Source organism: Oppia nitens, unplaced genomic scaffold, assembly GCF_028296485.1.
Source record: "Oppia nitens isolate AA-2021 unplaced genomic scaffold, nextdenovo-longstitch-racon4-pilon3 scaffold25_pilon_pilon_pilon, whole genome shotgun sequence".
In the NCBI taxonomy this organism is placed as follows: Eukaryota; Metazoa; Arthropoda; class Arachnida; order Sarcoptiformes; family Oppiidae; genus Oppia; species Oppia nitens.
Window position 1 is genome coordinate 47,000 of NW_026533205.1, and position 72,089 is coordinate 119,088.

General features: G+C 23.0%; 11 protein-coding genes across 13 annotated transcripts; 7 read left to right on the plus strand and 4 right to left on the minus strand.

Annotated features, from left to right (window-relative positions):
- Window positions 1–576: 576 nt before the first annotated feature.
- Window positions 577–2,168, minus strand: LOC128954102 (metallophosphoesterase 1-like). Its single transcript, XM_054299669.1, has 3 exons — window positions 1,955–2,168; window positions 698–1,297; window positions 577–584 (listed from the first exon to the last, which is right to left on the minus strand). Exons 1-3 carry the CDS (start codon window positions 2,166–2,168, stop codon window positions 577–579), a joined length of 822 nt encoding a protein of 273 aa, XP_054155644.1.
- Window positions 2,169–7,163: 4,995 nt separating this feature from the next.
- Window positions 7,164–21,609, minus strand: LOC128954097 (mastermind-like domain-containing protein 1). Of its 2 annotated transcripts, none has more exons than XM_054299664.1 (9): window positions 21,414–21,609; window positions 21,174–21,201; window positions 20,528–20,731; window positions 12,454–12,658; window positions 12,152–12,375; window positions 10,944–11,105; window positions 10,280–10,383; window positions 7,447–7,598; window positions 7,164–7,397 (listed from the first exon to the last, which is right to left on the minus strand). In XM_054299664.1, the coding sequence occupies exons 3-9, from the start codon at window positions 20,705–20,707 to the stop codon at window positions 7,228–7,230; spliced, it is 1,197 nt and encodes a 398-aa protein (XP_054155639.1). In that variant the 5' UTR covers window positions 20,708–20,731; window positions 21,174–21,201; window positions 21,414–21,609; the 3' UTR covers window positions 7,164–7,227. The 2 variants fall into 2 exon arrangements, with proteins under 2 accessions (XP_054155639.1, XP_054155640.1); XM_054299665.1 differs by having other exon boundaries at window positions 7,332–7,397; window positions 7,447–7,641.
- A 4,012-nt stretch (window positions 21,610–25,621) lies between these two features.
- LOC128954096 (probable serine/threonine-protein kinase DDB_G0282963) lies at window positions 25,622–35,166 on the plus strand. The gene is made up of 8 exons (XM_054299663.1): window positions 25,622–25,658; window positions 28,797–28,893; window positions 31,243–31,474; window positions 31,783–32,633; window positions 32,826–32,861; window positions 32,933–33,478; window positions 33,907–34,140; window positions 34,561–35,166. The coding sequence occupies exons 2-8, from the start codon at window positions 28,827–28,829 to the stop codon at window positions 35,109–35,111; spliced, it is 2,517 nt and encodes an 838-aa protein (XP_054155638.1). The 5' UTR covers window positions 25,622–25,658; window positions 28,797–28,826; the 3' UTR covers window positions 35,112–35,166.
- A 1,041-nt stretch (window positions 35,167–36,207) lies between these two features.
- Window positions 36,208–37,439, plus strand: LOC128954103 (clumping factor B-like). Its single transcript, XM_054299670.1, has 3 exons — window positions 36,208–36,763; window positions 36,941–37,105; window positions 37,435–37,439. Exons 1-3 carry the CDS (start codon window positions 36,265–36,267, stop codon window positions 37,437–37,439), a joined length of 669 nt encoding a protein of 222 aa, XP_054155645.1. The 5' UTR covers window positions 36,208–36,264.
- Window positions 37,440–37,877: 438 nt separating this feature from the next.
- On the plus strand, window positions 37,878–43,238 carry LOC128954104 (pancreatic lipase-related protein 3-like). The gene is made up of 11 exons (XM_054299672.1): window positions 37,878–38,320; window positions 38,782–38,859; window positions 38,942–39,059; window positions 39,462–39,733; window positions 40,224–40,293; window positions 40,518–40,745; window positions 41,186–41,349; window positions 41,433–41,532; window positions 41,610–41,870; window positions 42,161–42,542; window positions 42,974–43,238. Exons 1-11 carry the CDS (start codon window positions 37,883–37,885, stop codon window positions 43,236–43,238), a joined length of 2,376 nt encoding a protein of 791 aa, XP_054155647.1. The 5' UTR covers window positions 37,878–37,882.
- Window positions 43,239–44,255: 1,017 nt separating this feature from the next.
- LOC128954185 (cytochrome P450 3A11-like) lies at window positions 44,256–46,257 on the plus strand. Its single transcript, XM_054299757.1, has 4 exons — window positions 44,256–44,293; window positions 44,371–44,520; window positions 44,911–45,692; window positions 46,037–46,257. The coding sequence occupies exons 3-4, from the start codon at window positions 44,933–44,935 to the stop codon at window positions 46,189–46,191; spliced, it is 915 nt and encodes a 304-aa protein (XP_054155732.1). The 5' UTR covers window positions 44,256–44,293; window positions 44,371–44,520; window positions 44,911–44,932; the 3' UTR covers window positions 46,192–46,257.
- On the plus strand, window positions 46,191–46,795 carry LOC128954105 (cytochrome P450 9e2-like). The gene has a single exon (XM_054299673.1). The coding sequence runs from the start codon at window positions 46,191–46,193 to the stop codon at window positions 46,770–46,772; it is 582 nt and encodes a 193-aa protein (XP_054155648.1). The 3' UTR covers window positions 46,773–46,795.
- Window positions 46,796–51,340: 4,545 nt separating this feature from the next.
- Window positions 51,341–52,367, minus strand: LOC128954106 (uncharacterized). Its single transcript, XM_054299674.1, has 3 exons — window positions 52,311–52,367; window positions 51,542–51,867; window positions 51,341–51,462 (listed from the first exon to the last, which is right to left on the minus strand). Exons 2-3 carry the CDS (start codon window positions 51,843–51,845, stop codon window positions 51,341–51,343), a joined length of 426 nt encoding a protein of 141 aa, XP_054155649.1. The 5' UTR covers window positions 51,846–51,867; window positions 52,311–52,367.
- Window positions 52,368–52,923: 556 nt separating this feature from the next.
- On the plus strand, window positions 52,924–53,752 carry LOC128954197 (uncharacterized). Of its 2 annotated transcripts, none has more exons than XM_054299770.1 (3): window positions 52,924–52,990; window positions 53,182–53,546; window positions 53,635–53,752. In XM_054299770.1, the coding sequence occupies exons 2-3, from the start codon at window positions 53,261–53,263 to the stop codon at window positions 53,736–53,738; spliced, it is 390 nt and encodes a 129-aa protein (XP_054155745.1). In that variant the 5' UTR covers window positions 52,924–52,990; window positions 53,182–53,260; the 3' UTR covers window positions 53,739–53,752. The 2 variants fall into 2 exon arrangements, with proteins under 2 accessions (XP_054155745.1, XP_054155746.1); XM_054299771.1 differs by having other exon boundaries at window positions 52,936–52,959.
- A 5,532-nt stretch (window positions 53,753–59,284) lies between these two features.
- LOC128954199 (uncharacterized) lies at window positions 59,285–59,735 on the plus strand. The gene is made up of 2 exons (XM_054299772.1): window positions 59,285–59,341; window positions 59,421–59,735. The coding sequence occupies exons 1-2, from the start codon at window positions 59,285–59,287 to the stop codon at window positions 59,697–59,699; spliced, it is 336 nt and encodes a 111-aa protein (XP_054155747.1). The 3' UTR covers window positions 59,700–59,735.
- Window positions 59,736–64,227: 4,492 nt separating this feature from the next.
- Window positions 64,228–66,064, minus strand: LOC128954194 (3-oxoacyl-[acyl-carrier-protein] reductase FabG-like). The gene is made up of 5 exons (XM_054299767.1): window positions 65,840–66,064; window positions 65,172–65,447; window positions 64,725–64,761; window positions 64,578–64,647; window positions 64,228–64,509 (listed from the first exon to the last, which is right to left on the minus strand). The coding sequence occupies exons 1-5, from the start codon at window positions 66,023–66,025 to the stop codon at window positions 64,272–64,274; spliced, it is 807 nt and encodes a 268-aa protein (XP_054155742.1). The 5' UTR covers window positions 66,026–66,064; the 3' UTR covers window positions 64,228–64,271.
- Window positions 66,065–72,089: the final 6,025 nt, after the last annotated feature.

Below are 72,089 nucleotides of genomic sequence, written 5' to 3' on the forward strand. Positions count from 1 at the left end.
TTCAATGTTAGGAATATTTTTTTTAATTTAAATATATATTTATAACAATTATCAGAGAGAAAAAGTTTATACTGTATTCAAGTTTATAATATATATATATATTTAAATAATTAAAATTATGATAATTAATATTATTAATAATAACAGATTAGTAAAATAATTATGAATTTAATAAATATTCAAATATTAGTATTTAATTATTTTAAAAGTAAAAGTTATAGTTATTTTCCTTTATTTAATATATTATTAGTATATTTAAAAAAAATAGTTATAGTTTTATAATTATTTGAATGATTTCTAAAATTATTATTTGAAATAATACTAAACTCTACAAAAAAAAAAATTAAATCAATTATTTTTTATAAAAAAAATTACCTTAAATTAACTATTTAAGTATGATTTTACTTATTATTAATAATATTAGTAATTTTATTGATAAATATTTATTGACAAATACAAAGTTTTTAATTTTTTTTACCGTAATAACTATTATATAATTATTTACATATAATTATTAAATTATTATTTAAAAATTATATATTAAAATAAATTAGTAAATTATATWTTTTTTTATTACTATTTATCTATATTTTAATCAAATAATATTTTCGACAACAATTTTTCGATATCATTGATAATTTATACGATAATAACAATATTACGACAATTATTAGTATATTTATGATATGAAACAAACTTTCGTTAACTAATAAACATTTTCGGATTGAATAGCTGTCGGCAGTAATAGTGGCCAACAATATAGTCGGCGTATATAGATTTCGGTAGTTAAACGATGCAACTGTCCATTCGTCTACCTCGACGGCCAATGTGTCCGACCAGTGCCTCAATCGGCAGTCATAGTGTGTATGACCGTTGACTACGAGTCGCGGACCTAACCCGTCGACAATAGCCTGGCTGGCCGTCCGGGATAGACAGTCAAGTTTTGTCCGATACGGTATGTATCGCTGGTCATCGGGTATTGAATCCCAATCGTGGCCACATTGGGCCTCATTTTGCCGATATAACGGATAGTGTGTCAGTACAATAGGCCGCCGCCGCCGCCACTGTCGATGTTTGTGACAATTGTCGGTAATGTTATTGTTGTTTACCGATTGTCGGCGACGACATAATTGTTCGGCTAATGTACGCAACTGTTGTCTGGTGGCCATTGGCGGACACAGTGGACATCCATTGTCGTCGTCGCCATCCATTGTTATACTATTGATGGCAACAAAATCGATGCCATTTATCGGCAACCATTGGACACTTGAGCCGTTGAATGCCCAATCAAATCGATCTTTAGTATGGTTTGTCATTTGGTCGTGAAACCCGATATCATGATTACCGGCGATAACATACAGCTTAGTTGTCTCGGATGGTATCTGTGCTGTTAATATACAGTATTTCTCTCTCTCTTTCTCTCTCGCACTATCTCTCACTATATCTCTCTCTTTCTCTCTCTCTCATTATATATATATATCTCTCTCTCATTATCTCTCTCACATTATCTCTCTCTCTCTCTATCTCTCTCTCTCTCTCTCTCTCTCTCTCTCTCTCTCTCTCTCTCTCTCTCTCTCTCTCTCTCTCTCTCTCTCTCTAACTCTCTCTCTCTCTCACTAACTSTCTATCTCTCACTAACTCTCTCTTTCTCTCATTAACTCTCTCTTTCTCATTATATATATATATATATCTCTATATATCTCTCTCTCTCTCTCTCTCTCTCTCTCACTATATCTCTCTCTCTCTCTCTCACTATATCTATATATATCTCTCTCTCTCTCTCACTATATCTCTCTCTCTCTCACTATATATCTCTCTCTCTCTCTCTCTCTCTCTCTCTCTCTCTCTCTCTCTCTCTATATATATCTCTCTCTCTCTCTCTCTCTCTCTCTCTCTCTCTCTCACTATATATATATATCTCTTTCTTATTTAAATTATTGAATCATATAATTACATGTAAATATTCGATGAAATTTTCTGGTCAATTCATCGAATTGGCTATCAGTGGACGTATAGCCGGTATCGAACAGATCGCCCAAAACGATGACCACTTGGGGCTCGAACCGACTCATAGCGTACCCAAACGTATAGTACATACGCCAGTCATGTAATTGTGTGTCCATTGCTAGCCAACTATCCGTACGGATATGTAGATCCGTAATAAACATGACTTTTGTTGGCAATACTACTTTATCACTACTACTACCGGTAGCACTGGTAGTCTCACTACTACTACTACTACTGTCCTCCATATTATTATTACCAACAGTAGTAATCAATGGCCAATCGCATCGACTTAGATGATAATAGATTAACAATTTGTTGCCATTGATTGTCATCAATAGGATTACTGATACAATGATTAGTATGATTAGTATAATCGTTGATAATTTTAAGCCAATTATTTTTCGGTGAAATCTAATTAACATCACTAATGATTTATAATATATTGAATATATATGATATATGATTGTTAATCAATAAAAATATATATATATATATAATAACTATTAGATATTTCTATTTAAAAAAAACATATTATATGAAATCATTTCACAATTAATATTAGATTAGATATCTATAAACAAAATATAAATATATTTTAAAAATTATATTTAAAAAAATATTTAAATATTTGATTTAAATATTTGATTTAAATAATTATTTTTATGTATATATATATACATGTATATAAATATATTAATTATTTTTTTAACATGATGAGTCAATTTGCCACATAATATAAACTATTAGTATTATAATTATTAATATATTTATATATATATATATATATGTAATAAACTTATCTAGATTATTTAATGATAACATAATAATAAATGAATATATATATATGTTAAATAAATTATAAATATAAGTTAATTAATTGTTTTTAATATTATTAGTATTATTATTGAAAAATTAGTAGAAAACAATAAATATAATAATAATGAAAATCATAATTTATATTTTTTATTTGTATTTTTTGAAAATATATAAAACACTTTTTTTCCAAATCATGATTAACTAATTAATTTGTTAATATTTTTTTAAATATATTTATTTTTTATAAATGTTTAATAATGATTAATAAGAAATATTTATCTATTTACTCTAATTATACAATATTTTAACAATCAATAACTAATAGCAAAAAAATAAAATAAATAACATTATAATGATTTCTAAGCATAAAAAAATAAATATTTAAAAAAAAAGTTATTTGTGTATTATATCTAATTATGAGACAAATAATATTTAGTAAAAATTTATTTAAATATTATTTATAAATAAAGTTATAAACTGTATATATATAATGTGTATATATTAGTAATACATAAATTAGTTTATATTATTTTGTATATATTATTTTGTTATAAAAATAAAATATTTCATAATTAGATATTTAATTTTAAACTTTATATATATAGATATATAAACTTTTATCAATTTTTAACAGGATATGAATTTGATCTTTATATATAAAATAAAAATATATATATACTAAAAATTATATATTTATATATAAATTATTTATTAAAATTTTGTTTTTTGGTTTGCTTAACAAATAATTAAAATTAAACAAAAATCTAAGTAAATTGATATCAAAAAAAAATCAGCAAAAAAATATAATTACTAAATAATATATGAAAACACAGTTTATATAAACAAAAAACATTTTGTTATTACCAAAAATAAACTTAAACTTGTATTTAATGTAAATTTGAATAGATATTGATACCAAACAATAATAATAAAAAAATTTTAATTTAAAAAAATATCTATACATTTAGAGAAATTAAAAAAAAATAAATTATTTTTAGTTTTTATTAGACAACAATTACAATAGAAACCTATAGACAAATATTTTTATAAATATTTATTTAAAAAAAAATTATATACTAATACAACTAATAGATATATAGATAAAATTTATATAAATATTTTTTAATTAATTTATTTTTAAAAATTTTCTATTAATACATACCTTGTTATACTATAGGATTTCATATGTGGTTTTTAGTGTATATTTAACAAAAAAATTAATAATAATAATGTTTTATTGTTGTTGTTATTGTTGAATAATTTATTAAAAATTACTTTTAATCAACAAATATTTTTTTATATATTAATATATATATTAATATTAATATATTAATAATAAATACTATGTTTATGTTATTAATTTTTTTAGTAGATTAAATTGATGATAATTTTGATGATGATTACAATTTATTATTAATATACAATAATAATACTGTATATATATATATATAAATAATAAATTATTAAATATATTTATTATATAATATAACAAAAAAAATATTAAACTAAATTTATTAACTAACTAAAAATAATAATTATTATTTCTAAAACTTATATCATAAAAAAATTATAAAATTATACTATTTGTTTATATTATAATTAATTTAATTTACACACAAATTATTATTATAAAAAAATATCCACACATGTATTATTTAAATTATAAAAAATAACTAATAATAATTATGTATTTTTTTATTGAAAAAAAATTTAAACTATATTTAGTATTATAAATATTTGTGTGACTATGAAAAAAATAAATGATATTTAATTTTATTTTTTTGTTGTTATTGTTATTAATAATAATTTTCTATTGAAAATATTTATAATAATAATAATAATACCAAAAAAATATATTTTTTATTGTAGGTGTCTATACCGGAAAACTATACAAATATTTATATATATATTTGTTATACTAATTTATTTTCATTGTTATTTAATACTATATATATATATATATATATATATATATATATAATGTATATATTAATATAATATAAATTTCTAGAAATTTTTTATATATATATCATTGTTATTATTATTAATATTATTCAATGCTATGGTTGGTTGTTATGATGTGTTTTTTGTAGTATTATATATATGTTTGTAATTGTAATGATTTATCATTTTTTTGTGTTGTTATTATTTGTCTAAAATATATTTTGTAATATATATATATATATATATATATATATATATATATATATATGCGTGTTTTACATCAACTATAAATACAACAATATACTGTATTTAATAACTATTATATCAATATTATATATATACTTGAAAATAAAATGCCTTTATTTGGATAGCATATACCGTACAATATATAATATATATATATAGTATAAATATGTATATATATATATATATATATTGGTTGCTAACCAAATATATAACTAAGAGATATTACTATATTTTTTATATTATTATTATATTGAATTTTACTAATTTTTTTTATAATATTAATTTTTAACATTTTATTTAAAGTATTTTTTTTAAATATCTACTAAAAGCTAATTAGTAATGAAATACGTTTTGAAATATATTTAATAAAATGATAACTATATTTATTATATGGTTGAAATTATTTTATTATTATTATTATTATATTGAATTTTGCTAATTTTTTTTTTATAATATTAATTTTTAGCATTTTATTTAAAGTATTTTCTTTAAATATCTACTAAAAGCTAATTAGTAATGAAATACGTTTTGAAATATGTTTAATAAAATGTTAAATTATATTTATTATTATTGAAATTATTTTATTATTATTATTACTATTAAAGTACAATATTATTATTTTAAATATCTATGCTTAAAATCTAAAAATAATAACTATATTTATTATATGTTTGAAATTATTTTATTATTATTATTATGACTACAGTATTATAGTTATATTAAATAATTATAATAATAATAAAATAATTTCAAATAAAATAAATATAATTAAACATTTCAATAAACATAAGTATTTCATTACTAATTAGTTTTTAGTTAATATTATCAAAAAAAATACTTTAAATAAAATGTTAGAAATTAATATTATATAAAAAAAATTAAGTAAAATTCAAATGTTGTTGAATTTTATTTGTAATTATAATATTAAGACTATTATTATAATACTAAAATAATAAAGTATTGAATATATTAATTCAGATGAAAAAAAATCACAATTAAATAATCATTATCTAGACTTTTAATAATTTTTTTTTTAAATATAAGTTTTAGTAATAAGTTATCTTTATATATCAATAGATATACAGTTATATACTAGTAATTATTTTTTTAATAAAATTTTTAAAAGATTTTTATTTAAATAGTTTTTTTTAATGATATTTAAATCCTACATTTTATTATAATATATTATAGTTACATAAATATTAATAATACTATGATTTTATGCTAAGTATTATTATTTTTATTAATACTATTTTATTAAAAAAGTTTAATAAATAAATAAGTTTTTTTTAATTAACAATTATTTCTTTATTATTTTTTCAATAATTCTTGTAAATCACACAATTAAATATTTTTTTAAATAACAAATAATTTTTTTTAATCTACTTATATAATGTAATCAATAATTGAAAACTACATAATAGTTATTATTATTATCATTATTATTATTATAACAAATAATTTTTAAATATCTAATACACTATTAGTATAATAATAATTTTAATATTATAATTTATAATAACATATTAAGTCATATAATTGGATATAAATTGTGTTTATAAATAAAAGACAAAAAATTTAATATTATATTTATAGATATATATTAATAATAACAATAATTTTAATTATTTTTTTTAAATATATAAGAATAAAATAACAATTTTCAAATAAAATAGTTAACAATAAAATGTTTTAATTATTTTATTAGTTAATTATAATAAGTTTTTTTTGTTTAAAGTTTTTTTTAAATATTTGTTGTTTTAAATATATATTTAATTAATATATTGAATATATATTATATTAAATATATATATATATTAGTATTATAGTGTTATCATCAAATAAAAGTAAATCAAGTTTACTAAATAAAAATCAAATATATTAGATAATAGTTTAAAATTTTAATAATAATAATAATACAAATAAATTATTATTATTTAAATCAAGTTATTATAATAATACTATTTATAAATACTTTTTTTCAAAATAATATATTCATGTTTTATATAACTATTTGTTTTTTTGTTATTTAAATATATATATCATGTATAGTATAGAAACCCCACAAAATATTTTTAGTTAATTTAATTATTCAAGAAAAAAAATTCAATTTTTTGTTAGATATATATATATCTAAAATTTTTGTTGTTTATTATTATTATTATTATTGATTAACCAATGGATAAGCGCACCGGTAGTTTAAGTTTTTTTTGTTTAGACACCCGGGTTAGGCAATAGCGAGTTCATCAGTGAATTAAAATACGGCGTTTGAGTTGGATATGCGTGCGAGTGGTGGTGTCCTATAGGCGAGTGGGACTGTTGTCGGTGCTGATGGTGGTGCGGGTGCTGATAGGGTGAACCGTGTCCCGATGATGATGCAGCACCTGTAGGTTAAACTGTTATATAATATATATAGGGACTAATAATACTAACCGTCCTCTTCCTCGTGCAGCAGCTGATAGGTTGGCGACTGTGTTATATCAACGTTGATCTGGGGTTTCAGTAGGTGAGTGCTGGGGGCTCTCTGGCTGTATATGTTGCTCGTGGACGACTGTGGGGGTACCGATCCGGGTCGTTGGGGTCGACTTTTTGGTGTTGTTTTTAAGAAACGATAGGTCAATAAAGACACTGATATTTTGTTTGGTTTGTTTGTTTGATTTGTATGTATATTCCGCGCCCCGGATATGTGTTTAGTATAGTATATATATAGGTATGTATAGATAGGGAATGGGATCAATAGGTATGGTGGGGTAGGGGATAGGATAGGGATTAGTAATTAATAACATATGCATTAGTAATATGCAAAAATCTACTTATAACAACACTATACAACAAAAATTGTACATGCTTATTTTTTAAACTTATTATTTTTAACTAAGTGACAATTAATTATTATTATTATTTTGAAAGCACCGTATTTTTGATGTTTTTAATATATATATATATATATATATATATATATATATATATATATATATATATATAATTCATGTATTATTTTATTAATGATTTTTAAAAAAAAATTTATTTAAATTTTCCATTAATTTATTGGAAACTTTTTTATTATTATTTATTATTTAAATATAGAAATCATTATTATTATTATTTTAGTTTAATTTTTATACGATTTGTACTATAAATATGATTTATATGATATATATAGTGTACAGTATATTATTAATAATAATAATACTGTACTTATTAAGATTATATGCACACAAAAAATTAAATTAATTTATTATATGAGATAATAATATATTTTTTTTATTTATTTATTTTTGCTAAAATTATATACAATATAATTTTTTTCATACTCTACTAAACTGATGATGATAAAATTAATTAATAAGCTAGTAGAGTTTATTATATATATATACGGTATAAAGTTATTTTATTATACTATATTATATATATATATAGTATTTGTGTATAAAAAAAAAGTGTAAAATATTTTAACACATATTAATACTGTATATTATATGCTAACTATATGTGTCCTAAAAAATCAATGTTTTGGAAGTAATTCAAAAAAATAAATAAAAAATAAATAAATACCAAAAATATATATTTGTTTTTTTTATACTAATTTATTATCACTACTTGTATTGTATTTTTTTGTTATTTTTATGTTATATATATATAGATAATACTGTATATATAAATGATAAAATAGTTGACACTAATTGAATAAATAATATACTGTTTATACAGTATATGTGTTATACTATTCACAAAATAAAATACTAAAACTAAAATCTTTATTTTTTTAATAAAATAATTAAAAATAAGACAATTGATTAAATAATTTTTTAAATAATTTATATATATATTTAATTGAAATACTAGATTATTGATTTTATTTTTTTGCTAATTGGTAAATATACAAATAAAATTATCCTAGGCAACTTATTTAATTTATTTATTTTTTAATTTTAACTTAATTAACTAATCGGCTTTAACCAATTATTAATATGATTATTATTATTTTACTGATAATAAAAAAATAAAATAAAATAAAATAAATAAAAAACAATAATCAGATTTTTAAGATTAGAAGTTAATAATCAAATAATTAGCAATTAATTAATTAATTATAAATATATATTGAAATAGGATTTTCTTATAATATTGATAATCATTATTAATATAATAATAATAATAATAATAATACTGTAATACTATGTGAGTGTGTGTATAGTTAGTTAGATATCTGATATTACAGTATAAGTACTGATATATTATATATTATATTATTGAATATCCTAACCAAATAAAACACACACAAAAACACATAAATAACATATAATTGTACTAAAAATAATAATAATAATAATTCATTAGGAAAATTGTATAGAAAATTAGTCAATTGTTATACCCATAGTATAGAGACAATAATATTGATTAAAAGATAGAGAGAGAGAGAAATAAATAAATAAAGATATATTAATATAACAAACATATAATAATAATAATTAAATGAAACCTAATATTGATATTATTATTATTAGTAGTAGTAATAAACTGTTTTTTTTAATAGATATATATTGATAGTATAGTAGTATCAAACACATTGAAAATATACATATACATGTATATTGACATAAATAATAAATAAATAGTAAATATATGATTGATTAATTTAAATACAGTATATTATATATATATTATATATTGTTTTACTTGATATATATATATATATATATAWAAATTATATATATTTTCTTACATTAGTAGCATCTCATAGATAACATCGCGTATAATATCAGTCAATAATAGACGAAACGACCGATTGTTAAGCATTGGTTGTCTACTATTGATATTATTATTATTATTATTATTATTATTATTATTATTATTATTGGCAAAAATCAAGTCTATTGGAGGACATGAACCGGTATGTCTAGCAGTAGTAGTAGTAGGAGTAGTAGTAGTAGCCGATCGTAAACTACATGATCTATTGGTTAGGTACCTTAAAAATAGGTATGAGCTTAGGTTAACATAGTATATGATGTCTATATTTATTTATTTTTTTTTAATTATCAATAATAACTACTACTAATAAATTAATAGCTGATTACTATTAAACTAAAATAGCATTATTTTATTACTATATTATTATCACTATTATTATTATTATTTAGTTTTTATATGGCTTTCAAAAAAAAACATTTTAATTGTCATTTTGTTTGTTTGTTTTAATCAACAAAATTAATTATATATAATTTAATAATTAAATTAATTAATTAATTAATTAAATTAGTCTTACGGTTGCAAAACATTGGCCACATTATCATTGCTATACATATTCATTGGTGAGTTATACTGGAGGTGTACGACACCGGGATTGTTGTCCTGAACTCTCTGTCCAAACTATATATACAAATATATATATATATATATATATTTTATATTAATTATTATTATTATTATTATTGAATAAAAATGTATTGCAAATTTAATTAAAATTTAATTAACCAACAAAAACAAAATATTTTGCATACTAAACAATACTATTATATTTTTTAAAATAATTATCTAATTTAAAGTTATTGAAGTATTTTTGAAAAAAATAAAAAACAAAATTATATTCAATAATTCATATGTAAAAACTTATGTAAAAAATCAATATATAAGTTATGATATATAATTTTAAATAAATTTAATAAATTTAAAACAAAAAAAAATAGTAAAATAAATAGATTTTTTCCAAAAAATAAATAAATACCTAAATATATACTAAGTTTTACTAACAAATTGCTTAAATAATATTATATAAAATTTAATTACTATTGAATTATTGAATTATTGAATTATTGAATTATTTTTCTAAAAATTTAAAAGCATTTTAATAATAATTATTTTTAATCGAGGGGGTGGGTGGGTAGGGGGACAGTATGACTAACTAATTTTGGATACTATATCTACTCTACCCTATTCATAACCTCCTGGAGTTTCGGTGGATTCGGGTTGACAATCGTACGGGGGACGTCGTGCCATGATGGTCCATCCATCAATCGCATATAGCTCATACCCATTGGCTGATCACGGCGCACCTTGGGCCTGGGCTCAATCAATGGCAGTGTGCGATATGTCTATTAGGTATGGGTGGGTGTAGTGGGTGTCCCCCGAGAGGAACGGTATGTATATATAAAAAATAATGATTTAAACATTTTTTACAAAATATTTTTTACAACATGTGTATAACATTTCAATGTCAATGATTATAAATATCACATAAATATAATATATTTTATTTTATGTTTTTTTTTTTTGATGATAACAATTGTTTTCATTGATTGTTAGGCATTGACTATTGTATAGCTTTAAAAAATAACTGCAATTATTATTATTATTATTTTAATGATTCACACATACACTATGTGATGAAAAAAATTGGTTATAAAACTATTTATATATACTGTATATTATATACTTATTTTGTTTTGTATAACTATGTGAAAAATTATTTTATGTATATTATTATTATTATAATTTAATTTAATTTTCTATACCAATACTAATTAGTTATTTATTTAATTTTAATTAAATTAAACAAAAAAAAATAATTAGAAAAAAATAAAATTGAAAATAACTATTTAGTTATTTAGTTAAAAAAATTAATTAATTAATAATAATTACTAAATTATAAGACAAAAATGTGTTTATGTATGTGTGTATGTATGTGTTTATGTATGTATGTGTATGTATGTATGTATGTATGTATGTGTGTGTATGTATGTATGTATGTGTATGTATGTATGTGTGTGTATGTATGTGTTTATATATGTATGTGTGTATGTATGTGTTTATGTATGTATGTGTGTGTATGTATGTATGTGTATGTATGTATGTATGTGTATGTATGTATGTGTGTGTATGTATGTGTTTATATATGTATGTGTGTATGTATGTGTTTATGTATGTATGTGTGTGTATGTATGTATGTGTATGTATGTATGTATGTGTATGTATGTATGTGTGTGTATGTATGTGTTTATATATGTATGTGTGTATATGTATGTGTTTATGTATTTATATGTGTGTATGTATGTGTGTGTGTTTATGTATGTATGTGTGTGAGTGTGTATATGTCTGAGTATGTGTGTTGGCACAGGTATGTAGACCAGAGGAGACATACCTGTTTAGATATAGCCCACTGTTCTCTAGCTTTTTCTTGTAGAAATTTTTCGCTATTGGAATCGGGTTTTCGTATCGACGATATTTCGTAATAATCATTGTGTCCATAGTTGGGAATATAGCCGCGCGGACCTACCGGACCCGGTCTGTAGGGTGTATGACTGGACGATGGTTCACCAGTTTGATAGGTGGGTGTCATTGAACGCGATGGCGACATTGGCGATGCTATAGATGGGATGGGTGGGAGGTAAATATAAAAAAAAATTAGCATGCTAAATATTTTTTAAAAAGTAAAATACATACTACCAGTGCTGGTACCTCCCGGTGCTGCTCCTGCTGCTCCCGATGGTCGCTGAGCTTGTACGTTCAAAGTATTGCCGGCCGTATTGATGATATCCCTGGCCAGCGAATGGGTCATCGGCGGTGCAGTAGTCGATCGGTCGCCAACATTGACCAGTATATCGCCGGCACGGAGACCGGCATCGCTAGCCGGACTGCCCGATTGCACCTGTAGGTTAGAGATTAGAGGGTTTAGAGGTTAGGTGTCAATTAAATATGATTTTTATTTATATAATATTATTATTATAATAAATAGTATATATTAATAGTAATTGTATTAAATTTAATATATATTGTAATTATAATCTATTTTTAAAAAAAATTATAATTAATGTATTATTAAATATGAAATTTAATTTATTATTTATTAGTTTATATTTATTATAATTAATTTTTTGTTAATTTTAAAAAATTATAAAATTAGTATATTTATTATTATATATGTAAATTAAACAAATAGAAAATAATTAATAATTAATAAAAATAAATATTAAATGCTTAAAAATTTTCATTATTATTATTATTATTGGTATAAATTATTATAGTTATTGTTATTATAAGTTAAACTATTTGACCTAAATTTTAAAAAATTATTTTTTATATGTGTGTGTAGTTTTAGTATTATTATTATTATTATTATTGAATATAATATATTACATGTTAAACAACATGTTTTTATTTGATTATTTTTGTTGGCTTTTTTGTTGTTGTTTTTATTATTAAAGTAAACTATTTCCATGTTATTTGAAAAGTGATTTTTTTCTCCAACTCTACAGTATATATATATCTATCAGTTTTATCCATTTGTTTAATAAATATACAATTTATTTGTGATGTTTTAAAAAAAATCTAAAAATAACAGTCAAAATACAAACTGCTGTAATCATCATCTCTACAGTTATACAGCTCTCTCTCTCTCTCTCTCTCTCTCTCTCTCTCTCTCTATTGGATTCACATCACTTGAACAAAAAAATGTTTGATATATATATATATATATATATTATTTTATTCAATATTATAAAGTAAATGTATGTCTAAATTGATGCTACAAATAATATACTGTATATATATATTAGTTAGAGATATATAGATAGCTTAAAAAACTTTTTCAATCAATAGTATATATAAAATATAGTATAGTATAAGTAAAATAAAATTTTAATTTGAGTTTTAAAAAAAACTTTTAAATAGCAAATATTAGATATATATATATATATATATTATTAGTTTATAAATGTGTTTTTTATGTTAACTAAATTAATAATAAATTTTATTTTTCAAAATAAAAAATAATAATATTTTTTTTATATAAGATTATATCAAACAACAATAATCTTACTTTTAATAATATATATTATATAATCCTAATATATTTTTCAATACAATAAAATACACTATTATTATTATTATCATCATCTGTTATATTATCTATTATTTAATGATAATACTTTTATTATTATTTATATTTTTTAAACTAAGATATGATACTTATAACAACAACAACAATGACAAAAACAATTTATAATCAAACATTTGATATAATAATAATATATATATATATATATATATAATAAAATTATTTATATCGGATTAAAATAATGTCAAACATAAGATTAACGTCATAGATATGTATAGTAATGTATAAGTTATATATATATATATATATTTTAGCTAAAATGTCAAATGGGTTTTGACTTTAAATATATATAATATATATCAAATCACATATAATAGATATATGATATATAAAATGGCTTAATATCTGTTAATAAAAAATACATATAATATTTATAATACTTTAAAATAATAATTTTTCTTTAAAAAAACTATTAAGTAATAGATTTTTTATGTATTATAAGTCATTAATTATATAAAAGTTAATAATAAAAATATTGTAATAAAAATATTGTCATAAAAATAATTTAGTATAAATAAAAAACTTAACTTTTATTTTAAATAGCAATAATGTATTTTAGTTGCAAAAATAATATATTAATTAAAATTAATTATTAAAAAATGATTTTAATATCAATAATGTTTATTTCAAAAAAATAAAATAATAATAATTGATAGAAGAATATTCTGGATTATAATATGTGTTCAAAAAAAACTAAAATATTAAGTTTATTTTGATTTTTGTTTTTTGTGTTATATTTTCGGTTAAAATACTGTTTAAACAAATTTAGAGATTATTATACAAATCTCTTATATATATAAAACTAATAAAATAATTCATTATTTTTGTTTAGTTTTTTTTTGTGGATATTTTCAGCGATCAATCAATTACTGTATAGACATGTAAACCATAAACAACAAAAAAATACATTACTTTACTTTAGGTATTAGTTTTTTATACAACAAAAAAAATACTTTATGTAAACAAACTAAAAAAAATTATATATAATCTATGAATATCTCTAAATAAAAAAACAAAATCAATTATGAAAAATATAATTTTTTACACAAAAAAAACATTATATAATGTTTACTGATATAAAAAATTTACGGAATTTTATTTTTTTTTTAAATTAATTAACAATTAATTTTTTTTTAGATATGTTTACCATTATATATATATAAATATATATTGTTGGGTTAGGTTTGGGTATTTTAGACCCCAAATAGGACAGTAGTATTACTTACACGTTGTATATATAGAGGACAGTGGCCTAAGTCGGCTCCACCGACAAGTGTAAACCCCCAGGGAATACATGAGCCGTCCCTTAATAATGTCGTATTGAATAACATTTTTTAAATTTTATATATATTTATATAAAATATATGCAAAATATTATACATATATTTATATATATATATATTAGTTAAATACAGTATCTATTTTTTGTTGTTGTTGTATATAAACTAATATAAATTCAAACAATTTTGTTGTTGTTGTTATTGATATAAACTTTAATATATATATATATATATAAAATACTTTCACTTAGTATACCAAAAATATTTGTACAAATATATTGGTATTAAAATTTAAAAAAATTTTTTAATTAAAGTTTTATATTATTATTATTATTATTATTTGGCTACAAATTCACACCACAAAAATAAATAAATAAATAAATTTTTTATATGAAAAATATGATTGAATGTAATGTAATATAACTAAACAACAAATTTTTTAACACTAAAAAATCATTGAAACTATTGATTTACACACAAATAAACACACAATCAAATTACATAATAATATTAAACGTTAATTATTATTATTACTATTAGTTAACAACAAATAATTTTTTTTGATAATATATTTTTTGGTTTATGTATAGAAAGAGAGAGAGAAAGAAAGAGAGGTATAGTATATTGCGTTTATGGGCACCAGTAGTAGTAGTAGTAGTGGTAAAAATAATAATAATAATAATAATATAGTATTAATGGCACTGATATCTGGTATTTGTTAGTCAAATATTTTTGATGTATAAATATATCTAATAATAGCTATACATATAATATATATTGTATAGTATATATAGTATAGTAAGTACTAGAAAATGTGTGTAAATGTGTTGTCTTAATAGCAAATTTTTATTTTTATAAAACAAATATATATATATATATATATATATAATGATAATACAGTCAAACATCCAGTTATATATACAGTATATATATATTATTTTCTTTTGTTTCTATAATAATAATAATAATATAATATACACATGTATTAGCAAAAAAAATTGTTTAAAAAGTAATATTAACCTAAAAGTTAGCATAAAATAATTTATATATTTTTTTTGCAGTTAGAAAATTGTATGCAATTTACAAATATATATATATTGTGTTTATGTCATCATTGTATTGAATTCAAGAATATTCTGTATATATATATATGTGAATAAATAAACAAAACGCCAACATTTCAAATAATAATATATATGTTTTATTATATATATATATTATTTATATATATAGGTTATATATATAAATTATTTCACAGTATTTGTATGTTTGTTAAGATTTTAATTTTTATGTTTGTTTATATGTTTATATATGTGTGTGTTATCTATGAATATAAATGTCTAGAATTTTAAATCTATTAGTTTATATATTTTGTTTTGTTTGTATGTGTGTGTATATGTGTGTATATATGTGTTATGTGTGTGTATATGTGTATGTGTGTGTATATGTGTATATATGTGTGTATATATGTGTGTATGTGTGGGTATATATGTGTGTAAAATTGCTTGTATTATGTTTAAACCATATGTTTTTATTTATAGATTACTAAATGTTGATTTATCATGATAATTTTTTTTCCATAATCATCAAAATAAATAATATTTACAATTTTTCAAAAAAAAATCATAATAGATTATAATGTTTATTAATACATATATATATATTTAATCTAAGTTTATATGACTTTATAATTTTTTTTAAATAAAAACATTTACATAATTACAAGCTTATGATTAAAATAAATATTTATATTATTTATTTTTAAAATAAAATTAATATTCTTTTAATAATTTTAAATATCTATATAAATTATTATATGATTTAATTAATTATAATTGAGTATTAAATACAACATTAAAAAAACCATTGATATGATCTCCAGGGGAGGAAAGTTCCCTAAAAAATCCATACAATTTTCATGAAAAATATGGAAAATATTTTATTATCACTAAAGGAAAACATAAATTTTTATATTATTATTATAATAAATATTTTATTTTTTAAAAAAAAACTTAAATATTTTTCTCAAAATATTTAATATTGAAATATTTAAAAATATATTCAATAAATATAATTAGATTACAAATCAATATATATATTATTTTAAAAAATATAGTTAAATATAATATTTGTGTTTTTATAAATATTATAATTAAATATTTTGTTTCAATAGGTTTAATAGATTTTCTTAGAAATTTCCAGGGAATATGAAACGTTAGGGAACTTTTGGATTTAAGACAAAAGGGAGGTAATCTGATCTGACCTCTAGATATGATATTTAAATTTATTTACAGAAAATTTATTGTCTAGTCTTATTAAAATAATAATAATAATAATAATACGATAACCTATCCTTATAACATAAACCTATTTAAAATTGTGTGTATGTATGTGTGTATGTATGTGTATGTGTGTGTATGTGTGTGTATGTGTGTGTATGTGTGTGTATGTGTGTGTATGTGTGTGTATGTGTGTGTATGTGTGTGTATGTGTGTGTATGTGTGTGTATGTGTGTATGTATGTGTGTGTATGTGTGTGTGTGTGTGTGTGTGTGTATGTGTGTGTATGTGTGTGTATGTGTGTGTATGTGTGTGTATGTGTGTGTATGTGTGTGTATGTGTGTGTATGTGTGTGTATGTGTATGTATGTATATATGTGTGTGTCTATGTGTGTGTCTATGTGTGTGTCTATGTGTGTGTCTATGTGTGTGTCTATGTGTGTGTCTATGTGTGTGTCTATGTGTGTGTCTATGTGTGTGTCTATGTGTGTGTCTATGTGTGTGTCTATGTGTGTGTCTATGTGTGTGTCTATGTGTGTGTCTATGTGTGTGTCTATGTGTGTGTCTATGTGTGTGTCTATGTGTGTGTCTATGTGTGTGTCTATGTGTGTGTCTATGTGTGTGTCTATGTGTGTGTCTATGTGTGTGTCTATGTGTGTGTCTATGTGTGTGTCTATGTGTGTGTCTATGTGTGTGTCTATGTGTGTGTCTATGTGTGTGTCTATGTGTGTGTCTATGTGTGTGTCTATGTGTGTGTCTATGTGTATGTATGTGTGTATATGTGTGTGTCTATGTGTGTGTATGTGTGTGTGTATGTGTGTGTGTATGTGTGTGTGTATGTGTGTGTGTATGTGTGTGTGTATGTATGTATGTAAATACATTTACACATATGTATGTGTAAAACTGTGAGTGATTGGATAAACAAAATATTTGTCACATTAAAAAATTTATATATATATATATATATATATATATTGTATTCAAATAGATAGTGTATATGTATATCACACACAAAAAATAAATCTAATTACAGTACATAAAGATTTTTTTTGAAAATTTGCGGACATAAGCAAAATAATATACACTATATATATATATATATATATAAAATCTAGAAAAATATTTGTGACAACATTGAGATTATAATAATAATAATAATAATAGTTAATAATAATCAACCTATAAATAACATCAATAGCTGCTGTTTTATTACACTTATATATACAGTAAGTGTTTCGTATATATATATTATATATGTATAGTATATGTACTGTATATGTAAATTACAATACATTTTATAGTTTTGATGTATATGTAAACTATGTGTTTTAAATACAGTATATATATAGATATACACTTAAAAACAATACTTGACAAACAAAATTTTTATATTATATATTAAAGAAACTTTTCATTGGAAACTTTTGCTATAATAGAAATGTGATTTTATTTTTTTTTAAATTTTATTTTTGCTAAAAAATTTTCATATATATATATGTCTAATCATTATCTAATATATGTCTAACATATATCAATCATAAACATTATAACAAACATTATTACATAGTATTAATATATAAAGTATTTATATATGTTTATCATATATTCATTAGTGAAACAATGATGTCTATTATTAATAGTATTAATATATATATATCTAGAAAAATATTTCAAATATTTTGTTTCAAGTTTTAAAAATAAATTTATAACTTAAATATTTTGAAACTATTATTAATTTTTTTTTTAAATAATTAGTTTAACTTATATGATATTTGTTCATTGACTATATATATATATATTAATATATATATGACAGTATAAATATGTAAACTTATATTAGATATATTTTTATTAGACATATATTATTAAATATATTAATACTTTATATATTAAATTTTTGAGATTTAGTTTGTTAACACATATGGATTATTATTATTATTATTATTATTGATTAATCCTATGGATTATTATTATTATTATTATTGAGTTGCAAATAATACATTATTTATTTGCAAATGCTAGTAGCAAATCAATTGATAAATATTTGCATTAGTCATGTAATAAAATTGCTAAAATTTATTGATATATCGATATAATGCTAGTTATAAAGTATAGTATATATATATATAATATTTCAATTTAGGATTCAATATACAAATACAATATATATATACTATTAAAAATGTCATTGAAATGTGTGTATACGGAATATTCCTGAATATTTATTATACTATTGATATACAGTATATATATATATATATATATAAAATATTATTAAAATCAATTCAATTGACTAAAAAAAACTAATTGAAATAAAAGTTGATTGAAATAAGTAAATAATAAATTAATTGAATTGAAATTTTATTATAAATTTTCATATAAAAATATATAATATAATCTATTTGAATATGTTTACTATAAATGTAAAATATAATTTATTATTTGTAAAATTAAATAAATAATTAAATAGTTATATTTATCTATTTTTTTGTAATCAGTTAAGTTAAAATTTATTATTTGAAATTAAAAACATGTTAATTTATTTATAAAAAAAATTTTGATGATCAAGCTAAATTAAAAAAAAATATATATTTATATAAACTACTGTAGTATTATTCAATAATAAATAAACTATTTATCCACTTAAAAAAACTTATTTCAAATAACCCAGAAATAAAATAAAAATTATTATATATATTTAATTCAAAAAAAAAAATGAGACAAAAATATAATTTTGTATAAAATATTTAAAAATAATTATCTAATAGTCAGCAAAAATAATACTAAATAATAATTATTATTATTAATAGTATATTACGAAAACATTTTGTGCAAATCATATGATAACTTAAAAATATAAAATTTATGTGAAAAATATTATTTATAAAATAAAAATCAATTAAAACATATATATTATATATATGTGTAAAAATAAACAAAAATTTGTTAATTAATTATTATTAGTTTTTTTTTGAGTATTAGTATTGACTTAAATCTTAAAGATATTTATTATTTTTTAAATAAATAAATAATTAAAATTATTTAATTGTTTTTGAGACTAACATTTGGACTCCTGGGCAGTGAACAGGTATCGTATGAATAGCTTATCGGCGACGACGGTGTCCAGGCCTGGGATGTGTTGGCCGTCGACGGCGACCAAATACACGACTGCGGCCTCGGCTTTGACCGATAGCCGGGCGGTGGCCTATAAAATGCCGGTCTCTCAGCGCTCATCGTTGCCATAGATTTAATGTATTTTTTTGTTGTCTATTATATCAATAATTTATTAAAAAAAATAAATATTAGATATCATAATAATTGTTATAATTTAAATTAATTATAATGTTATCGACTATTAGTTTGGATAAAAAATTATATAAATATTTATGGGAAAATAAAATAATTAAATAAATATTACAAAAAACTATAACTATAATTGTAAATTGATTTTTAATTTTTTTTATTATATATATTTATTTAATCTAATTAATTAATTAATATAATTTATTATTGTTTTAATAAATAATTTATTATTGTTTTAATAAATAATTTATTATTGTTTAAAATAATATAAAATAAATATATCTAATAAAAAACAATGTTTATTATAAATAATTAAATTATACATAAAAAAAATTAAAAATTATTATTACTATAAAACAAATCAATTATATCAACAACAACAACAAAATAAATAAATAATACTTACGTTTTTAAAAATTTAAAGTTTTAATTGTCTTTAATGTGTAAACCAAATGAGTCGTACAATTAAATATAAATATAAGTTTATAAAAATCAGCAAAAAAAATAAAAGTTAAAAAGTCAGACAATTATATTGTATTGTAATAATAAAAACACAAACACAGAAAATAATTGAAAATAAATTTTGCTAAATATAAATATCTAATTGTATATAAATTAATAATAATAGTAATAATAAATATCTTACTAAACAACTGTACAGCTCCTGTACTCTACTGTACTGTTTATAACCAAAAAAAACAGTTTTTTATTTTAGTATTTTATTTTTTGGTACAAAACTTTTTGCTGAAAAAAACTTTAAAACTTTTCTTCAATTTTTCTAAAAAACTATTTAAACTCTTTTTTCTCTTCAATAATAAAGCGCTGAATAGTGTGATAATAACAACAACATCAACACAATAAGCAAAACTACTTTTTATTTTAAATTGAGACTAAACAGAGAGAGAGAGAGAGAGAGAGAGAGAGAGAGAGAGAGAGAGAWAGAAAGAGAGAGAGAGAGAGAAAGAAGAGAGAGAGAGAGAGAGAGAGAGAGAGAGAGAGAGAGAGTACTCCCAAATGAAATAGTTTTTAAATTTTTTTTTTGATGAAAGAGAGAGTCAAACAAACTATAATTATAAAAATAAATTCAAACAAATTTTTTTTGTTTAGTTTGTATGGAGACTGTCAGTCAAATATTGAGTTTATATTATAAATATATATATTATATATAAGACTTTATTTATTTTAGTTTTTTAATTATTAATTATTAATAATTAATTTTTATTATACATATTTGTAGTATTTTAAGTTATATAATAAAAAAAATTTTAAAAATATGATATAAATATAATATTATAAGTGACTTATCCTAAATAATTATAAATTTATAAATAGTTAATTATTTATTTATTTTTTGTTTAACTAAAACTAACTTAATAATAGAATAAATAACTATTTTTTAGTATTTAATTGTTTGTAATTTAATTACAATGATTATAATCTATTTGTTTTGTGTTTATAAGTTTAATTTTTTTTATTAATTACAACATTTTAAATAATTTAAATTTTTGTTGTCTATTTATATATATATATATATAGTTATTATGTAATTTGATTTCTCAAATAAATAAGATTTTTTTATTTAAATATAATTTTATTTTAAGTAAAATTTCTATTTAATAATAGTAATGATGGTAATAACAATGTTTAAATTTTAAAAATTGTTTTTATTTAACTTAAAATGTTATTTTTTAATGTATATGCCACTTAACATACACATACATACACACACATATACACACATATACACACATATATACACACACATACATACACATATACACATATACACACACATATACACACATATATACACACATATAAACATACACTTACATTAAATATATGCTGTAAATGCAAATGTTTGTAACAATTTTTTTTATATTTTTAAATATGTGTTTTTACATACAAACCTATTTGTAAATCAATACTGTTTGTGTGAAAAACAATTTTATAAAAATTTTATTTTACATTACACTGTAGTTTATTATATTTATGATGATATTATTAGTGTCATATAAACTATATATCACATAAAGTACTGTATTATATATGTATATACTGTATATATATGTAACCCAAAACAGTTAGAGATTATCAGTATATAGTATATACTGTATTATATAATACAAAGACATTGATTGTTAAATTAAATAAAAATAAATTTAGTTTGTTTTAAAATATCTATAACTGATTCAATAGTTTGAATCATTATTTTTGATAATTATTTTTAACCACAAATTCTTGAATAAAGAGAGAGAGAGAGAGAGAGAGAGAGAGAGAGAGAGAGAGAGAGAGAGATTGAAACTATGTGTCGATTACTTAATAAGATAACAATTGTTTGTTTGGTTTATTTAAATATATATGTTTTGGTTAACAATCAAAAGTTTAGTCAAACATATTATTGACATAGTTTTCAATTTGAAAATACTTTTATATATATATATATATAAATTTTGATATACATTTATAATACAATTATATTGTACTATTGTATATGATATATATATGATATATAATTCAAGTACATTTGGCAATCATATTATTGTTAGTTTAGAAAAGTATTGTTACATTGAATTTAATATACATTTGTTGTATTGTTTTTATATTTTTTTAAAAAAAAATCCCAAATTGAAAACTATAGTAGTTTTCAATATGTGATTTTTTTTTATTATGTGATTTTGAATAGATATATTGATTTGTAAAAAACATATATAACTTTATTTATATATTTTTATTTTATTTGATTATTGAAGTTTTACATGTATTATAATTAGATTATATAGGGGATCAATATAAATGTCAACAATATATATATATATAACAATATTATTTGTTTAAATCTAAAAAACAATTGCCTAATATAATACATAATATACTGTATATATATATATATATCAAAATTATATTTCAAATATAATATATATATATATCACTCAAATAAAAGACATTGATTTTCATAGTTATCACTAAAAAAATTTTTGGATAAAACAAAAATTTTCGCACAAATTAAATGTATAGAAAATTTAATTAAAATTTCAACAATTTTTTTCTATATAAATATATATAATATTTGATACTTTAATTTATTTTAACACAAAAAATATTTTTATTTTAGGGTAAAAAATGTTATGTATTAGTCATAAATTAATTAAAAATATTTTGTTGTTAAAGTTTATTATATTATATTATATTACAGTATCGATTGATTTAAAATTAAATTTTACTTATTTTTTTAAAAAAATACAGTATTACTAAAAAAACTGTAATTTATTTTTATTTTATTTTTTGAAATGTTTAACAAAATATATAAATATTTATTTAGGTTTTATTTTTCATTAATTGTTTTACTAAATAATTGATTAATTAAAACCAAAAATATATTTGCAAAATATTACATTATTATTATTTAGATATAGTTTTTATTTATTTAAATTAAAAACTATTTTAAAAATAATAAATAAATTTTAAAATAAAATACTTTCAAAATGTGTTGTTAGATGTCTCAGTAATATTCATAACATTATTATATTGATTGCATAACTATTGCCAACATTTTATAATAAATAATAAAAATAATTATAATAAACATAAAAATTTTAAAATACAAAAAAAAGTTTAACTAAAATCTGCATAATTTAAAAAAAAAATGAAAAATACAATAAATATTATTTTATATATATGTTTACATTATCTGTAATTTGCATTTTTTTAAATAATGGTATATTTATTTATATATATTTTTAATAAAATAATTTAAATATTATTATTATTGCACAATTATAGTTAAAATTATATATATATAATATAAAATATATTTATATATTACATGATTTTTATATATATATATAAATATTTATAGCATTATTTGTATTACTAAATATAGATAATATCATTTTTTTAGAAATAATTTATTTAAAAAATTATTATATTATATGCAATAAATAACAAACAAACAATAAAAATAAAATAAAATATTATTTTAAACTAAAATAGTGATATTCATGTATAACAAAAAACAAACAAACAAAAAATAATTTTATTACAAATCATATTTTTGGCTTAAAATTATTTATTTAAAAATATATATATTACATATACATTTGGAAATAAATTTAAATATATATTTAGTTAATTATAAAAATAGTTTTAATTATAATAATTTTTGTAAGATTTATATATATATTTATAAATATACTTAAGTTAAAAGTATATGTGTTTCGCGCATAACATTAATTAAGTTAACATCAAAAAAAAATTAATTGAAATAAAATTTTTTAAGGACACACACATACATACACATCAATTGTGTGTCATTTTTTATATATACTAAAATAAAAATAATTAAAATAATTATTTTTATTTTATTTTATAACAGAATATTCTTCTATATTATAATAAATATTATAATTTAATATATATTTTAATAATCTAATTGTGTCCTAAAAAATGTCTATAAATGCAAAATAATGAATAAATAAATACTAATAATTAATTCAAAGTCAACTGTTTTTATGTAATTAATTATTTTTTAAAAAAATTATTTTTATAGTTAACTCTACAGTTTATTTCGGAAAATAAAATTTTTTATAAATAAATATTTTTTTCAGCAAAAAATTAGCTAACTATGAAATCTATGCTAAATTTTGTTAAAAGTGTTTTTGGCGTCAATAATAATAATAATAATAATAATAATAATAACACTAAAATTAACGTTGATGAAATAAATATTAGTAGTAATAATAATAATATTGATGACGATATAAATGATAAAATTTATAATGATGATGATTATTATTTTAAAAATTATAATAATGATGATATAAATTATAAAAGCTATCAATTAGATATGACATCCATTGATGATATATATAGTGATGTTAAAGAGACCCAGGTAAGTTTATAATTATACTAATTATATATATATATATATATTTAAAAAATAATAAAAATAAAAACAATTATCTGATATTTATTATTATTATAATTATTATAAATTTATAAAATATAATAAAAACAATTATCTAATTATTTAATTATTATTATTATATATATATTAATGATTTAGTAGTAATTATTAAATTTTTAATCATTATTACTATATAATTAAAAACTATAATTATTAATTAGACATAATTTTATTTTTAAATTATAGTTTTTAATTATTAGCATTTTAAATATCATATATAATAATCAAATGTTTTAATTAGTAAATAAAATTAACATTGTATTCACAAAAAAAAAATATTTTTTCATTAATTATTAATATTATTATGAGTGGGTGTGTGTGTGTGTTTGATTGTATTTTATCTAAATAATAAATAATAAAATTTTTCATATAAATTATATAAAATAAATAAAAATATAAATTTCTAAACTATTGTAAATATTAAGCGAAAAATCACAAAATTTTTTCATTTTATTAGCATTTAATTTAATATAATTATATTAATATATATATATATTATTAACTACTGTCTTAAACACCCAATAGTCTAACTAAACATAACTACTAAAGTCTATAAATATTTATTTTTAAATTTTAATTTTGAAGTTTTTGAAAATCTTTTAAAATCAGGTTAGGGTTTGCTTACATTGACCTCAATTTTTTGAAATAAATTACAAGTTTTTATAAATATGTTATACTGTATTAAACCGTCTATTTTACTATACTAATAATATTCAATAGACAAATAAAATTAAAATAAAATTAAAAATTATCTAGTATGAAATAATATTTATTTTATTTTTAATTATTGATAATAATATATTTAAAAATATTTTGTATTTATTTATTTCATATAATGGTATTTAAAAAATTTGCAATAAAATTATTTTTATATATATATATACAGAATATTCATGAAAAATGTGTTTATGTAATGTTCAACAACAACAAAAAATTTGTTGCATTGAAAGAGAGAGAGAGAGAGAGAGAGAGAGAGAGAGACATTGAGATTATATTTATTTAGTATACTATGGGCTGAGTTTAGGGTATGGGTGTCATCATCATCATCGCCCTGACTGTGTTGTGTTGATGTGATGACTATATGTACAGTATTTTAATTGGGAAAACAGTTAGTTTAGATATGTGTAGGAGTCCTAACATTTCATGTATGTATGTGTATGTGTGTGTGTGTGTGTGTGTGTGTGTGTATGTGTGTGTGTGTGTGTGTGTGTGTGTGTGTGTGTGTGTGTGTGTGTGTGTGTGTGTGTGTGTGTTAGGTCTATAAATATCTGGTACTGGTTTTGTGCCAATAATTTTTGTAGTTTTTGTTGTGTTGTGTGTGTTGACTATAATCCAAGTTATGGAGAGAGAGAGACATATACAGTATATTCAAGGAGATGTATATATATATATATATATACTGTATATATATATATATATACTGTATATATATAGGGATTATATTAATATACAAAAAACATATACAGAAACAGCTGTACTGTACTGTTATATCCAACAACAAAAAAACTAAAAAATTTCGCAAACAATCACCCGATTATACACTTCAAGAGAGAGAGAGAGAGAGAGAGAGAGAGAGAGAGAGAGAGAGATCCAAACCGCTGACTATTTTTTGTAGAAAATAAATAGGATTTTACTGTAGTTTTTATGTACTTTTTTTAAAAAAATAAAACAAATTTATTACAATCATTATCATTATTATTATTATGTATTATTTGCAATAAACAGTTGATATATGTATGTATGTATGTATGTATGTGTGTGTGTGTGTGTATGTATGTATGTATGTGTGTGTGTGTGTGTATGTATGTATGTATGTATGTGTGTGTGTGTGTGTGTGTGTGTTTGAGAGAGAGAGAGAAAGAAAGAGAGACATTGCACTATCTATTCTATGGCTCCTTTAAAAAACATTTATATAAAAATCTATTTATAAATATAATAGATATATATATATTTAAATATATAATTTTTATCTAACTGTCTCTCTCTACTACTACTACTACTACTACAGTATCATCTCATTGTGTGTGTGTGTGTGTGTGTGTGTGTGTGTACTGTATGTATGGGTCGGTCGTCACTATTGAAATGGGCTGTCAGTATAGATAGAGAGAGAGAGAGTAGTTGTATAATAAAGTGTTGGCCCAACCGATAGTCGTCTAAACAAACAAAAAAAGAGATTAACATCTCATCTCTCAGTTATTTCTCTTAATTATTATTAATTTAATACTCATTTAAAAAAAACTTATTTAGGTTTTCATAAAAGATATTATATTCAACCCCTTTAATTATAGTGTATTTAATTAAGATATATATATATATATATTTATATTAAAAAAAAAAGTTTATTACCGTTATTATTGTTTATATAATTATTATTATTATTTAGTTTTTATTTATGGGCCAAAAACATTAGGATGTTTTTTGTTTAAAAATAATTTTTTTATTTCAAAAAAAAGTTATTTCTTTAAAACTAAAAATATATTTTTCATTTATGAGTGATTTCATGTAAATAATAAATAGTTTTAACTACTATTACTAGTGAGTCTATTAAAAAAACAATTGAAATTATTTTTGGTAGTGATATATAAAAAAAAATTAAATGTTTTTATTATTTTTAAAGTAATGTTTACGTAAATCAACGTATTTTAATAACATATACACACATAAACATACATAAAGAAGTTTTATATAAACTATTAAATCATATATAATATATATATATATATATATTCAGTTAGTAATTACTTATTTGTTTCACAAGTAATAGTAAATATATATATATTTATATAAAAGTCGATACTATTATTATTATTATTTAAGTTAAAAAATATTTTCTGTATAAATAACGTTTTATTTAAAATTAAATTTCCGAAAACAAATTAAACTTATTTACAACAAAAAATTTTTTTTATATATATATTGAAAAAACCTACACAAATATATATACATATATAATAAATACATAATAACAACAACACCAACAAAAAAGCCGTCAAAATTATATTCATAATACAGTTTGGTTTGTTTGTGTTTGCCTTCACTTATTTTTGCTGGTGTTTTGTCAAGAAAGTCACCGATCGACTGTTCCTGAATGGTATGGACACTACTGGCCCATTGTTATCATCACCAGCACCGGGATCGGCACCGGGACCGATACCGATAGGTATGTTCAATGATATTAGACTTTACCCCCCACCCCTATTCCCCCCCATACACCCGGCATATAAATTTTTAAATTATTAATAATTATAACTATACTAAATATATGTTTAAGTTAACTACTAATCCCATAATAGGATTAGTAGTCTATTATTGAGATATAAAATAAAACTTACTATTAGTATGTGTTTATATAACTTTTTATTTGATATATAAGTTTATTATTATTATTATTATTATTATTATTATTATTATATAACTAATTTAAACTCTTATAATCGTTTAAATAAATAAATACATAAATATATTTAGTAATAATAATAATAATAAGATTTTTAAATTTTTAAATTGTATATACAGTAAAATATTTATAGATATATATTATTTAATTTTTTTTTTGTTAAAATTGTTTGACATTTATTATTAAAGTTTTTTTTCTTTAAACATAATTTTATTTATTTAGTCTATGATTTTTTTTTGTGTTAATAATTAGTATTAAATAGTAATGTCATAAATATAATAATATAAATATAATAGTAAAGCAATTTAAATGATAAGATTTATTATTTAGTATTATTATCAATGATTTTTTTTTGTTAAAAAAAATATTAAGTGTGTATTTCAAATGTTAAATAAATAAATAAATATGATTTTATTTATAGTTTTAAAAATAATTTATGTTTATATGATTTACATTATCTAATTGTATAATATATTATTATAATTACTATTAGTATTATTATAACCTTCATCTCATATATATATATATATATATATATATATTATTTGTTTATTTAATCTATAGATATATTGATTTTATAAAAAATTATTATTATTAGTATTTAAATTTTAATTAAAATTAGTTCAATTAGTATTAAAAAAACAACAAAAAATAGCATAAAAATCAACATTTTATTTCATAATATATAAAATAATTTTTTTTGAAATGTATTTTTGGTGCCAAATAAATGATCGACACTTTTGTTCAAAAACATAAGTTAACCCTTTTTTGTGATGTTATTTGCTTTCAAATATATATATTTAAATTTTTTTTTTAAAAAGTGTTTATATAATGACTATTATTGCCAGAAAATTATTTATACAGTATTTGTTTAGCCAATAGTACAGTATATTTAGGTTTTTTTTTAAAAAAATAATAATTTTGACAATTAGTTTGCAAAATAATTTGATCTAAATTTTATTATTATTATTATGAAAACTATTTTCAATAAAATAAATATAATAAATTTAGAAATATTTTTTCAGTTAATAAATATACTGTAAATTAAATATTATTAAACTTTTTATATAGTTTTATAAAGTTTTTTTTATATAGATATTTAAGTCAATAGATTATTATATAATTTGTTATTTTTGTGTAGAAAAACACATTAACTTAATATATATATATATATATATATATTTTTGAAAAAAGTGTTAAAAACTCCTACAACATAGATATTTCTAGTTATTTTCAAAAAATGTAAATAAATACACACAAAAAAAATTGAAATAAAATAAAAAGTCAGCAAAAATGAGGCACAAGTTTAACAAAATTTTTGGGGCCAAAGAATATTCAGAATATTAGGTCTCTCTCTCTCTCTATCTTTAAATAAATGTTTAAATAAAATGTGTGTTTATTTTTAGCTACAATTATATATATATATATATATATATACAGAATATTCTGCACATAATCACTAACTATTTAGATATTTATCTATCAATCTATCTATACATTCATACATTTAGACAAACAAACAGTTATATTATTATTATTATTATTATTAATATTATTATATATAATATTTTTTTCAGGTTTTAGTTAGTTAGTTGTGATATTAATATAGATATGAGTTTCTCTAAAAATTTGATTTTAAAAAAAAATATTTTTTTAGTATAATCATCAAAAATTATAATATAATAAATTATTGTAAAATATATATATATATATATATATATATATATATATATAATTTAGCTGATTAGACAAAATAAAAGTAAATAATTTTGTTTTATTTTTATTATCATTATTATAATTATAAATTTAATTGAGTGACAAAATTATTATTATTATTATTAAATAATTAGTGTTCAAATTATTCATTTAAAAAATAAAAACAATAAAATTTTATTGTTTAATAATTATCTAATTAATTATATTAATAATAATAAAACATTTGTTAATTTTTTTTGGATTATGTTTTTTTTTCAATCTATTTATAAAATTAATAATTATTATTATTTTATTATTACAATTATAATTAAAAACAAGTGTTTACTAAATATACATTTAAAAAAACTTATTAATTAATTAATTAATTAATTATTATTATTATTTGATTAAATACAGTGTCCCTATCAGCGGCACTACCGCCACCACCGCCAGTGCCGCCACCGCCGCCCGGATGTCACGGTAGTGTACAGTTGCCTCATTGGCGATCGGAGCCATTGCCGGCCCATTTGGCCACCAGTAGTAAGGAGCAGATTGAACGGGATCAGTATGAGCACCTGCCCGATAAATTGTTGAACACCATGAATAAGGATAAAAAACCGTTTACCTATACGCCCAGTGGAGTGTCCGGGTATTGTATATATATATATTAATATACTAGTATTTATTATATATATGTGTACTGTAGTAGTAGTAGTAGTGGTGGTAGTGGTAGTAGTAGTAGTAGTAGTAGTAGTAGTAGTAGTAGTAGTAGTAGTGATCACCTGATTAAAAAAGGTATGGTTAGGTTAGGGAGTGTGTGTGTGTGGATGGGGTTAGGTTTGCTGTTTAATAGATAGTTAGATAGATAGATGGATAGGGATCTAAATTATTTTGTTTGGTTTTTTAATTATACGGTTATTATTATATTGTTTTTGTTTTTTTGTTGTAAAAAATTAGGACCGAAAAAGGAAAGTTAGACTTAAGCAGTATTAGGTCGCCAAAGATGAAGAAGCGATTGCTGGCAAATCTGGCCGACGATGAGGAGGAAGGGGAGGCGGAGGAAGAGGACGGATCGGATGCAATGTCCGATAATAATACTAATAATAACTACTCGGAAAGAGTTAGCCGATCGGTGACACCGGATGTCCTAAAGTCCAAACAACAGCGGCAACAGTTGAAGGCAACACAACAATATGATACCAACAATAACTATCACCACCACCACCAACAACAACAACGATCACTGACACCTGATATACCGTCATCGATAAGAGGCCAAACCAATGGCCACCAATCGATGACAAACGGTGGACATCCGGCCGCAGATTTTCCCGAAATGCAACGTCAGTTGAACAAAGATTTTGATGCCTACATCCAGAAGCAGATGAAAGAAATTGAGACATCGATGATGAAAACCAAAGAAGGAAACACTAATAATAACGTTATGGATGTCAATGGTCTGGAACCGGAAGTACAGGAGCTGTTGGATAGCTATGGTAGTGGTAGTAGTCGTCGACAAAATCAGATACCGATTCCCACCACAGAGGCTACCGAACCCCGACAATTGGACATAAATAGTAGTAATAATAATTATAATATTTATAGGGGTATTACTACTAGTAATGGATTTGGTGTCGGCGCCGACAATAATACTACCAGTGCTGGTCATAATCCCAGACCAGTGACTGTTGAACATTACAATACATCCAATACTACTACTAATAATAATAGTTATAATAAATTAAATAATAATAATAATAATAATTACTATGAAAATGATAGACAACGAGGAGATAATGGAAATAATGGTATTATTATTACTACTAATAATAAAAATAAATTAAATAATATTAATACTGATAGTAGTTATTATAACATCAATACCAGTAGTAATAGATTTGATTGCCATAACAATAGTAATAGTAATAATAGTCACCAAAATAATAATAATAATAATAATACAAATAAAATTAATGATAAAAATAATATTTGGGATTCAGAGCTACTCAAGCATGTACTGGACGGTGGCCTACAAGGTATGTCCACTTTTATATACAGTATACCCAAATGATAACTGTTTTTTTAATATACCAATCCTTTATTATAGAGGAAATTGAAAAGTTTGAACAAATATCACTGGAAACACAAAAATCGTTTTCATCAACAAATCCGTCGGTATATTCACCGCTGTTGAGGCCGACTACTAACCAGCCGTCGGCGGCTGTTTGGAGTCCGTACGCCTCATCAGCCAGTAGTCATCATCGGTCATCAGCCGATGCTGATGACGACGACAACACCGATGGCTATACAACAATCACATCGACGTCGACGGCGACGACAATGAGGACAACTAATCGATCGCAAAATCCAAGTCATGGCCAACGACAACAGCAGCAGCCGTACGGCTCGCTGGACAGAAACGGCGGCTTTCGTAGTCCACAGCCATATCATACTAGTAGTTCGCAGGACAACTATTGGTCGACTGGTGACAACAACAATAGTCCCGGTGCTGCTGCAGTTGGTGGTGGTGGTGGTCGACCGCAACGGACAGGCGGCTACAGGTCGGCATCGGTTGAGCCAACATATCGGAGACCGGGTGGCGGTGTTGGAGGAGTCGACATTCCATTCAATAGGAACCGGACTATCTATGATGGTATGTGTGTGTGTGTGTGTGTGTGTGTGTGTGTGTGTGTGTGTATGTATGTGTGTGTATGTGTGTGTGTGTGTGTGTATGTGTGTGTATGTGTGTGTATGTGTGTGTATGTGTGTGTATGTGTGTGTATGTGTGTGTATGTGTGTGTATGTGTGTGTATGTGTGTGTATGTTTGTGTGTATGTATTATATTTGTGTAAGTGAGTGTGTATGTGTGTAAGTGTGTATGTGTTTTTGTACATGTATGTGTATGTATGTATGTATGTATGTTTGTGTATGTGTGTGTGTTTATGTATGTATGTGTGTATGTATGTGTGTGTATGTGTATATATATATCCAATGATGTGATATATAATCAATAAACTTGTATATATAATATATAAAATAATAATACTTTATTTTGTTTGAAACAAAAATCTATAACTACAGTTCCCAACTACAATGCCCGACCCAAACCGTTTTATCTGTGCTCACCGCCGCCAACACCGATAGCCTCACCGCCGCCACCACCGCCTCCTAAACAGTTTATGTCGTCGTCATCGGGGTCGCCATCGCCTCAAAATGATAATCAACAACAACAACAACAATTGTTTACAACATTTGGCAAAAATGTTTGGCAACAAAAAATCAATTATAACAATAATGATGATTACTATAATCAAGGTTAGTTTTAAATATTATTATAGTTAATAACATAATAATAATAATAGTAGTTAATAAAATAATAATAATAATTAATAAAATTATAATAATAATAGTTAATAAAATAATAATAATAATAATTAATAAAATTATAATAATAATAGTTAATAAAATAATATTAAAATAATAGTTATTAACATAATAATAATAATAGTTAATAAAATAATAATAATAATAGTCAATAAAATAATAATAATAATAATAATAAAAATTAATTTTAAAATTCTATATAAAATAATTTTATTTGTTTATATTATTTGTTATAATTTTCGCTATCTATTAATAAGATATCATATAATATATATATATATATAGTATATATCACATTTGAAATATATATATATATATAATATACTGTATATATTTATATATATCTAATAGCAAACGATACACAAACTGCACCGAAAACCCAATACATGGACGGTATGTACTCACAGATAACCCCACCGTCACAGACTGCCGGTGCTGGTGATGAACTATCGGCAGCGGCGGCACCGGTACACCAGAAACCGGTCGACCGTAGCATAACATTTGCCGACCGTATAGTAACATCACCGGAACGATCGTCAGCTATCAAGTCACCCGAACCACCGAAACCGATATTGAAGAAAAAATTGCCGCCCAGTCAGCGCCCGCCCGAGCCTACACCGTCAAAGTTTATGGGCTCAGGTATACCCAGCCGATCATTTAGGGTACTCCAGCTGATGACCGGTGAAGATATTGATAACGAGTATATTAAAGACAATGATGATACCTATGAAATCAAATATAGGCTAAAAACAGGTAGCACTGGTGGCACCGGTAGTAGTAGTGGTAGTAGTGGTAATAGTGGAGGTACAGGTGCTACTGGTTATGATAGTTGCAAACAATCTAATACTACTAAAACATCGTCAGGTTATTCAAACTATGAGGACTTTGGGACTGATTTTTAAAATCTAATTATTATTATTATAATTATTATAATTATAATTATTTTATTTTTCTTTGATTTATATATTTGATTAACATTTGAATTATATATATAATAATTAAATATTTTTTTTTTGAATTTTAATTTATAAATATACTATTTTCCCGATTTGGATTTATATATATATATATACAGTATATATACGATATATAAATATATTGTTAAATATGTTTTATTGAACAGAGAAAAAAACTTTTAATTTAATTATTTAAAACTTATTGTTTGGTTTTTTTGTTGAAATACTCTCTAATATTTTTAATTGTTATTATTATTATCATTATTAATGATTATTGATTATTGACTACAATTATAATTACAATTATTACAGTATTATTGTTTTATCGTTTAATGTTATGTTTAATTATTACTATTATTATTTTTTTGAATGAAATTATTAGATGAAAATTGCTTATTATTATTATTATTTTGTTAATTTATATATAATATATTTAAGTATTATTTATATATATATAATAATTAATTTAATTTCTAATTAATTTCTAATTCAAATAATTATATAAACAGCTCAACAATTTAGTAATTAATATCTATATATATATATATACCTTTAAAACTGTTTTAAATATATTTATATTATAATATATTTTAATATATTAATTGATTTAATAATTTAATTTGTCAACTAAATTATTGTAATCATATTTATTGTAATTAATGTTATTATTATTATTATTATTATTACTGGAAATATTATTTGGACTAAATAATAATATAATAAATTTGAAATGTATAAAAAAATTATTGGACTAATTCAATATATTAATTTATTAATTAGTTTATATTATTTATCTAAACCAATTTTAATTATATTTAACAATTTTTTTTTAAATATATATATTATATATGTATATGTATGTAATATATATATATATCACATAAATTTAATTAATTTTTAATAGTAATTTGTAATTTGAGTTAATAAAAAAAACATAGGCATCGACATCCCATATACAGTATATATACTATTACTGTATATATAAAAAAATAATTAATTTTTATTTAGAAAAAACAAACAAATAAACAAAAAAAATATGAAATTTTTATCTAATAATTCATTGACTATCATCTCATTGACAATAATTATATTGATTATTATGACACGCGTTACGTGCGATAGTGAGGGTAGTAGTGATAGTAGTAGTAGTGAAAGTAGTAGTGATAGTAGTAGTGATAGTAGTAGTGATAGTAGTAGTGATAGTAGTAGTGATAGTAGTAGTGATAGTAGTAGTGAAAGTAGTAGTGAAAGTAGTAGTGAAACTAATAGTGAAAGTAGTAGTGAAACTAATAGTGAAAATAGTAGTGAAACTAATAGTGAAAATAGTAGTGAAACTAATAGTGAAAGTAGTAGTGAAACTAATAGTGAAAGTAGTAGTGAAACTAATAGTGAAAATAGTAGTGAAAATAGTAGTAAAACTAGTAGTGATAGTAGTAGTGATAGTAGTATTGAAAATAGTAGTAAAAGTAGTAGTGATAGTGAAAGTACTACTACTACTACTACTACTACTACTACTAATAATAATAATAATAACGATAATAAAGACACTAAAGATGACAACAAACAGGTGGACGACGACAGCAAATATCCAATGGATTGTAAGATAAATTAGAAATAATATCTAAAATTGATGTTTGATTTTAATTATCTCTCTCTCTCTTTCCCACTCACTCACTCACTCACTCACTCACTCACTCACTCACTCACCCACTCACTATAACTATCTACCTGTCCATCATTGTGTTGTTCAATCCAAACCACCTAAAAAAAAACAGTACTATTCGGTGAAGACCTATATCCAGAGCAACACCCCATCACCTACTATGACAAGTATGACCTGTCGTCGGCTGTCCGCGAATCGGCCGAAGTGGTCACACCTCCCGGCGGTGACTATGACTTTAATGCAATAATTAAGAAAATCATTTTTGATCCCAACTTTCGTCTCAAAACTAATAATAATAATAATAATAATAATAATCAATACTTTAAATAATATTAATATTAATTAAAATAATTTCTGATATAAATATCAATAGTTTTATTTGTATATAATTTTTGTTTTGAACAATTGAATTGTTAGTAGTAATAAAATATTTTTTTAAACAATATATGTAATTAAATAATTATTTATAAATATTTTTGTGTCTGTGTTTTTTTTTATAAGTTATATATTTATATTTATATTAAGTATACTATAGTAATACAGTATAAAAGTATATTATATATTAGTTTTATTATCAAACAGTTAAATAAATTTGTTTTTTTAAAGTTTAAACAATATGCTGTAAATTTCCATAAACTTAAGTAAATGTATATATATATATATATATATATATATATATATATATATATATATATATGTGTGTGTGTGTGTGTGTGTGTGTGTGTGTGTGTGTGTTTGTGTGTGTGTGTGTTATCATTAATTTACTAATTTATTATTTTAAAAAAAATTATCAACCATACGGTTGAATATACTGTATATATATATTATGAAAATAGTGTTAAACATATAAACGATACACTCATATAAGTGTATAACATATAAAAAAAATTTTATGTTATTATTATTATTATATAAGATATATATTTTTTAACAACTCTAAGAATTAGATAATAATAATAATAATTATTATTATTATTATATTTTATCAATTAGTTTATTAAGTTATTAAATTATTATTGATGTTTAGATATATTAATACTTACACTAAAAAAATATGTGTAATAATAATAATAATCACAATTATAATAATAATAATAATAAGCCAATCATAATATGGCTAAAACTAGTTTATTGTATTATTATAAGCTATACTATATGTCGTCCTCAACTAGTTGTTTGTCAATCAACCGATACTACCGGTGCCGACGCCGACCCTGATGTCGACGCCACCACTATCTATGTGGACGACACCACCGATACCATCCTAACCATTACTACCGATACCGTTCAAGTCATCACTGATGGTGACCACTATAGGCAAAAAGTACGCGACATCAACGATGAAGAGGACAAGGAGGTGACACCTCCATCGCCATCACCAGTGATGGTCAAACCTAACAACAACACCGGTATCACTAATTATGCCTCTATTGGTGTCAACGATATCGATGGTAATAATAAGTATATTGATTTAAAAGACACCGAAATGCAAGTAAATAATTAATTTATTTTTATTATTAAAATATTTTATTATATACAGTATATATTGTATATATATATTGTATATATTTAGTTGAATTATTATAATGATTTAAAAAAATTTTTTTTTTATATATATATAAAATAGTTTGTTTGCAAGTTTATTGCACTTTACTTTTATTATTAATTATAATAATAGTATCTATAAATTATTATTATTTTTATTTTTATAAATTATAAAAATTTCATTAAAAATTATTATCGATGATTAATATTAAAATTAAAAAAAAGTTATTGGTTATTATGATACAAATTATTAATATATATTTTATATATACTATATATATTTATCTAAAAAATATTTTCCAATAATCAATTTATTTACTCAATTACTAGTTAGTCAAAAAATAAATTTTAAATTATTTACATAATAATTATTATTATTATTTAAACTAAATTAATTCAATATTACAGATAAAACAGATAAACTCAACGTATAGTATGTATTCACCGAAACTAATCCATGATCTCAATGAATATGATATAATAAAAGTATAATTAATTAATTTTTTTATTTTCTGTATTATTAATTAATTAATTAATTAATTATCATTTTACATATATGTATATACAGTCGCATCAGTTAATAGATAACAATCAAACTGATGATAATCATAAATACAATGCTAGCGGTAAGTCCCTATTACCGGGCGATAAGGGCAGAGACACGGGGCTATTGGCCAAAGTTATAGGTATTGTCAATATATATATATATATATATATATTTAAAAATAATAATAATAATTATATATAATTATTATTTATAGATAAAAGTAATGAATAAAATTGTTAAACAAATTTCTCTAAAAAGTTAATTAACTATTATTTTATTTTATTTATTTAGCTAAAAAAAATAATCATAAAGTTTTTAATTTTTACAGTATATAACAATATATACATAATTATAGTAATTTATTTTAAAAAAAAAATTATTTTAACAAATTTATCAATTTTTTGTTAGTTTAAAAAATTTTTATTATAGTTTGTTTGTTAATAGAAAGTTATTTATAAAGTTTTTTTTAAAATTAATTTTATTATTTAGTTTATTATTAGATAATTAATTATTTTTTTTGGCCCACAATTACCGATTGCAGATATATTCAACAAACGGTGCTACAAAAATGTCGGCTGTTTTTACTCCCTGAGCTTTACAGATAATGATCGGGGCCATATTGAAATGATGCCCATGAGCCCGGGTGAGATAGACGTCAGGTTTCTAGTATTTACTAAACAGATGCCCAAACACGGTGTTGTCTATCCGTATAAATTCAATATCAAACGATTCAGGGACAGTACGTTCAATCCCCGACATAGGACTATAATTATTGTCCACGGCTACGATAGTACCATTGAAAACTGGATGCTAGTATGTATAGTTTTTTTTGTGTGTGTATGTGTGTGTATGTGTGTGTATGTGTGTGTATGTGTGTGTATGTGTGTGTATGTGTGTGTATGTGTGTGTATGTGTGTGTATGTGTGTGTATGTGTGTGTATGTGTGTGTATGTGTGTGTATGTGTGTGTATGTGTGTGTATGTGTGTGTATGTGTGTGTATGTGTGTGTATGTGTGTGTATGTGTGTGTATGTGTGTGTATGTGTGTGTATGTGTGTGTATGTGTGTGTATGCGTGTGTGTGTGTATGTGTGTGTATGTGTGTGTATGTGAGTGTGTATATGTGTGTATGTATGCATGTGTGTATGTATGCATGTGTGTCAATAGTAATAATACTAATACTGGTAATGTTATTTTAATATTGACTAGTTTTATTAAAAAAAATAATTTATTATATTATAAATATAATATTATTAAATAAAATTGTTTTATTATATCATTATTTAAAAAAAATAATAATTTTAGGACATTAGAAACATGATCTATGGATTACCAAATAACGATTATAATGTTATTTTAGTCGATTGGCATAAAGGTATAGTAGACATAATATTTAGTTATATTTTTTATTAATAAATCTATTGATATATATATATTAATTTTATTATTTATATATTATTTAATGTATATTTCAATATTTTTAATACAAAAATTTTTAGTTATATATATATATAATAGTTTTTATTTTAATTTTAAATACAAACATACAGTATATCATAAAAGTAATTATTTTTGAAAAAAAACAAAATTTACATACAGGTGCCATGCAAATGATCTACTATTTGTCGGCATCGAGCACCCAGGTAGTCGGCGCCCTGATTGCCTACTTTATCAATCGTATCTGTACCGATACCTATGGCCGCCATCTGATTACAAACGCCGACTTCTATCTGATTGGCCACAGTCTCGGCGCTCATGCGGTCGGTTTTGCCGGCAAACGGCTGGTCAATCCCCAGGTGTCCAGAATTACGGGTCTCGATCCGGCAGGTAATACACCCTTATCTCTACCCCCCCCCCACCTGATTGCCTACTCCTCACTTATTCCCGTGACTAATATAAACAATTACTAATCCAATACAAAAACATCGGGTGTGTGTGTGTGTGTATGTATTTGTATGTATTTGTATGTATGTATTTGTATGTATGTGTTTGTATGTATGTGTTTGTATGTATGTGTGTATGTGTTTGTATGTATGTGTGTGTGTATGTATGTGTCTGTATTTATATATATATGTGTGTGTATGTATGTGTCTGTATGTATGTGTCTGTATGTATGTGTGTGTATGTATGTGTGTGTATGTATGTGTCTCTATGTATGTGTCTCTATGTATGTGTCTCTATGTATGTGTGTATATATGTGTGTATGTGTGTGTGTGTGTATGTATAATATTCATGTGGTGTATGTATGTATGTGTGACTGATATTAGGTCCCGGTTTTATGTTAAATAACCTACAGTATAGGCTAAGCTCTACCGACGCCTCTTATGTCGAAGCAATTCATACGGATATGGCATCGGATGTATTGCACGGACTCGGCCTGAATCAGGTGGTCGGCAATATTGACTTCTATCCTAACGGCGGTTATCTACAGGTAATAATAATAATAATAACAGATAATTATGATAAGCACCTATACGTACGGTAATCCCATTTTGCTATTTAAAAAAAATATAGCCAGGCTGTCCCCAAACCAGTATGATAGTAACATTGTTTAAGGCAATGGGAAAGTTATCCTGTTCACATAGCCGATCCTATCAATTGGCTTATGGATTAGGTATGTATTTATATATATATATATATACAGTATATACTTATATATACTTATACAGGTATATATATATATATTTTAAGGCAACCCCGATGCTATTTGCCAGCCGGTTGGCTATCTATGCCAATCGTACGACTATTTTCTGGAAGGCCGGTGCTCCAGCTGCCAGTCCTTAACAAATATGACTACCTGTCAAGTGATGGGCATCTATCCCGGTGTCAACAAAAACTTATTAAACAACATTAATTATAATAATAATAATAATAATTTAACTACTAAATTGGGGGGAGGAGGAACCGGGTGGAAATTTTATTTCAATACGGCAGCCCTACCCGACTATTGTCGTAATTTTATTTTTAAATTATTTTTTTAGTTATTATTTATATATTTTTTTATAAATATATTTTATATTTTATTATAAATATATTTTATATTTTATTATAAATTAATTTTATATTTTATTATAAATATATGTTATTATAAAATATATTTTATTATAAATATATGTTATTATAAAATATATTTTATTATAAATATATGTTATTATAAAATATATTTTATATTTTATTATAAATATATTTAATTTTTTATTTAATTTATATATATATCTATATATTAATATATTGGTGGCTAGTTTATCACTATCAAATAGCTATACATATAGCTAGCAATACAACCCAATTAGCCAGCAATGGCAGCACCAGTACCAACAATAGCAACAATAACACTATGACCCCATGGGGTCAATTTCAGTTGACCTTGGATGGCCAGTATGGTCAACAGGAACGCAGTAATTTGACCCTATATAGGACCCTGAGCCATATTGTACCGGGTAAAATACATACACTATTGGTTACATTCAGACAGTTAGTCCAGGAAATTTCCAGTGGATCATTTGCCTGGTACAGTTTTGAGGATCAACCCAATCAATCCCAACAACAACAAAGCACCGGGATCCCTGTCCAATTTACTATCAAATTAATTGAAATTAATTATATGAGCCATCCATACAAAAAGTATTTATTTATTTAAAAAAAATATATAATATGATTATAAATATTACAATTAATTTATGAATAAATAGATATAGTTTTAGTTTAGTCTAAAAATTAATTTTTTACTTAATTTATTGTTATATTTAAAAAAAATTAATAGCTAGATGAAAACAAAAATTTAGTTAGCATGATAGAAAAAAATTAAAAATTGAAAATGTATATTATTTTTGATAACAATTATTTTATTTAAATGTCTATTTAGTTTGCAATTATAATTAAATACTAGAAAAATAGTTAATAAAATTTATTTATATTTTATTTGGGGTATAATTAGCTATTTTTATAAAAAAATAGTTTTATTATTATTATTATTAATTAACTAATTATTAACTTACTGTATTTTCCTTTAATTATCAATTAATTACTTTATAACTATATATTATATATACAAGTATTAGACAAGATTTGTCGACAATCCTATGTCCTGTTAATAATAACAACAAAAACAAAAACAACAGCCAAATGGTCAAACCTGACGGTCCGACCATCTATTTTAGGACATGTAAGCCAAGTAAACACCAGTTAGCCAAACGTTCAACTGATATACCATACGATAAATTGGTTACAATAACCAAAATCATTGATATGACAACAATTGATTATGAAAATAATGTTTATCTAAAAACTAAATTAGAAACACTATCTAAATATGTATAATAATTATTAATAATTAATTAAATATATATATATGTATTTTATATATACAATAATATACAAAAAATAAATATATAAATTATAATAATTTATAATATAAATATATATATATAATAATTTACAATATAAATACAGTATATATATAATAACAATAATATTTAAATAAGGATTAATAATAATTAATTTAATATATTAATAATTAGTTAAAATTCAAAAATTTATAAAAAACAAAAAATTTAATTAATTAATTAATTAATAGATAAATATTTTTTTAAAAATTTATAGAAATAAATTTTAATTTATTTATTTTTTTAAATATCATTATATTTTTCCTATTATTCATCATTTAATTATTAATTAATTATTATTAAATTTGCAAATGTAATAATAATCAAATAATGGTATGATAAAAAATTTATGATTATTTTTTTTGATGTTATAATTTAAATTAAAAAAACATTTGCTTTACATTACTTATAAATTAGTTTAATTCAATATGTAATTCAATTTTAATAAATATTTATAGTAATAATTATTTTTTAAAAAAATTATATACATTTTTTTCCTAACTTATAACACTAGTTATACTATACAACCATATGTACTGTATATATATATACAGTAAAATYATATATATATATATATATATATCATTGAATCCTATCAAACATAAGTGTAAATATTTAAATAAATATAATTATCAATTAAATTATAACAAAAATAATATTAAAAATATTTAATGTTTACAATAAAACAAATTTAAAAAAAAAACTTTAGGTGCAATTTTTATTTTATTTTTTTTAAATATTTATTGCACTCATCAATATAATTTATTTATATTAAAAAATTATAGATAAAAATATTTTGCATTTAATATATTATTATTAGAGTTTTATTTATGTATATAAATACTTGTGAAATATAATTAATTAAATAATATATATATTATTATTAGTATTTTTATACATAAAAATAAAAATGGAAATTATTAGTCTATTTTCCACTAATTTATTGTTTATATCAACTATTATTACTTCACTAATATGTTTAATATATTGGTAAATGTATATATATATATAAATAATAATATAAATATTATAATTTATTTAATTAATTTTTATTTAATTTTTATTAGGAAACTAACCAATAATTTAAATTACTGGACTAGACTGGGCATTCCGGGACCGAAACCGTATCCATTGATCGGTACCTTAATCTACTCGTTTCTAACGCCTATCGTTGATATTGAGATCAAATGGTTTCAAAAATATGGTCCGATTTACGGGTAATTATTAATTAAAATAAATATTTATTTATTTCAAAAAAATACTAATTATTATTATTATTATTATTATTATTATTATTATTATTATTATTATTATTATTATTATTATTATTATTATTATTATTATTATTATTATTATTATTATTATTATTATTATTATTATTATTATTATTATTATTATTATTASTATTATTATTATTATTATTATTATTATTATTATTATTATTATTATTATTATTATTATTATTATTATTATTATTATTATTATTATTATTATTATTATTATTATTATTATTATTATTATTATTATTATTATTATTATTATTATTATTATTATTATTATTATTATTATTATTATTATTATTATTATTATTATTATTTTATTATCAGACTATTCAACAAAACCAAACCAATGGTCAGTGTCGGCGAACCGGAACTATTGAAACAAATTCTGGTCAAAGATTTCCACTTATTTACCGACCGTAAGGATCGTTTGGCCGATCATCCGGTTATCAGTAAAAACCTATTCAACTCTACGGGCGACGACTGGCGCCGATACCGATCCATATTGAGTCCAACCTTTTCAAGCGGTAAAATGCGTCAAATGTTTCCGATTATACGGGAATGTCTGGACGGGTTTGAACAGGCATTACACGAGAGGACAGGTAGTACTAGTAGTAGTAGTACTACTACTAGTAGACCCGTAACAATCAATGCCAAAGAGTGGACATCCAGTTTTACAATGGATGTTATAGCTAGCTGTGCATTCGCTACTAAAATCCAGGCCTACGACAGCACCGGTAGGTTGTCAACCATCACTAATCAATCGGTCAACAATCCGTTTGTCTATCACGCCCGACGGCTGCTATCCATTCGCTGGTGGTCAATGTTGGCAATGGCTATACTACCCAAACGGGTATTGATGGCCATTGGGCTGAAATGGCCAGTCCCTGAACGACACAATCAGTTTTTCTTTGATCTGACCCGCAGTGTTATCCGGAAGCGCAAACAGCTGGCCGACGGCACAGGTAGTCAACAACCAAAGTATACAGATTTTATACAACTCATGATGAATGCAGAGATGATTGATAGTAGTAGTGGTGGTAGTGGTGGTGGTGGTGTTGGCGATGATGACCTAAACGATACTACCGAAGCTCATCACGTCAACGATGGTAATGTAATATTATATATAATACAGTAGTATATCATTCATACAGTAGTTGTCATATTGTTAAATATATAAATAGTTTTATATCATAAATTAATTAATTAATATTAACTTATAATTAGATATTAATTAGGTTATGATTTATTTATGTTAAAGAGTTAGGATTATTAATACTATTATTAAATAATAGCAATAATTATTAATATTACTGTATTATTAAATAATAATTATTATTACTTTATAATTAAATAATAATTATTACTACTGTATTATAAAATAATAATTATTATTATAATTAAATAATTTTTTGTATTTTTATAAACTTTCAAATAATACTATTATTAAAAGGCAATGAAGAGCAGGAAATTGAGCGGAAAATATTGTCAACGGCGGCGGCGGCCGCGGCCAACAACAAACACCAACAACAACAAAAACGACTGACCGAAACGGAAATCCAGGCTCAGGGATGGGTATTTTTTTTGGCCGGCCGCTGGCTTATTTGATGTACGAGCTGGCCATGAATCCGGCGGTTCAGGATCGGCTCCTGGATGAACTGGTCCGGGCATTTGGCCGTATCGATGGCCGTACCGGTAGTACCGGTGCCGAAAACTACCCGACATACGATCAGCTATCAAAGCTACCCTATTTGGATGCTGTAGTATCGGAAACTCTGCGCATGTATCCGCCGGTTACTACTACCGATCGCAAACTAGTGTCCAACACTGGCTATAGGTTAGGCCAAACAGGTATTACCCTAAGTCCCGGACAGGTAGTATCCATACCTATCTATGCTATACATCACTGCGACCGGTTCTACCCGAATGCCGGGCAATTCAAACCGGATCGTTGGCTACTACCCGACCCAATGATGATACCCTATACATACCTGCCGTTTGGTGCCGGCCCTCGCAACTGTATTGGTATGCGATTTGCATTGATGGAAATTAAACTCAGTTTGGCACAGTTGGTCAGGGGTTTCCAGTTTAGCCGTACCCCCCAAACAGCCGTTCCCCTAGAGTTCAGGAAAGTTGTCCGATTGTGTTCAGCTAAAGAAATTATGGTCGGTATTGAGGAAAGACATTAAGGAAACAAAAAATTAAATTAGTTTTTAATTAATTAATAATATTTTAATAGTTTTTTTTAAACATTTATGTTTTTTTATGTTTCAATTGTATATCAAGTTATATATATATATATATATATATAGTTAATGATTAGTTAACGATATTATTATTATTATTAATATGATTTCAATTTTATGAAAATAATTATTAGTTTTTTTTATTTTAGTTTTTTTTATTGAATATTTAAATATATTATAATTAAATAATAAAAGTTTATTTAAACTATTAATATTGAATATACGTTTATATTGAATTAATATAATAATAATTATTATTATTAATGACTCTTACTAAATATTTATTGAAAACAATAATTTAAAAAAATAAAACAATAAAATTTTATAATTAATTAATTATTTATTTATTTACAAATCAAATTACTCTATTGTGTATAATATACTGTATATTGAATTATTAATATGTTTTTTTATATAAATAACTAATTATTGGTTAACAAATAATTTATATCAAATTAGGATAATATAAAATTTAAAATAATAGAAATATATTATTAAAATTAATTTGTTTAAATAATCCCATATTTTTTACTACTACTACTACTAAAATATTAAATACTATTAAAGATTATGTAAAAAAAATGATTGTTAGAGTAGTAAATTTATTGGGAAAGTTATGTATATTTATAGTTTAGGATTTAATTATTGTATTTTTTATTTAATAATAACTAATAACTACTACTAATAATAATCAAATTTATTATTAAGATTATTAATTAATAATAATTAATTATTAATTGAATAAAAAAAATTGTTTATAATTCAATTAGTTGTCGTATAAATTATGTTTAAATTTATTTTAATTTTTAATTTTAGTTAATTATTTTGGTTCGGTTTGTTGTTGTTGTTGTTAAAAACATGCTATAGTTTTCATCTCTATTATATATATACAGTATATATTTTAATATATTAAATTTTTAGCAGACCTAAACATATTTGATTAATTAATTTAATCAATATTTATATTGAAAATAATATTATTTTTTTTTAATTATATATAGTATTTAATAATAATGTATTTATTTATTATTAAATTAACATTTTTCTAGTTAAATACATTTTTGTTTTTTAATAATAATAAAATAAAATAAAAATAAATTAAACAAACAAACAAACAAAATGTATGACTTATATATATTGTTATTAGTTTTAATAGTATGGTTATTAATTGTACTAGGTGCTTCAATATATCATTATAGTATTATAATGTATAAAATCAATACTAATAATATTATTTATCAAAAATATTTTGAAAAAATTGTTTTATGTTTCTCTCTATTAGCAAATTATAAACAGATATTCAATATAACTAATAATAATAATAATAATTGTGATAATAATCAAATCAAAACAATCGTACGTACAATCAATGCACGCGATAAAACACGTGTTATGCATGGTTTACGTATGTTTTGTCAATTGCAAATGTTGTTAACACATTTTTTACTAATTATATCATCGTATAATCAATATAATTATGATAATTATTTTCTACCAATGGCTAATTCATTAGAAACTATGTAATATATATATATATATATATATATATATATATATTTGAATATGGATATACCGTAATATCTATGACATGGGTGTTAATTTTAAAAAAAATTGTTGTATATACTAGTATTGTAAATATATACAAACAAACATAATTTTATTATGTATATAAAATTGATGATATATTATATGATAGATTTTTTTAATGAAATATAACAAATTAAATTTTTCAATTGAATGTATAAAAATTTAATTATTTAAATAGATATGTATTCAGTATAAAATAGAAATTATTTATTAATTTCTATATTATACTTTTATTTATTTTTTTAAAAAATAATATTTTGTGCTTGTATATATAAAAAAATGATTAGAAAATCATATGCTATTATATTATTTAAAAAAAATAATATTTATTATATTTACAAAAAATAATTAACACCTAAGTTATAGACATTTTGCTATATCCATAGTCATGTATATATATATATATATATTATTAAAATAATTAAAAAAAAAAAAAATTTTCATATTATAAATATTTATTAAGCTATATATCGTTAGCCCATTTTCGTATATTTCTGGCCTTAATGTTCATTATAAACGGTATGTCATGTATGTTATGGTTTATGGACTATCCGGACAAACATCCCGGTTCCGGACCATTGAAACAATGTCTAGAGTTTTATTTTGAACGATTCGGACGATTATTACCCATATATTATCTGATAGTCAGCTGTTATATTGTTTATCTAAAATATCTAATACCCGATCGTTTCTATGATAGCCGACTACTAGATAGTTGTCCCCAAAACGGGTTTCAAATGAAATTGTTTAACTATGCATTAGTTGGTCAGCCTAGTAAAATGGTATTATTTTTTATTTATTTATATTAATATTAAAAATATATTAAATTAATTTAGTTATTATTTTTTATAAAAAAATTATTTATTTATTTAATTTAGTTATTATTATTTATATCAAATTTATTTATTTTAGTTATTATTTTTTATAAAAAATTATTTATTTATTTAATTTAGTTATTATAGTTTATAAAAATTTATTTATTTTATTATTATTATTATTATTATTTATAAAAATTTATTTATTTATTAGTTATTATTATTTATAAAAAAATTTATTTATTTATTTAATAGTTATTATTAGTTATTAATTTATTATCTAAACTATAATTAAAGTAATTTTATTATCAAAGAAAAAAAAACATAAAAAAATAATTGTATTTTTTTAAATAATTACTAAATAAAACTATATTTAGATAAAACTGTATATAAAATATATATTTATATGAAAAATTTATTTATTGGTATCTATAGTGTCCACCGACTGTATGGTATAACAATGTATTAATATATTATATAATATTTACACCAATATTTGCAATGTGTTTCAAACGGTATTTATTTAATTTTTTAAAACTAAACTAAATTATAAAATTAAATATTATTTTATTTTTTTTTAAATTTTCAATTATTATATATATGTAGTAATTATAAATTGGGTATCTTAGTAATTGTACTGGCTAATCTATATTATTTATGGCAAATATTTACTATATCTATTGAACATAAACATAGATCAGTTAACATATTAAACAGTGTTAATACAACTAAACTACCTACACATACAATTAGGTATTAATAATAATTAATTATTTTTAATTTTTCAAAAAGATATATAAGTTTTTTATAATTATTAATTTTTAACAAAAAAATAAATTAAATATTTCAATAGCAATAAACAAGAAATCAATATCTATTTACATTGTATGCCATTAAAATACGGTATATCCTATATGACTGGCCTATTACTAGGCTATCTAATCGATAGTAACCGATATTTGATAATCTACCGGAGCCAATTAGCTAGTAAATTGATCAAGATCATCATAATCATATGGACAGTTATGCTAGCAATTGGCTATAATAAACATCATACACCCATTGAATGGGATATCTATCTAACATCCTGGGATGCAGCCGTCTATGAACTATTGAATACAATTATCCTAACCTATGGTCTAATATGTCTAATTGAGAGCACCGGTAGCCCATTATTTAAATTTTTATCATCCAACTATTGGAAACCATTGAGATCATCCATACAGATAGTCTACCTTGGTCATACTATGATCTATACATGGCTGCTGGCAATGCTACCCGATCTGGTACTGTCCCATAGATATGCCCTACCAATCGTCATAGTGTATGCACTGGTATGTATAGTGACAACCTATACAATATGTATACCATTGACGGCTATACTGGAAATACCTGTTATTAGATTACAACAATTGTTGTCTAAAACACTAATTAATTAATTAGTTAATTATTTTTTGTTTGAAAATTAAATATTACTAATTATTACAGTATTTGAATATTTATTTCAATTTATAGTATTTATAATATATATATTTTTTGTATAATTTTATTTTAACTTAAAAAAATTATATTCAAATTTTCTAATTTTTTAATTTGTATTATCAATTAAATAATATTTTTTATATTTATATAAATATATTTATTATTATTAATACACATTAACTGTTAAATAAGTATATATAATATTGATAGACATTTATAATTTAATACACAAATAATTGTTAGTAATTAATGTAATAATTAATTAATTAATTTTATTATTAGTTTGTATTTTTTTACTAAATTTTTTTAGATGAAAAACAACAGAAAATATCTATTAATATATTAATACTATTTAGTATTTTATTATTAAAAATGGTATTAAATTTTTAATAAATAAAAACTTATAATAATAAAAAAATATTACAATTTATTATTTAAAAAAATCATCAACTATTATATAATAGCTATATTAAAGTATATATTATAAACAGTTTATATTAAATAAATATATAGATTTTTTTGTTGAATAAATATCATAATAGTTATGTATCAATAAATAGGACAGTTAGCTATTACAGTATTATTAGTAGTAGTAGTAAATAGTTAGTAAAATATATATATATCTATCTATATATCTATTTTATCCATTGATATATCTTTGATATAGAAATATAGGACAATAACTATTAGACACAAAACAATTATAAAACCGACATTTGATAGGACATAGGCTTCCTGAGCGCTACCGGCTATACAAACCAAACCAAACCAAACAAACATAAAAATAAACTACAGTTCCTTAATCAATACAAATAAACAAATACTTACAGACAATAATATGGACAACAAGTAGGCCAAGTAGTAGACAGGCTTGTATGGCAAATATATACATACATATCCGGCACAACAGTGGCCGGGCATACCAACTGGCATATATGGCTACGGCTACCGTTACAAACGATATCAACAGGAATACGATGGTCAGTATGTCGTCCGGTCGCCAACCATCCTGGTTTCGGTGACTGCCAATCAAATGGGTTAGTGTTACGGCCCAGACAATGGCCAACACCGAGCACAGTATCAGTAGTACTACTTTCAGATAGATGTTGTTTGATGATGGCTTTCCCGTCATTGCTGGGGGAATGGGATCAAATCTATCGATGTGTGTGTGTGTGTGTGTGTGTGGTTGTGATAGACAGATATAGGTGTGTGTGTGTGTGTGGGTGGGTGGTTGTGATAGACAGGTATATATATGTGTGTGTGTGTGTGGGTGGTTGTGATAGACAGGTATAGATATTTGAATGTGTGTATGTGTGTGGGTGGTTGTGATAGACAGATATAGGTGTGTGTGTGTGTGTGTGTGTGTGTGGTTGTGATAGACAGGTATAGGTGTGTGTGTGTGGTTGTGATAGACAGATATAGTTGTGTGTGTGTGTGTGTGTGTGTTGTAGTGTATAGTGTGTGTGTGTGTGTGGGTGGTTGTGATAGACAGGTATAGGTGTTTGAATTTGTGTGTGTGTGTGTGTTAAAAAAAGTATTGTTTGGTTAGTATTTTTTTTTGGTATAATTATATATAATATTAGTAAACAGTTAGTACCTGTGATATAAAGATTTTTCTAATATACAACTAAACCGTTTGTTTTATTTTAATTTTATATTATTTTATGTGTTGTTATATATGATATTAAACTGATTGTAACAATACATTGTTGACAACTAACTATAGTAAAAAACTGCATGCTATAGGCATTCAATTAAATTAAATTTTTTCATTATTATTATTAATTAAATTTTGTTGTTTTATAATAATTAAAATATCTATTAATTAAAAATACAGTAATTATAACTGAAAACTTGAAATTTAATACATAATCTGTTTATACAAACACATTAACATTAGTGATATATGACTAACCACTAACCCAGTCTACTACCTATACCCTAACCCTCTAACCTACCCTACCTTTAAAACTATTTTTTTATTAATAAAAACTTAATCAATATATAATAATCTCGAGAAGTATCACAAAATTTTGAAATTAAATTAGATATACAGTTAAAAAAAACATTTAATAATAATAATTGTGTGTTTGCAACAATACCAGTGTATATTGAATACAGATTTATTATATAATAAAATAGTTAACAGTATTTAAATATTATTATTTTTGGACAACTAATCTATTAATTAATTAATTATTGTTATTACAGACTATTTTTTTGGCTACAAAACTATATACTAACGGGTATTTTGTTGATTTCAATTGGGTTTAAGTTGTATTGAATTATTATTTTTTTAATTATCCATCAAATCTAACCATCAATTTGATCTCAACTCTCTCTCTCTCTCTCTCTCTCTCTCTCTCTCTCTCTCTCTCTCTCTCTCTCTATCTATCTATCTATCTATCTATCTATCTATCTATCACTGTATATTTAATCAGCATATCTGCCTAATCTAACCCATATAGTAGTAGAATCGGTATCCCATTACCTATTGGCACATCCCTGTCCTCTCACTCATCACATCGATAAACAACAGCACTAGCAATGGGCGGACAGTCGACCAATTTTTTTCTGAAAATCATAATCATTGTCCTCAGTCTGGTACTGGCTATTGTCTGGGCTGTACAGCTATACGATCTGTGTGTCCATTCAAATTGGCAACCACCGGACATACTGGCCATTATATTCATGTCCATATCGTTGATGACAATTTTGGTTACCATCTATGCTGCCTGGTTTGAAAACGCCTCCCTATGCCAGTCATGTATGTATGTATTTGGCGTACAGGCCCTCATACTATTGGTAATGCTTATCATCCATATTGTTGCCTGTAAGTGATGCCCAGGGAGGTGCAGTGAGGGGTGGGTTGTTTGGGGGAGGAACTGATGATTTGATTTTTGTTTTGTATGTATGTATAGCCGGCAACAATCGCGGCTATTATGTCGGATCAACTGTTGGTCTGATCATTGTCTTAGCACTACTAGCACTGGTACTATTTTTTTATGCCAAAAATATCGGTTGACATACCTGTCCTCACACATAGATAACCACACAAATTATATACTATATTAATACTACTTAATAATTATTTGGTTTTTTCTATTATATATATATTTAAAGTAGTTATCAATTTTTATTCAATTCATTCAATTATTAGTATTTTTGTGTTTATCTATAAAAAAAAATTTCATAACATTTTTTTAATTAAATTTTGATTATTATTATTATTATTATATTTTTTTTAAAAATCTAATGTTTTTTGTGATTATATTTTCATCATTTGTATTGTCAGTTAATATAATTACAGTATAATTAGTTTTTTTTATCTATATATATATAAATAATGATTTAAATAAAAAATTTCTATACAATTAACAATTAATAAACATATTTCTCTAATTTAAATATATGTACTGATAATTAATAATAAAAAAAAATTTGATGAAAAACAAAAATAATGGATAAAATAAATATTTTTAGAAAATAAACAAATCATTCAATACATTTAAAAAAATCTATTGTTTTTTTAAAAACTATACAACTATACAAACCAATTGTCAAATCAATCAATCAATTAATTAGTCAATCAATCAATTAAAAGTATATATCAATTGTTCATTACTAACGGTAATTAAATTTTATATATAAAATAAATAAAAGTTTTTTTTTATATAAAAAAAATAATATATAAATATAACCTAAAACTGTGTGTCGTTTAAAAAAAAAATACTATATGTATGTATCATATGGGTTGTCCCGCAATTTTTTTTGGTGGTCATACCCCCCCCCCCCCCCCCCCCCCCCCATACCACCCGATCAAATGCCAATCAATCATCACTATCGGTGTCGTCAACAGTATTTACGACCACCCGTTTGATGGACGATCGGGTAGATATCAAACAACGTTTAGCAGCCGTAGTAGTAGTTATCAGCCGTTTAGTGGTGGTGTTGGTGGTGGCCATTGTTGGATAACCTATAGGTGCGGACAGCGGCGGCGGCAGTGAATGTTCGCTATCAAAATAGACGCTTTCGTTGTCGTCGCTATCGTCGTCGATGTCCATCAGTGGCCGCTCACGGGTTATCTCTTCCATCGATGAAATACTTGATTTCATTTTAGCCGACACTTTCGGCTTCGGCGGCGACACTAAAATAACTTTTCGTTTGGTTTCTGCCGACGACCACATCATGGACGACATATCGGCCGAAATGGTAATCATAGGCAATGCGGACATCGATTGAAAACGTTTGGGCCGCCCATCAACTACTGAGTCCTTCGTAATCGTCGTAGAGTTGGTCGTAGACGTCGCCGCTGCCGACGATTTAGTGGTCAACTGGTTATGATTGCGGTGTTGTTGCGGTCGGCGATAATCTCCTCCTCCGCCGGGCGACGGCAAGTCAAACGATCGCCGATTAACGCCATTGCGTACAAATCGATGGCCACCACCACCACCGCCGTAGTCGCCAATCGTATTATTATTATTATTATTAGATTTACGGCCAGCGTTAGTGTTAGCCGTTGTTGTTGTTGGTCGAGGCTGTGGTGGTGGCGCTGCAGCCGCCGAGCGGTTACCCAAATCGCGGACATAATAGCCAACCGGATGACTAAGAAAACCGACTGATTGGCCGGTGTTTAGTATCATTTCCCGACCGTTGACTTTCTTCAGTATAATCTGTTCGTAAGGTTGATGTTGTTGTGGCCGATGATAATCTCGGTGATGATGATGGCCATTGTGGTGGCCATTGCTGGCCGATGGCGGCGGCGGTGATGGTGGCGTCAACGGTACGGCAGCGGCTGTCACGGTGGTGGCCAATGGTTTCGGTCGGCGCAATGTCAACAACGTCGGTGACGTCAAATCGGCGGCCGAATCGTAGGCCGAATCTATGCTAACATTATGGCCATCATTTGTACCTACAGTGACCATCAATGGTGATGATAACTGTTGCCGATTGCCGTCGGTATCATTATTGTTGGCCACTTTGTTGTTGTTATCCGTTTCAGTGTTGACCACCGATTTGTTGGCCGCCTTTAATAACGTCAAACTGCGCTTAGCTTTAGCCCACATGTCGTCTCTCTCTCTCTCTCTCTCTATCGTTCAAAATCTGGTCAGTCTCTGGTCACCCGATAAACAACCAATTGATTGATTGGACGGTTCGGTCAATCAATCAGTCAATGCTTTCAATAAAATAAAAGTCTATTTTAATTGATAGTCACATGACTTGTGTATATATATTGACTGTTCAATAGAGTAGTGAAACCTTTAATTTTTTTGTTGGTTTTTTTTCTTTAAAAAATTACCGGTTATTGGTTTGGGTATAAAAAAAATTAGATTTTTTTCAATATTAATAATAATTATTATTAGTTTAGTTTAGTTAAAAAAAATTTTTTTTTTAGTTATTTATTATTAATTATTTTTAAAAATTAAAATACTTAATAAAATTCATGTATTTTTTTTTAGTTATTTAATTATTTGTAAATAAAAAATATAATGTTTTTTTATTACTGTATTATTATACGGGATATTAATTAGTGGGGGAGGGGGTGGCTAACGGGTCGGTTTGGATTATTTTGTTTTGTTTAGTCAAAATTTATTTTAAACTACACTATACACTGTTTATACGATACAGTTAATGTAGGGCTTAATTAATTAATTAATTAATTTAATTTATTGTAAATTATTTAGTTTTTAAATATTCAATGTTTAATTAATAATATAATTATTTTTTTATAAGTCTATTATTAATATTAATTTTTTAATAATAGTAATAATAATAATAATAATATAAAAGTAACATTTTATAATCAATTAATACATTATATGGGATAATATGTATATAATTATGTTAATAACTAAAAATTTATTTTTTAAAAAAATCAATTAATTTAATTATAAAAAAAAATATTCATAATATTTAGATTAAATAATTATTTATTAAATCAATGATATAAATTATTATCTATATTATTGATATTATTAAAAAAATTTAATTTTTATCTACAATTATATATACAGTATATATATATTAATTGACTAATTTTTTTATTTGATTAATTAATTAGTAAATAATGTTATAAATGATAAGCAAATGGGTGTCAAAAAAAATTTACTGTAATTTATCAAATTACAAAAAAATTATAATTTTTTGTAAATATTTATATATGCTAAATTATTTTTTTTAAAATTATTTGTGTCAATCAATCAATTTTAATCAATCAAAAAAATTATTTAATCAAATATAGGAAACTATAAAAAAATATAAATATGAGTACAATTCAAACACAATTTTAAATATATTAAAAAATAATTTTTAAATAAATTATTTGATTAAAACTAAATAATTCACACAAAGTTTTTTTTGTGAAAAATATGAAAAATTTTATTGTAGGCTATATTTTAGTAATTTGTTTTACTAAACAAATCTATACAGAAAAGTATACATATTTTTAAAAAAATTTAATTAATATATTTAAAAATTATAAATTAATTAGTTATATATAATTTTTTTTTAATTTTATTTTTTTTTTAAAAAGTGATTCAATAATGGCCTTAAAACAGATTAAACAAAAATTTGATCCAAATATCTATGATAAAGATATATCACCAAAATTAGGAGGTATTTAAAATAAATAAATAAATAATAAAAAAATAATTATTTATAAAAATAATTATAAAATTAATGTATATCTTAATAAATTATTATTTCCAAAAAATATTTAATAATTATAACTTATTTATACTTAAATTACAAGTTTAAAAAAACTATTTTTTCAACAAAAAATAATATTTATAAATATTTTTATTTTATTATTTTAATTTTTTTTAAGGTAATTCACCAGTCGATGTCAATATTACAATAAATATTTTAACTGTTAAACTGGATCCTATTGATAAGGTATTGTAATTAAATTAATTAAATAATAATAATATTAAAAAATAATAAAATAAAAAACTTGAAAACTTATTTTTCTGATAATTATATAATATTACACAATATATATATAGCTATTGACAACAAACATGTATTATCGGGAAAAATGGTCAGATCCTAGACTACAGCACATGTACGCTGGCCATAGAGTTACGGGTGGCCAGCAATTTGTCGACCGTGTCTGGTCGCCCGATACCTATGTGGTCAATGCCCGTACAGTTACGGCCGTATCGCTACCGAAACCGACTGTTTATTTGATGATCACATCGGACGGTACAGTATTGCACAGTCAAAAGTATAGTAAATTTTTTTTATTGATTATTATTATTATTATTATTATAAACTAATTTAGTTATAATTATTTTTTAAAAATATATATATTATATATTGTATATAAACACCTATATATATATATATATATATATATATATATATAGATTGGAAGTTACCTCCCGGTGCCATCAATCAAACAGTACAACAATTGAATGTCCACTAATATTCGAGTCGTGTATGTTATTTAAATAATTATATATATAATTAATTAATTATGTTATTAATTAATTAATTGTGTTATTAATTAATTAATTATGTTATTAATTAATTAAAATTATTAGATGCCTATAAAAGCAATCAAATTGTCTATAATTGGGGTTTGGATCAAAAATCGGTAGATTTTGACAATAATATCGATACGGGTAGTGATGATGATTATCAATTGGTTAGGCAGCGGGCCGGCAAAAAAGTGGTCAAACAAAAGCAAACAACCGGTACGTGAATATATATATATATATTTATTTAGTAATTAAATTATATCTATTTTTTATAAAAATTAATTATTAAATTTTGTTTTTTTTTGTAGATATGTATTCACAACTTGAAATGATATTGTTTTTTAATAAAACTTAATTTATTTTATTTTTAAATAATACAATAATTGTTTGTAACAAACTTTAATATTAATAATTTTATTAATAAATTGATGTTATTTTTTTGTTTAACAAAAATTATATACTGTATTTAATATGTTATATATTTGTTTATTATATAAATATCATATAATCTATATTTTTTTATAACTATTTCATATGATATAAATGATTAAAAAAAATAGTTAATTATTTATTTTAGTTTTGTTTTTTTAATCTATTATTTAGTTAATTAAATAGTAAATTATAATTTATTTTTTATTGACATTGATTATCTAATTTTATTTATAGTAAAACAAACTAATAAAATAAAAATAAAAACCTAATTATTTGTTGTTTTTTATGATTATCAAACAACAATTAATAGGAAATAAAAATTATTTACTAATTATTACATAACATTACTTAATAAAAAAAATTATTATTTTAGTTATTATTTTTAATTATAAAAGATTATAAAAATAATTTAATACTTAAATTGTCAGGAAATTTAAATGTAAATGTAATGTAATATTAAGTATAAAATTAAATAATAATAAATGTTTTTTGACAGGATATCTATTTTGTATATAAATTAATTTAGTATAAAACTATTATATTATATAATAACTTATAATAGTTTTAATTTTAATAATAATTTACTAAAAAAATTAAATAAATAAAAACCATTTACTATATATATATATATATATATATTTTATAAAAAAATAAAAACATGAAAATTAATTTAATAATTATATTATCATTGGTAGTCATATTATGTTTGACACAAGTAATCAATTTATTTTATTTTTAATTTATTTTTATTTAAAAAATAAAATTATTTTTAATATTATTATATTTTTTTGAAGTTGAGTTATAGTCAAGAAGTGGAGGACACCGACGGTGATGACGACGACAACTCGGCCGCCAATTTGGAGGCCCCGACGGTAGAGGAAGGGGTGGACACCACCGCCGACGCCGACGACGATGATAATGATGGCCAGAATCGGCGTAAAAGACAGGCAACAAAAGGAGGCATTTTCAAGGACTGTCGTTCGGATAGAAACTGCCGAAAAGGTCAGGTATGCGACTATATTGGCCTATCGTTGAGAAAGGGCTGTCAATATAGACGCCGATTCCAGGGCTAACCCCCTCCCCCTCACACCCCACACACCCCATACAAACATATGGTCAATGTTTTGTTATTTGTAATTATTGTTTTGTTGTTTTGTTTTGTTGGTTATGTTATTAAATAAAATTTTATTTTTTTTTTGAATTTTGTTTTTTATGTTTATTTAATTTTTTTTTAAATTTAATAAATACTTATATTATTGAACTGTTTGTTGTTGTTATTTGATTGGATTTATTAAAAAAAATATTTAATTAATATATCTTTTAGTTAATGTTTTATTATTATTATTATTATTATTATTTTCAGAATAATTTGTATAAATATTTTTTTATACAATATTTATAATTTTATTCAAAAAAAATATTTCATTTAAAAATATTTTTGTTATTTTTTATAGTATTTTTTTTGAAATAATTTTCTAACTTTTTAAATGTGAAATATGTTAATCTATTTATATATTTTACAGGATATACAGTATTATATAATATTTATGTAATGTCTAAAAATATTATATATATATATATATATATATATATATATAATGTTATTTTTAGTGACATATTTTCTAGATTAATGATTTTATCTTATTTATTATTTTTTTGTAGAAATTTGTCAAAAAATAAATAAATATTGTTTTTGACATAATAAAAATTAATATATTATAAGACAAAAAAAACTTATTTTTTATTTTTTAAAAACTTATAATAAACTATAAAAATAATAATAAATTTAAAACTATAATAATGTATTATTATTATTATTTTAAAACTGTTATATAATTATGATATTTAATATCAAAATAAAAATTTTAAGTTTTTCATAATGATTTTTTATTTACAAAAATTATTAATTAATTTGCAAAATTATAATTTTATTATAACTAATAAATTAAAATTTGGTAATTACAGGCATTTATTATTTATTAAAATATATTACATTTATAAATTATAATATAATTTTGATGACAATTATCAATGATTTTATTTGAAAATGGGATAATAACTATTGAATATTTTATTATTTAAATTAAAATTTTTAGTTATAATATTATATTCATTTGCTGTATATTAAATTATTTAAATTTAATTTAATTGTAATAATTTTTCATTAAATATTGATTAAGATAATAATAATAATAGACAGTAATATAATAATATATAATAAATAAAAAAAAACAAAACAAAAATGAGATAAATAATGTGATAAAAACAATAGTAATGATAATAATAATAATAATAATAATAAGTAATATCTAAAAAATTAAATTATATCATATTATAATACTGTATAATAATAATAATAATAATAATAACAATAATTTTTAATTAATAAATATTTAGCGTAATAGTTATATATCAATAGTTAATTATAATAATTTTGTTTCAATTGATTTTAATTGATATATTTTATATTATTTATTTTTTTTTTTGAAAATTACAAAAATTAACTATAAGTATACTATATATATTAAAAACAAAATCTATTTTATATTTTATTTATTTATTTAATTTTCAGACAAAATTATGTTTGATTTTTAATTTTTCAATTTTATTTCTCTCCCTAACCGCCATTGCATAACCATAGGCCAGTATGGTTACCGATATCTGTATGGCCACCACAGTCAATGTCCATAACAAAATACGATGACTACCGTACAGGGCTAACACGGCACAGAGTCCGACCAAAAATATGGCCTCAATTACCGCATAAGCCAGCGACAGGTCATACCATTCACGATAGACGGCACACAAACCGATCAGCGATACGACTAATACAATGGCTATGAATATGATATTAACGGCAAACAGTTGGGCCAACTCGACTGCCGGTGCTATATATATGTATATAAGTGGGTGAGTGGGTGAGTATGTGATGGTATAATAAATAGAAAAATTGAGATAAAAAATGTTAGTTTAATTATAGCAACAATTTTGTTGTATATAATGTATGTTTCATTATTATGTATCTAATTATCTAATAAACAAAATTTATAAATAGATTTTTGTTTTTTTTTAAAAATAAAAATTAAATTTAAAAATAATTTCTAAGTAGTATTAATAATATTTTTTGTTGAAAAAAATAAATAAATAAAAAAAGTTTAGTTCATAATATGTAAAATTTTGTTTTTTTTAATTATCTAAAAAAATATATTTGTAATATAATAACTATAGTATAATAAGTTAATTAAAAAAAGTTATTTTAATAAACAACAAAATAATATAAATATATATACAGTATATATATATATATATATATATATATATATAATATACAGTATAACCAAAATACAAACAGATTTTTATAACAAACAAATAGTTTATATATATATATATATATCGTAATGATTTACATATAAGTAATCAAATTTTGTTTTTTGTTTTGTGATAATTATTATAAATAAAAAAATGATATTTTTTAAAATATATATATATATATTGTTATGTATACCTCCATCGTATAGTATGATCTCATGTTTGCCATCGATGTGGGCACTGATGACGGCAACCAATAGACAAAACCAGGCAATTGTTACAAACAAGTTGTGTATAATTAATATGATTTTTACAATTGAAAAGATTGTCTTGTCTTCCATTAGATTATTAAAAAAAATTAAATTATTTTTTTAAAAAATAATTAATAATTAAAAATCAAAAAAAAATTTTTGCGAAAAAAATATTCCCGAAATAATTAATTAATTCAAAAAATAATAATAGAAAATAAATAACTAAAATATTATTGTTGTTGTTGTTAAAACACTGTATAATAATTGAAGGAATAATAATAATAATAATGTAATAATAAAAATGTTAAGTTTTTTTTATTGTTGTTTAATTTAAAAACTTTTTTTTTATTATAGTTAACATATATAACACACACGATATTTCAATTTACATTATTATTATTATTTTTTTAATTAAAACAAAATGTTTTGACAATAATTTGATACTTTAAATCAAATATTCTATATATATATATATATATATATATATATATATATATATATATATATATATACTGTATATATATATATATTTAAAAAAAAATTTTTTTCAACAACAAAAAAAATGTTTGAAACTTATGTGTATATTAGTAGTTATTAGTTGTATATAAAGTGATGTTATTATATAACTGTTACAATAATTATTGAAATGTTATGTGAGAAAAACGTATGTATGTCTAAAATAAGTGTTTTTATTTTTGGGTTTTTAATTATATTATAACTTAGAAATATTATATACATTTTGAATATGAGTGTCATATACTGTAGTCTTTTTTTCTCTATCTCTCTCTCTCTCTCTCTCTCTCTCTCTCTCTCTCTCTCTCTTCAAAAATTATATTATATTTGTGGCAATCGTCCAAAAAAAACTAAATAATTTTTTTTGAGGCATCAAATGTGAAATTGAATGTATATTTTTGTACTGTATTTTATATATACAGTATAAGTAAATTAAGTTGTATTAAGCCTATGAATCTGTGTGTGTGTGTGTGTGTGTGTGTGTGTGTGTGTGTGTGTGTGTGTGTGTGTGTGTGTGTGTGTGTGTGTGTGTGTGTGTGTGTGTGTGTGTGTGTGTGTGTGTGTGTGTGTGTGTGTGTGTGTGTGTGTGTGTGTGTGTGTGTGTGTGTGTGTGTGTGTGTGTGTGTGTGTGTGTGTAGTCACATACACACACACACACACATACATACATACTCACACACACACACACACACACACACACACACACACACACACACACACACACACACACACACACACACACACACACACACACACACACACACACACACACACACACACACATACTCATACATACTCATACATACTCACACACACACATATATAAATATATATACGCGTATATCATCTTTATTATTACTAGTGTGTGTCTAAAATGTATTGTGTGTGTGTGTGTGTGTAAACCCCATATATATGTGTGTGTGTGTCTATGAATAGACTAAAGTGTGTGTGTGTGTGTGTGTGTGAGTGATCAGGGAGTGTATAGTGTGTGTGTGTGTGTGTGTTATGAGTGAATGGTTGCTTGAATTGATTGATAGATTAAAAGTTTCATCCCTAAGCTATGACATAATAGTCAATCATATATATACAATATATTTAGCATATATTTAGCATATAAACAGTGTATTAAAATATATTTATTATTAGTTATGATTTTATAACCTAAATGTAAATTATAGTTTAAAAAAATTTATTTTAAATCTCAGAAAAACATGTGTATTGTATAGTTTATAAACATTTTTTTGAAAATATATTTATTTACGATATTTACTAAATTAATAAATTTTAATTTAAATAAATAAATAAATACATTACTAATAAAAATAATAATAAATGTTAGATTTTTATGCATTATTTACAAAAATAAAAAAAATATTTTAATACGATATTAATATTTTTATTAACGATAATTCAATTATTTATTTTATTTTTTTTTTGATTAAAAATAATATCATTATTATTAATAATTATTTAGATTATTATTATGAATAATATTTTCAACAAAAAAAAATTAAACTACTATTTGCTATTATAAAAATGTATTAATAATAATAATAATAATTAAAAATAAAATTAATTATATATTAGATCGGCTGAGTCGAGAAATCCGCCGTCAATTTTCATTGTAATACCCGTCGTAAACCCGGAATCCCGATTTGAGGCCAAAAATACAATAGCTTTGGCAATATCGTCGGCAAACCCCTGGCGACCAATCGGTGTCTTACGGCAAACGGCCTGCCATAGTATATCCCGTTCCTCTTTGGTAAGTCCCGTAGCATTTTCCCAGATCGGTGTCTGTATCTGACCGGGACTTTACCGATAAATAATAATTATTTTTAATAAATTTATTTAAAAAAAATTAATAACTAAAACACATACTTAACAGCGTTAACACGTATACCCTGAGGACCCCATAGTAGGGCCAGATTTCTGGTCAACATATCTAACCCTTTAATTAATTAATTATAAATTATTTTAAATATATTATATTATTATTATTATTAATTATTTTTAATGTATAATTACCAGCTTTGGCGACACAATAGGATAGTGAATGTGGAAACTAATAGTCAATAAAAAATAAATATATAATTAAAAACGATTGATAAAAAAAATTAATAATTTTTTTGCAGTAATTAATTAACAAGTTTTCTATAAAAAAATTATTATTATTATTATTATTATTATCATAGGATAGTAATAATGAATATTAATTAATTAGTAATAATAATTATAATAATAATAAATATCTAATTATAGTAATAAAAAAATTACTAATATTATAATAATAACTAAATATAATTAATTAGTTAAACTAAAAATTAATTAATTAGTTAAACTAAAAATTAATTAATTAGCTAAACTAAAAATTAATTAATTAGTTAACTAAAAATTAATTAATTAGTTAAACTAAAAATTAATTAATTAGTTAAACTAAAAATTAATTAATTAATTAAGTAATAATTTTGATACCGGTTTTAGTGAACAGATACTCGAGTTGTTGATAATAACACCGCCGGTCGGCGATCTGGTCAACAACGGATAGGCTCGCAAACAGATCTGATAACACGATCGGAGATTGATGGTCATAAACTGGTCAAACTCGGCCAGCGATGCATTGGATTCGCCGCCGCCTTTGCCGGCATTGTTGACCACAACATCCAATTGGTTGTCGTAGTGTCCGATAATTGTGTCCATCATTTTGTCCACTTCTTGTTCGTTGGCCACGTCGGCCACCAATTCCAATGGCTTAGACGTGGAGGGGTTAGGAGGTGTGTGGGTGTGTCATACATATATACATACATAAAGAAAGAGAGAGAGAGAGAGAGAGAGAGAGAGAGAGAGAGAGAGAGAGAGAGAAATAAATAAAAACAATACAATAAATATAATACAGTTATTAAATATCTTATATACTGTATATATATATTGTTAATTAAAATAATTAATTATATTAATTATTTTAGTTAATTTTGTTAGGAAATAAAATATTGCTAATAATAATAATAGATTTTTATTTAATTTATTTTATTTATTTAGTAATACTAGTAGTAGTTTAGTGTTAGTTTTTTTTGTTACCGTATACCCTCCCCACCAAAAAAACACCGTTACCCTAACCACCCTACCCCCCTTTCAGCACATACCTGATAGTGTTTGGGCGATACGTCCCGACATTTGGCCGCTACTTGGGCTACGTTTTGCCGATTTCGGCCGTGAACTACAACTTTGGCGCCTAACTGGGCAAACATGATGACCGTGGCCTCGCCTATACCCGAGCTCGACCCGGTCACCAGTACTACTTTGTCGGTAAAGTCCAAAGTTAGGGCCATTTTTTTGATACAAAAAAGAGAGACTAAAAATATACAAAAAAAAATTAATACAAAAATTAATAATTAAACAAAAATGTTTTAATATAGAGTATAATATTTTTAGTATATATATATATAATAATCTATTTTAATGATAACATTATATCAAAAATATAAATTTATTTATTTACCGTAATATTTATTTAATTGATTTTTTTTCATCAACAAAAAAATAACCTTGATTTTGATGTATTTTGATATTATATAATCATAAATATTTAGTTATAATTATAACCTTAAATATGATTAATACAAACATAAAAAAAATCATAAAATATTTTTAAAGCTAATAAAAATGTTTGATAACAATAAAAAAAATAAGTTTTATTTAATGTCTTAGATTTTGTTTTTTATATAAAATAATAATTTAATTTAAAAATACAATATTTTCTAATAATTTATATATCAATCTAAATGTTTTAATTTTTTTTTTTTTTTTTTTTTGGTTGCATTTACTGATAATTTATAAGTTGACATATTTAACAATAAATTGCTTAAATAAATAAATATATATATAATAAATATATTGAAATAAATTTTTAAAAAAAAAATTAAATAATTTAAATATATATGTAAATAATACTATAATTTTTTTTTTTAAAAATATATAATCAATAGATAAAACAATAAATTTATCAATCAATTAATTAGATCGTAATGTCATTGTCTTAGCCGGTATATTATTACTATCATTATTACTAGCTATTGATATAATACTATCGCTACTATCGGTGCCGGCATCGGAACCACCACCACCACCAGTACCGGCACCGGTAGGTGATTGTTGTTTTTGTTGGTCTAGTTTACGATAGCTAACACCCTTAACCATTGTTTTTCTAGAGGAGGGAGGCCTATTAGCTATGGGCGTATAGGATTGCTTTTTATTATAACCTAACCAAACAACCAAAAAAAAAAAACAATATATATATATCATTATATATATACAGTATATATAGATATATAATAATACAATACATACACAAAATAATATAAACTAATAGCAATACGGCTCCGACTACTACCAGTCCAACTATAATACCGATAATTATCCAAACAATAGGACTGTTGTCGCCGCCGCCGCCGCCGGTAGTGGTAAGCACTGGTGGTCCCGATATGGTTGGTATAGTCGATAGGCCGCCGCCGCCAGTTGTGGTCACTTTATCATCGGTCGGTTGGTTTGTTGTTGGGGCCGCCGATGATAGCCGACAACCAAATACCAGTTCATCGATATCAAAGTCGGCCTAACAATAGTACCGATAATAATAATAATATTATTATACGATAACTAATATAAACCTAACATCTATTACCTGCTGACTGAAAATACCTGATCCCTGATACCGGAAAACCATATAACTATTGGTCACCAATTGAGTGGTCAGTGCATAATCGGCCGATTGATTGTAGCGGAAAAAACCGCGAAATACCAGATCGTTGGCCGAATTGTTCAGAAATTTCGGTTCACTTGACTGCCAATTGATGACAATCGGTTGCTGTTGTTGTTGGCCACCAGTAGTCCTATCGTCCAGTAGTGTTGTCCAATAGATACGGGTTTGGCCGCCATCGATAACATAGTGTACAATCTCGTAGGTATCGTCCAAATAGGTTGAACCGACATACAGGCTACGATCGCTGGCCGTTATCGGCCAGAAACCCGATCGACCGATATGATCATCGTTGGCCGACCGGATTACCGATTCGTTGGCCAACGAGTAGGGCATCTCCGATTGGCCCCTGATAGGCACGAATGTCCATTTGTCCATTAGGTCGGCGTAACGATAGGCTACGTACGACATTTCGGTGGCTACCGATCGCCGGCCGATAATAAACGACATGTTGACCAACTTGTGACAGTCTGGACTATTATCGGCGGCGACGGTAATCGGTCGGTGATCGGTGGTATCGTTGGTGGTGGTGGTATTAGTAGGTGTTGTAGTAGTAGTAGTCAGCAGACAATTGTCCGGCAATTGATTGAATAGGATACCGGTGCTGACTGTCTTAAAATCTATATATATATAAATCAATAGATAATTAGTAGGTATGGTGTAGTAGTAGTAGTAGTATATATATAATAGATATATATATAGAGAGAGAGAGAGAGAGAGAGAGAGAGAGAGAGAGAGAGAGAGAGAGATAGAGATAGAGACAGAGACAGAGAGAGACAGAGAGAGACAGAGAGAGACAGAGAGAGAGACAGAGAGAGAGACAGAGAGAGAGAGAGAGAGAGAGAGAGAGAGAGAGAGAGAGAGAGAGAGAGAGAGAGAGAGAGAGAGACAGAGAGAGAGACAGAGAGAGAGACAGAGAGAGAGACAGAGAGAGAGACAGAGAGAGAGACAGAGAGAGAGACAGAGAGAGAGACAGAGAGAGAGAGACAGAGAGAGAGAGACAGAGAGAGAGAGAGACAGAGAGAGAGAGAGACAGAGAGAGAGAGAGAGAGAGAGAGAGACAGAGAGAGAAAGAGAGAAAAATATCTGTTTTGTGTGTAATTTTAATTATAAAACAATACAATACATACTTCCCGATCGCCAATAGAGGTCGGCTACCTTACCTAACTGTCCCTTAAACTTATTGTCCACTACTTGCCTATAGATTAGATAATCTTTTCGTACATAATTATAGTTAGCCATTGAAAATATATTGATTAAATCGTTACTATCCGTACAGAAATCATCATTAGATGATAATACTAAACCAAACAATATATTATATGTTATCAATTGTAATATATAATAATAATAATAACTAGCAATCAATTGATTAAACATTTTTATTTGTGGTCATTAAAAATAACTATATTCTGTAATATATTATTTGATTTATTAATTTTAGTATATATTTTTTAAAAAAATAGTTTTACAGTTTGATTACAGAAAATCAAAATTAAATAATAACTATCAATAATATCAATATTATTACAAGTATTGTTAAATATACAGTTTGTATATTTTATATTATATTTCTATATGTTTTATGGATTTATTTATTATTATAATTATTTGAAAATTATATAAAAAAAAATAATTTACATTAATTAATTAATTAATTAAGCAATTTGATTGTTTGAAACGCGCAAACAATAATCATTCAAATATTTAATTATTAATTATAACATAAATTAAACAAATAAAATATAACACAACAAAATGTTAACTTTTTATATAATATAAGTATAAATATTATATATAAGTTTAATATAATAATAATAATTAAAAAAATAATTACTGTAGTTCTTTTCAAATTAGTTTTTATTATTGAAATTCACAAAAATTAAAGTTAGAAATTAAATTAATTTTAATTAACTATTAGATTAACAGATTAATATATATAGTAATCGTATATAAAATTTTATTTATAATTATTTATTTTCAAATAAAAATATATTAATTTATAAATTTATAGCAAATTTACAAAAAAAAAATCAATGATTACTATAGTAATCGTATAATAATTTAAATGATTTATCAGTACATGAGCTGATGGATGCGGCCGTAAATATGATAAATAAAAATGCAATCAAACATACAATTAGACAATAGCTTAGAAATAGTTTCGGTATGATATCCAATGATACAAATGTTATAATAAACAATAGGATAACAATACCCGTACCGAAAATCAACCAAACATTTAGCAAAAACTTTGACCAATAAGTTTGATTGAAGTCCGAGATATCGGCAAACAATTTGTCCATTGATTTCATTAAATCTATAATACGTTTAGTTGTAGTATTAGTTGTCGGGTGTTGTCTAGCATTCAATTGTCGACCTAATTGTCGTAAACATTGAAACTGCCGGTGCTTTATATAGCGGCACAGTATGTAAAAGTAGATCAATTCATAGGTAATTGAATTATATGAATAATATATACATAGTGTTGCTAACATAATGTTAGGTATATAAGCCAATAATAGGACAAACCAGTAATCAAACGATACATTCAACATATAGCCGGTTATGGTTATCGATGCAAATAATATTGGTATTATATACGAGTTATTAAACAGACATAACTGGCACAACCAGCTCATCCGTTTGATAAGCTTCTGGATCTCCTGGGGATCGGTTAGACCAACCGACAGGGGTGTCCGCCGCAAACCGGACATCATTTCAAATATACACATAAATTTCGGTTCAATACCTGATAAATAATTATAGTAATAGACTAATACTGATAATACAGTCAATAGTATCATCAATGATGAAAATATATTTGACAATCTATTTATACCCAAAAAGTATCCCCAATCGCCTAACAGTCCAAATAGTAGCCAATTGTCTGAATCAATGTATAAACATATTATGTGTTCAATGATATAAATCATTGAAACAGTAATTATAATTACGGGTCGATTAAACCATAGTCTCTTTGGTTGAGGACAACAATCATCGTCGGCGACGCCAACTAATCGATGGTTACTTAAGCCGATTCGGTATAAATGATAGGCCGACCACTTGTATACCATATCTGGCGGTAATAATTTATTTGGTGAAAAATATGGTAATTTTTTCATTTTAAAAAATTAATTATTATAAAATAGCTTATGAAAAATAAATTGATATCTAATATATATACTGTATATATATATATATATTTATATATTGTATATTTATGAGTAATGTTATTTAAAAAGCTATAGTAATATTTGATATTTTTAATAAAAATTTATTATATTTTATATAAATTAATTTTGCAAATTATTAACTAAAATAAATGCACTTAACTTTTTTTTATATATATAATGTTAATTATTATATTAATCATAGATATTTTTAGATGACATTATTATTACTTTATATATTATTTGTAATTAATATAAGCATTTTTTTATTGAACTTAAACAAACTAAACTAAATTTAATAATTATATTTAATTAGTTATATAAATATAATTTTACTGAAATTATTATTTTTTACAGAAAAAATTACACAATTATTACGCAAATTATCATTGATTAACAAAATTAATTTCTATAAATATTTCATTAAGTGTTTGTTTGTTTAATTATTAAATTAATTTTATATATTAAAATTATGTTGACTATTAAAATATTATATTATTAAACTTTAAAAAATATATTATTAATTAATTAATATATTTATAAATAAATAAATATATATTGAAAAATAATAAATATAAATTGAAAAATAATAAATATATATTGAAAAATAATAAATAAATTAAATTAAATAAACTTAAATAAATATTAAATAATAAATTATTGTTAAATAGCTTTTTATATTATAATTATTATAAATTTTATTATTATTATACAGTATTAATACTATTATTGAAAATATAAATATTTAAAAATTTAATATATTTTATTATTAAATAATTTTTTTTTATAACTTTTGAATATTTCATTATAAATAATAATATATTATTTATTAGTAAAACTATTGATATATAGAGTATAGTATATGTTTCAAATAATATAAATTTATAGCAAATTTACTAAAAATCAATGATTAATATAGTAATCGTATAATAATTTTAACGATTTATCAGTACATGAGTTGATGGATGCGGCCGTAAATATGATAAATAAAAATGCAATCAAACATACAATTAGACAATAGCTTAGAAATAGTTTCGGTATTATATCCAATGAGACAAATGTTATAATAAGCAATAGGATAACAATACCCGTACCGAAAACTAGCCAAACATTTAGCAAAAATTTTGACCAATAAGTGTGATTGAAGTCCGAGATATCGGCAAACAATTTGTCCATTGATTTCATTAAATCAATAATACGTTTAGTATTATAACCATTAGCTGTCTGATGTTTTTCAATCAATAGTTGTCGTAATTGTCGCAAACATTGAAACTGCCGGTGCTTTATATAGCGGCACAGTATGTAAAAGTAGATTAACTGATAGGTTATTGAATTATAGAAATAATAGATACCTAATGTTGTTATCATAGTGTTAGGTATATAACCAATTAGTAGGACTAACCAGTAATCTAACGATACATTTAACATATAGCCCGCTATGGCTATCGATGCAAATAATATTGTTAT

What these genes read in the sequence shown, in the direction of transcription:
- LOC128954102 (XM_054299669.1), bottom strand. Translation starts at nt 2,168, where the DNA reads ATGTTTATTACGGATCTACATATCCGTACGGATAGTTGGCTAGCAATG. An exon ending in ATTTCATCGAATATTTACAT is followed by an intron (nt 1,298 to 1,954) that starts GTAATTATATGA and finishes ACCATACTAAAG; the next exon opens with ATCGATTTGATTGGGCATTC.
- LOC128954199 (XM_054299772.1), top strand. Translation starts at nt 59,285, where the DNA reads ATGAAAATTAATTTAATAATTATATTATCATTGGTAGTCATATTATGT. An exon ending in TCATATTATGTTTGACACAA is followed by an intron (nt 59,342 to 59,420) that starts GTAATCAATTTA and finishes ATTTTTTTGAAG; the next exon opens with TTGAGTTATAGTCAAGAAGT.
- LOC128954105 (XM_054299673.1), top strand. Translation starts at nt 46,191, where the DNA reads ATGTACGAGCTGGCCATGAATCCGGCGGTTCAGGATCGGCTCCTGGAT.
- LOC128954185 (XM_054299757.1), top strand. Translation starts at nt 44,933, where the DNA reads ATGGTCAGTGTCGGCGAACCGGAACTATTGAAACAAATTCTGGTCAAA. An exon ending in AGCTCATCACGTCAACGATG is followed by an intron (nt 45,693 to 46,036) that starts GTAATGTAATAT and finishes TATTATTAAAAG; the next exon opens with GCAATGAAGAGCAGGAAATT.
- LOC128954197 (XM_054299770.1), top strand. Translation starts at nt 53,261, where the DNA reads ATGGGCGGACAGTCGACCAATTTTTTTCTGAAAATCATAATCATTGTC. An exon ending in TATCATCCATATTGTTGCCT is followed by an intron (nt 53,547 to 53,634) that starts GTAAGTGATGCC and finishes ATGTATGTATAG; the next exon opens with CCGGCAACAATCGCGGCTAT.
- LOC128954194 (XM_054299767.1), bottom strand. Translation starts at nt 66,025, where the DNA reads ATGGCCCTAACTTTGGACTTTACCGACAAAGTAGTACTGGTGACCGGG. An exon ending in TATCGCCCAAACACTATCAG is followed by an intron (nt 65,448 to 65,839) that starts GTATGTGCTGAA and finishes TCCACGTCTAAG; the next exon opens with CCATTGGAATTGGTGGCCGA. An exon ending in ATACGTGTTAACGCTGTTAA is followed by an intron (nt 64,510 to 64,577) that starts GTATGTGTTTTA and finishes TTATCGGTAAAG; the next exon opens with TCCCGGTCAGATACAGACAC.
- LOC128954096 (XM_054299663.1), top strand. Translation starts at nt 28,827, where the DNA reads ATGGACACTACTGGCCCATTGTTATCATCACCAGCACCGGGATCGGCA. An exon ending in AGGAGATAATGGAAATAATG is followed by an intron (nt 32,634 to 32,825) that starts GTATTATTATTA and finishes TTTGGGATTCAG; the next exon opens with AGCTACTCAAGCATGTACTG. An exon ending in GAACCGGACTATCTATGATG is followed by an intron (nt 33,479 to 33,906) that starts GTATGTGTGTGT and finishes CTATAACTACAG; the next exon opens with TTCCCAACTACAATGCCCGA.
- LOC128954104 (XM_054299672.1), top strand. Translation starts at nt 37,883, where the DNA reads ATGTGTAATAATAATAATAATCACAATTATAATAATAATAATAATAAG. An exon ending in CCATTGAAAACTGGATGCTA is followed by an intron (nt 39,734 to 40,223) that starts GTATGTATAGTT and finishes TAATAATTTTAG; the next exon opens with GACATTAGAAACATGATCTA. An exon ending in TCAATTGGCTTATGGATTAG is followed by an intron (nt 41,533 to 41,609) that starts GTATGTATTTAT and finishes ATATATTTTAAG; the next exon opens with GCAACCCCGATGCTATTTGC.
- LOC128954106 (XM_054299674.1), bottom strand. Translation starts at nt 51,845, where the DNA reads ATGACGGGAAAGCCATCATCAAACAACATCTATCTGAAAGTAGTACTA. An exon ending in TGTTGTCCATATTATTGTCT is followed by an intron (nt 51,463 to 51,541) that starts GTAAGTATTTGT and finishes TGGTTTGTATAG; the next exon opens with CCGGTAGCGCTCAGGAAGCC.
- LOC128954103 (XM_054299670.1), top strand. Translation starts at nt 36,265, where the DNA reads ATGACACGCGTTACGTGCGATAGTGAGGGTAGTAGTGATAGTAGTAGT. An exon ending in CAGCAAATATCCAATGGATT is followed by an intron (nt 36,764 to 36,940) that starts GTAAGATAAATT and finishes AAAAAAAAACAG; the next exon opens with TACTATTCGGTGAAGACCTA.
- LOC128954097 (XM_054299664.1), bottom strand. Translation starts at nt 20,707, where the DNA reads ATGGCAACGATGAGCGCTGAGAGACCGGCATTTTATAGGCCACCGCCC. An exon ending in TCCAGGAGGTTATGAATAGG is followed by an intron (nt 10,384 to 10,943) that starts GTAGAGTAGATA and finishes TTGTATATATAG; the next exon opens with TTTGGACAGAGAGTTCAGGA. An exon ending in GCTGCACGAGGAAGAGGACG is followed by an intron (nt 7,398 to 7,446) that starts GTTAGTATTATT and finishes TTTAACCTACAG; the next exon opens with GTGCTGCATCATCATCGGGA.